Source organism: Diadema antillarum, unplaced genomic scaffold (assembly GCF_040938485.1).
Source record: "Diadema antillarum isolate AM-2024a unplaced genomic scaffold, OU_Dant_1.0 seq00000136_RagTag, whole genome shotgun sequence".
Lineage (NCBI taxonomy): Eukaryota > Metazoa > Echinodermata > Echinoidea > Diadematoida > Diadematidae > Diadema > Diadema antillarum.
This window is the reverse complement of record NW_027271213.1, coordinates 2,475,673-2,547,761: the sequence shown is the minus strand read 5'-3', so window position 1 is coordinate 2,547,761 and position 72,089 is coordinate 2,475,673. Positions and strand designations below refer to the sequence as shown.

The window sequence follows — 72,089 nt, the reverse complement described above, 5'->3', positions numbered from 1 at the left end:
TGAAGACATCCTGCGAGAAGGGCATTATACTACCAATGTTCATTTCAAGTTGAGATTTCTTGAATCTAAGTTTTCTCTTATTCTCTTCGTTGGCAGAATATTCATGCGTAGTTGGACAATGATAATCTTTGAGAATCACTGCATCGCACCCGACGAAATTAGGACTCTTTTTTTCAAATAATACAGTATGTCCCCCAAAAAATTACTACGGGGCCCTCCGTAATGATATCTTTAAAAATATTGCATCAATCTGAATACAAATTCTGGGTATGAAACTGTAACTCATTGCCCACATCTTACAAAAAAAAAACATTCGATTTGCTTCAGTGGTCAAAGAGAAATGAGGAATTTTGTAGAGGATGTCGGGAATCTCTTCCGTCCAGATTCTGTCTATTATTCACACACAAGAGCATTGAATTGCTAAAATTGGAAGAATCAGACTCATGACATGCTTTACAACAATCCACATTTCTCTGTGATCGCTTAACCAAATTGAATGGGGTTTTCTGCAAAATAGAGCTAAAATGTTATATTTTAAGACCCTGAAGTAGCATTTAAAAGAATTAATCATATTGGGTGTTATCAATGCGAAAATCTGATTGTAATTTTTGAGGGACATATTGCAGTAAGTCGCCCCAAAAATTACAATCAGATTTTCGAATTGATAACACCCAATATGATCGACCTGTTGTAGTGCTACTTCATCAGGGTCTTGAAATATAACATCTTAGCTCTACTTTGCAGAAAACCCCATTCAATTTCACAGAGAAATGTGGATTGTTGTAAAGCATGTCATGAGTCTGATTCTTCCAATTTTAGCAATTCAATGCTCTTGTGTGTGAATAATAGACAGAATTTGGACAGAAGAGATTCCCGACATCCTCTTCAAAATTCCCCATTTCTCTTTGACCACTGAAGCAAATCAAATGGGATTGTCTGTAAGATGTGGGCAATGAGTTATAGTTTCATACCCAGAATTTGTATTTAGATTGATTCACTATCTTTAAAGATATCATTGCGGAGGGCCCCGTTGTAATTTTTTTGGACATACTGTATAGGCCGAAGTGTCGACCAGAAATAGAATGCAAAGTGACAAACTTCCCGGTTTATTTGTGCAAAAACAAGACAACTTTACTTGAATATGAATCTGAATCGTTTTCATTTCTTATTCATCATACTTGATAAGTCCACCTTCATATACATAAGGATTGAGAGAATGCAGCAATATAAGTAGAACATATTAGTGAAAGTTTGAGGAAAATCACACAATCCATTCAAAGACTGAATATTTGAAGTTTGTGCAAAGTTACTGCTGGATGAAAAGACTACTAAGTGTATGATGTCACATATTACGTAGAACGATATAAGGAAAACATAACGAGAATTCCACAAAATTTCATTTATTGAAAAAAAAAAGTATATCAAATGCATTCCCTCGACTCGCTACTGACATTATACGTTACGGGTAATATTATTCCTCCTGCCTTCTGAAAGAGGCAAGTGAAGTGTTCTATTATTATGCGAGAAAAGTGAAAACAATACTATAGTCATGTTGAATTTTCTTTAGTACATTGTACTTCCTTTATCGTTTCATATCATATCATATCATATCATAGTCTTCTCATCCAGCGATGGCCGCACTGAAACTTCAAAAATTCGTAACTTTTGAATGGATTGTCTAATTTGTCCTCAATGCTGCATTCTCTCAGTCCAAATGTACATGAAGGTGGATTTGTCCTTTAAATAAATTGTATTCAATTATAAATAAAAGACAATTTATTATATCTCTGAATACACTGTATTTCTTTTGTCCACCTTGCGATCGTGTATTGACTGAAGTTTGATCTGAATTCACTTTATTTCATTTTTGCGTGTAAAGATCACCTTTATCAACTAGAACCTATGAACGTTTCCAAGTCACAATGCAAAAAAAAGGGAAAATCAGACTCAATCCATTTTATTGAAACTTGTATTTGCAATACATTTAATTTCGAGTTGAGGTCAGGGCCGGTGGAAGGGGGGGGGGGCGCTCGCCCCCCTTTTTTTTTCCACCATACATAGAAATACATACGGTGTCACCACTTTGGGCCCCCCCCCCCACTTTTTTTTTTTAACCCCGGAAGTGGCACTAGAAATAGAATGAAACCTTAAAGTGTGAGCGCGGTAAGGCCTCTGTTTCTGTGCTGAAGACCTTTTTTTTTTCTTTTTTTTTAGCTGAAGAAATCCAGAAGAAGTGGCATCACAAGTTGCGTGCGCTGAAGACCCTTTCTTTTTTCATTTCTATTTTTTTTTCTTTTCCTGCTTGTCAGCTGAAGAAATCCGGAAGTGCACCACTAGTCGGCACTGAAGACTTTTTTTTTTTTTTGCTTGTTAGCTGATGAGGCGACTTTCCCCTCGTCTAGTGAATGAGACCCGTGATCAGTGAATGAGACCCTCCGACTTGCAGTACACATATTGACATAACATGTATCTAAGGCTCTTATATCGAGCGCCATCTCTCGGTATCAATGTTGCTGCTTTTGTCGCTTTTACGTGAATGTGAATTTTGGGAACTTAATCTTATCAGGGATCTTATATGAAATGTGAACGAAAATGATTTAAAGAAAAAAAGATGCAACTCAGAATTCTTGATTTAACTGCTCAGCAACTGCTCTTAGTCGGGTATCAGAAATGTAGCTCATGTACCCATAACCATTTTACTTCTTGATGAGATTACTAACGAAAAAAGAAACGACAACAACAAACAAACAGCACTGGTGTAGGCCTTATTCTAGACAATAGCGATGTTACAAGAATGTAGAACAATGCTATTCATTTCGGGACAGCACTGATAATCATCTGTTGTACACGTCAGGGGCTGCGGAAAGAAGAATCGAAACAAAAATCAGGAAAAAGTCACAACGCCCATAAGTGGGGTTCTCCAATATTTTCTGCACTTTTAACGGTCTTAAATGACATGGCTGAAATATATTCTCAGAAATTAATGTATAAGATAGACAAATTTCAAAGTGTAACTAAAACAGTTACGAGTTTACATTTGTGTTCGTGTGTGTGTGTGTGTGTGTGTGTGTGTGTGTGTGTGTATGTGTGCAAGTGAGCGGGTTCACCGGAAATAGGGTTGGGTGGGATGAGTTGTTCCCTTCTGTTTGATGTGTTTGTTCTTTACTGAAGTTCTTTTTTATATATACCAAATTCTTTCTTTTTCACTCGTAATATTGATAATGTGGAATTTATGTGATTAGAATGAAATTTGTATTATCTTGTCATGAATTGATTTGTATATTGTTTACATTACATGAAAAAGAAAGAAAAATAAAAGATTGACAAAAACACAAAAAAAAAGATAGCGAGTGGGAAGCTATACAATTGTGAGTGGGGATTACGTGTGTCTAAATTTCTTTTTTTTTTTTGTTCATTTGTATAAGGTTCGTGGCGTTTTTGACGTCGATGACTACCAAAATCTCTCACTTATCTACCTCAAAACTTGAATTTAACCCCGTCCTTCCCAGAAATACATTTTCCGCTCCTAATTTATAACTTCTGTTTGTGCGCATGATCGGAAGTGATGTGCGCTTTCTTTCATCTTGTATATAACTATCCAATTTCATACAACAATACTGCAGACCAGTGCCGTATATTAAGAGAGTCTGGCCAACTCATAAATTGGACGCCATGTCGTTACCCAGCGTACAGTGCGCTTAAGGTTTTAGCGTGTGCGCTTGGGGGTTAGCGTTACGCGCAGGCGTCCCAAAGGCGCAAGGCACTGCACGTGTTGCTTGACTTTTTTTTTCATAGAGAGAGAGGGAGAGACACAGAGAGAGAAAGGGTGTAGGTTGGGGGAGGGACATTCTTTCATTCCATCCATGTTGAGCAAAGCCAACAATCGTCAATCATTTTTACACATTCAAATAGACCATTGTAGACACAAGCACCCAGGTATAGGGAAGCTGTCTAAAGGACATAATTCTTGAATATAAATATGATTTTTTTTTTTTTGCTGTAAAAATAAAAGAAGAATTCACAGTATGCCGTGTCATACACTGCCACTAGACTGTATGCTATATTGTATTTAGCAAGCTGTCCAGGGAACAAGAATATTGTACAACAAAATGATAAATAAATTTACAATTCTAGCAGTGCACAGGCAATAGACGAATTCCACAGTTATTACTGTTTTGCACGTAAATAACCATCAATTACCATCCTATTTAGTACCATATAGTTATGTATGAAACAGACATGAAGGCCTACTAGTACGTAATCCAAAAGGAATACGCCTATGTACAATGTACAACATGAAACGTCATCGGCAAGTGCGTATTAAAGGACAAGTTCACCTTCATAAACATAAGGATTGAGAGAATGTAGCAATATTAGTAGAACACATCATTGAAAGTTTGAGGAAAATCAGACAATCCGTTCAAAAGTTATGAATTTTTGAAGTTTTTGTGCAGTACCCGCTGGATGAGAAGACTACTGCAGTGTATGAATAACTTAGATGTCACATGCGTACAACAATATAAGGAAAATATAAAGAGAATTTCACAAAATTCCATCTTTTGAAAAAAGTACACATTCCCCTGACTCGTTACCGATAAATATTATGGGTAATATCATTCCCCCTGCCTTTAGAAAGAGGCAAGTCAATTGCTCTTTTATTATGCGAAAAAAGTGAAAATATGTTGAATTTTCTTTTATATTTTCTTTATACTGTTGTACGCATATGACTCACAAGCTGTAGTAGTCTCCTCATCCAGCGGTTCCAACACAAAAATTTAAAAAATTCATAACTTTTGCATCGATTGTCCAATTTTCCTCAAACTTTCACTGATGTGTTCTACTAATATTGTTGCATTTTCTCAATCCTTATGTTTATGAAGGTGAACTTGTCCTTTAAGGTATGTAAAATGATCTCAAATTGTTTAGAAATAGTTTTTTAAAAGACCTGTAATTGAACGAAAGCACAAATACCTGGATAATTATGATGATGAGGGATATCCTCAGTGACATCCGTACCAAATATAAACTATACGATCAGGACCATTTAATATATAGATATGAAATAAGTTAAAAAACAAAAAAAAAATTGTCCAAATGGCTACCGGCATATACCTCAGCCATATTACATTGTTCTCTTAGCAGCTGTACAGTATGTCCCCCCCCCCCCAAAAAAAAAAAAAAAATACAATCAGATTTTCGCATTGATAACACCCAATAGGATTAAACTGTTTAAATGCTACTTCAGAGTCTTAGAATACAATATCTTAGCTCTCAATTTGGTAAAGCGGTCACAGAGAAAAGTGGATTGTTGTAAAGCATGTCATGAGTCTGATTCTTCCAAGTTAAGCACTTCGACGATGCTCTTGTGTGAGATTACAATAGACAGAACTTGGAGGGAAGAGATTTCTGACATCCTCTACAAAACCCCTAATTTCTCTTTGACCACTGAAGCAAATCGAATTGGGTTTTCTGTAAATAATGTGGGCAATGAGTTTCATCCCCTGAATTTGTATTTAGATTGATTGACTATTTTTAAAGATATCAATGCGGAGAGTCCCGTTGTAATTTTTTTTGGGGGTACATAGGGTAGAGTGCGTCTTGACAATGTTACACGTCAGTTTCATATAATTGACAGAAAAAAATGGCATGTTTGTCATAAGATATAATACGTCGAGTGTTTACTTTCCTTGAACTAGGTGTGAATGGATGACTTTTATTGTTTAAGAGAGCAAGTATTAAGGAATTTGAGCATTTTTTTACTCGTCAGTTGACCTATCTATACTTCATGGCAATACCCTGAGTGGTTATTTCAAAAATATGTGGAAAATCTTGCCATTTTACTATTTTCACTTGACCTTTGACCATCATGGCCAAAATCTTTCCCTATATATACGCGTATCTGTGTAGTAATGATGGCATGCAAATACCGTGTTTGGTTTTAAGTTTTTGCATTGGGTAATCTCCAAGGTACGGAGGAACTGGGTAATAATATTTTAACAATAGATACTAGAATTTCAACATTTTACCTGACATTGATCCTTGACCTTTGGCCCCTCCCATGACCCCCCCCCCCCCAATAAATGAAAATAAATAAATCACAAGAGAATCATAGTCGCCGCAGTAAGTTTTGTCTGGAAATACATGTACTCACCTTCAAAAATTGCATGTAGATATGTGGCAAATAGTAATATTGTTTTAAGAATTTAACCATTATGTACATGATTTTGACCTTTCACTTTGAACGTGTTTACACAAAAGTTTATAAGCTAAAGACAAATCTTCGTCCACTCACACATGCATCTTATGTCAAACAGTTTCATTACAAACGGAGTCCAAAAAATGATTACGGAATGAAGGACAGACAGAAGGACGGACGGACGACCAAAACAAATGCCTCAGGCTACACTTCGAACGTTATGGCGGTGGCATACAAGTGTAAATCAAAGCTTGGATAGTCTGAAAGACACCGTGAGTAATCCAAACAAAACATATCATACAGTTTTCCCGTCGCACACTGATTTCCCACTTTTTTTTCCTTCGTTTTGGATCTGTCGGAAAGCGGTGCATCATTACACATGAGTCAGGTGGTTCAAGCAACGCCATGCTGGGCAGGAATTATGGCATGACAAATCTTCAGTTTTTCCGCAGAAACATATCAAAATAACTATATAATATATTATATACCTTCTACTTCAATAAAGTAGACAACGGCAATGACAATTCATTATCCCCACTGCACTGTGACTGATATTGGGGATTTCCCAAAGGCAAACAAAATTAGCGCGTAGCTGCGCGTAATGAACAATAGGCACTGCGTATGAGCTTTGCTCGCGCCCGCGTGATTGACTTTGGTAACGACATGGCGCCTGTAGATCACGGGACCAGCTTTTGACCAATCACAGGCTTCAAAACACATAAGCCAAAAACCGAGTTGGCCAGACTCTCTTAATATACGGCACTGCTGCAGACGAATTCTATACTGTCTTCTTTATTGATTGCATGGTTACATTCATTCGCGACCAGCACGTTCGGACCACGTTCGTAATACTCAACCCGTAGGCCTATGACATGTTGTTTTGCTTTGTCTTACTTTTTTTTCTGATTTTTTGCTTTTTATGTTTTTGTTCTCGGGTTTCGTGTTGTTTTGTTTTGTGTTGTTTCCCTTTCAAATTTGATATCGATGTTTTATACATCGGATCTGTAGACTGCAGGAGGTTAACCCTTATAGCGGATTAGAGTGGAATTGAATCTCTTGAGAGTGAAATCTGATCACTTTGCGAACTGAGGCGGATTGTCTAAAGATGCAACCCCAGAAGAAGAAGAGAAAAAAAAAAGGCGAACCGTTCACTCACGCCAGACCTGAGGATCTCTCGTGGAAACCATAACCAAAAAACAAACAAACAAACAAACAAACAAACAAACAAACAAACAAACAACATGAATGGGTGACATATAGATCGGCACACAAATCGTACACCAAAAGTAACAGCTATAACAACAACAACCACTCCCACCATCACCATCACCACCACAACAGCAACAACAACTTAACGAAATATTCAAATTATTTGAATTCCTTCACTCTTTCCTGCATGACATGGGTTTCTTCTTCATCATCCTTCTCCTTCTCTTCTTCTTCCCCCTTTATAGTCATCTTATAAATTGATTGTACTGCTGACTATAGTGTGGTCCATATAAGTCTATAAATCATACTGCCGCTGCTGCTACAAAAGGTCAGGCTGGACCAGTCCCGCACTAATACCATCACTAAAAGTCTGGAAAACGAAGAAACTTCTTCCCCGGTTGAGTTTTTTCCACTCATACTAAAACTGCGACAAGAATAAAAAAAGTGAATAGCGTTAATAATACCAGTATAAATCATGATGTTGTACAATAACTATGATCGATAATTCGTATATATTGCCACAGTTGCTGCGTGCGTTAACAGCTAATAGTGGCGGAACTTCGAAATAATTGTCATTAATTAATTTGTCTTTTCTTACATTCACGCTTACATGTTTTATAAGAAAGGAAAATTGAAATGACATCCATTATGTATTATATGGCCTACAGTATATGATTCAAAGTCAGATCATATAATACATCAATCGCAAGGATACGAAACATTTAGGCCTACATGGAATACTTTATAGTTTTATGTATATACGTGTAATAGATATTTCATATGCGATCATAAATGTATTTCATATACGATCATAAATAGATATATTTCATATCCGAGTATAATACTAGTATATGAGTAATAATCAAGAGAAAGATCGACTGCTGCATTTGGTATTGCTATATCAAGCAGTAATGTAGGTCTAGGCCTATACTTTTACTATGAAGTAGGTATTCAGTAAGCGTATATTCATCATTCTGACTTTGATAATTTGGGGTTTGTGATTCTTTTGTTTTGTTAATTTGTTGTTGTTGTTGTTGTTGTTGTTGTTGTTGTTGTTGTTGTTTTTGTGTCATTTCCATGAAAAATGCTTGGTCTAGGAAATTATGTGGAATCCGGGTGTGGAATATAGTCTCCTACGTCAACCCAAATGTGCTTGTCTGTATTCCAGCGCCCAAGAAAATAATTTCTGCCGGATTGCACTCGTGAGTCAGTCGCCAGCCGCCCCAACCCCAACGCGCCGCGCACAGCGCGACCCACTGCACCGACGTACAGACGTGCCTACTTGCTAATCCTGGCGCATATACAGTGTAGGACCCACGTTGCAACGCACCAGCTCCCAGCTGCTAGCTAGTTCGCTGGAAAGGAAATACATTACATACAAATTGTACTGTAATAAAGGAGCCGTTGTCTTGTATTGAATAAGCCAAGTCAACATTTAACCCATCAGCTGATAAAGAGTGTCTACTGTATATAATCTAGCTGTACCACACAGTCCCTACACAGCAGCAACAATTTATTTCTCAGCTCCGTACCCTCTGGCTGTGCTGCTCCAAACCCGGATATCTCACATTCAGAAGTTGGAAATGGGAATGTAATCTCGCCATCGCCAGGCTGTATACACATCACCCGATCTACTTTCGTCGGACAGCTATCTCAACAATCTTTAGCATTGCATTGGTCAGCAGCTGGTCAGTAGCACAAATTTTGTAAGATGTTAGTTGCAGTGTAACTACTGTTGTTGTTGTACTAGTTTTCCAATATGAAAGAGATCTAACTGTGAGTGTTAGGCAGGGAGACTGGGAAGTAATTGTTAGTGCTAATTTGCGTGGGTGTATAGTGATAGCTACACGTGTAGCCAGGCCTTTGACTTTTCAATAGCATGATACCGCACCTTTGTGTTTACCTAAAAAATGTAGGTCCTTTAATACAACTTCACAAGATTCTCGAGAAGAAAAGGGTAGGCGGTCTAGATCTGAATTGACGCGTTAGAAGGGTAACTTTACTTCGTTTCAATATTGACAGTGTAGCGATTTTTGTCTGTTTATTTACTTTTAATTTAGTGTTGGTGTTTAGTGTCCGTAGGCCTGCTGACAAGAAAAGCTTAGCAAGACTACAAATGTAAGTAGGATGGGGGGTTGGGTGTCCGGACACTTACAACTGTAAGACTCCAGGGATGCCAAGTTCAAAAAATTTTTATGAGTGAGATTTTCATGACTCGGCATCTCGGCGAGCGAATGTGCACGCGAGCGAGGGTGTGGGAGAGGTTTTTCCCCCTGTGGCCTCCAACGGTAGGGAGCTTTTTCAATTCTTAGCTCTTAATGGTGCAATCAGGTGCATACTTAAGTGACTATTTTTTACTTATTTTGAAAGACAAAAGGAAAATATACCTTCAATTGCAACTATCACTCTAATCCTTTGAGATATGCTCCTTATTATAGGCCCAAGTTGCAGACTTCGCCTGATGCGTGAGAAAAATGGGTGCCATGCGTGAGATCGTGAGACGGCCCCTAAATGCTTGAGTCTCACGCAGAATGCGTGAGAATTGGTAGCTCTGAGACTCTCGCGTACTGACTTGCTTATTTTACTTTGAATACGCATTTACGCACAGCTCCTCACTGACAAACAACTGTTTATGTAGGCGCGTCATTATCAAACCAGACGCACTTTCCAGTACGCGTCCGGTCCCACAACCTGTCCGGACACCCAATGACTGGGTATATTAGACCGTTTATATACAATTAAGAGCCTAGCTAGCCTGGCCTAAAAAAACATGTCTGACATTCATAATCATGTGTCTAACTTACACTACAGTTTTAATTATGGTATTAAATCTGTACATTGCAGATGGGCTCCTTGAACTAAATTAAGGGGACCCGGTAGGCCTTAGAAGACCACTCAGAAATACAGGAATGGGACTAATGGGGAAAAAAGACAACACACAGCAACAAGTACAGGCAGACTATTCCAACTTCCTGTTTTTTTGTTTTGCCATCTATAGACATCAGATGGATATAATGTACCACATATAGATCTAGGTCATCATGATTCTCTCCAAACATAAATTGCTCTACAGAATGTACTAACATCCATTTTCCAGATCTCCATGCCATGTTTTAACTTAGATGATATGAAGTGAAATGAAATGAATTTGATACTCAGTAAGACAAATCAGGCAGTATCAACAGTCATTGTATTTTTTTTTTCGATCATCACATGTATACATAGTAAGAATTTATATTTCTTTGCAAAGAAAACAAACAAGAAATAACATGAAATAATTACACACTTTAATTTAGAGCCCAAACTGTCTCTGCATTTTACAGCTTTAATTTGAATTATTTGTTTTCTCATGCAAACAGCTTGTGTTTTTATAGACCGATTCTGTGACGCACTATGTGTATTTTTGGCAAGGGCAGCGCCATTAACGAGGTGTCTCAGCCGACCCCCCCTCCTCTCTCCCCCACCCCCTTCCGCGCGCAGAATGAAAAACTGATGCATGGTCGTTTTAGCCAATGGGCATCTCGTACTGAGTGCGCGAATGCTCGCTTAGTGCGCGAACCTTTGTTACAAGTGCGCGATAAACATGTTGCCCGGGGGGTGGGGGAGAGCAGGGGGGGGTCGGCTGAGACACCTCATGGCTGCTTCCAGTGCCATAAAATGTCTGCTGCCCTCAACGAACCCGAATCGGTCTATAGTACTCTTGGAGGTTCCTGTTGTTCATTTGATTTGGAGTCAAGTTGTGTTTAGCAAGTGTACAGTACATGACTTGAAAAGTAATCATCTGAATTTATAGTTTAAAGATAATATGAAGTTTTGGTACCTCAAAAGTTTCCCTGAGTTTCCTTGTCTTTCACAGTGTTTCAGGTTAAAGTACCTTTCGTATAACTAACACTGTGAGAATTACTCGCCCCAAAGTGCTCTCATGTCTTAGTAATCATGCAATAATGGTTTCGTACAATACATGTATAATATTGATTGTCGCGGTACCACGTCGAGTCAAACTAATGACTCGTTCGAATTTTTCAGAGCCCGCTCTGCTCTGGTACGAAACCATTATTGCATGATTACTAAGACATGAGAGCACTTTGGGGTGAGTAATTATCACAGTGTTAGTTATATGAAAGGTACTTTAACCTGAAACACAAACTAAGACAAGGAAACTCAGGGAAACTTTTGAGGTACCAAAACTTTATATTATCTTTAACCTAATCTGTATCAGAATTCAATGCAACTTTGCCGTGCAAGAAGATATTGGTACCTCGTGTCATCTTGAATGTCATACAGACTGTAGTACTTTCAGTCATATCTCTTTTGGGAAATGTGAATCAGCTACAGTGAACTCCTGTTATAATGAAATCCTTGGGACCGACAGTTTTCTTTTGTTATAATGTTATATCGATTTTTTTTTATTTTATAAATGAACAAATAAACTATGAAAAACATAGAGCAGATAATGTTGTGGTCTGAATTTTTACTTCGTTGTAACTGAAATTTCATTATACATGTAGTTTGTTATAACAGGAGTGCACTGTACATTATAATTGATTAGGTTTAGGCAGAATTTGGATTTACAATTATTTCAAGTTGTGAACAACCTTTATGTGTATAATATGTCATTGTTATGCGTGTTTGTATGCAACTGTACTCACAATTTCTTAATTTTAAAAGGGAAACTTTTCTCTTCCCTTGGAGAGATATGAATTCATGTTCCAAAAACTTAAAGGCAAGGGATTAGAGAATTTGCTATCCTGATGACCTTGTTCTCAAAGACATCTAATATGTTCAATTGCAATGTTGTAAATTGTTGTAAGTTTCGTTTTACAAATTAAGGGATTAATCCATTGTATAACATTAGATTGCTCTTGTACAGGATGTGTTCACGAGTGATCACCACCTGTTTTCCAGCTATGGGGTTGTAGACAGAGCTGACTCCTTCAGAAACTTTATTTATCTTTGATTGAAAGTTTCACAACTTTTCAGCTGTCCTTGCAAATCCACTGATATGGAAATCATCAGCGCTATTCTGTGGGAATAGTCTCTAGAGATCGTTGGAATTTTTTGACTACAGATACAACTGTAAACACAATTTCTGAGAGAAAAACTTTTGTCTTGCGACTTTGAGTCTGTGATCTTTGGATCCTCAGTTGTATCATGTTCATGTTTGATCTCATAATTGTATTAAAGAGAACAGCTGCAAGGACATTGCTCTCCACATCAGCTGTCTATGATGGTGCATGAAAACACAGCCAGCCTCGACTATGTAAAGAGCAGTTTACAGTTATAATATTTACTGAATACTATGACATGGTATTTTTATTTTAAAAACTCATAAATTCTTTGGATTGTATGGATGGCAGATGCATGAATAACCCCGTATTCACATCATTTTGTCTCTGTGTCTTTGGGACAGTCACCAGAGATCTTATCATATCCCGAGCTGTGAGTGCAATCATCAGGGCTTGGGGTGGGCATTGCCATTTGAATTGAAACCAGACTTTGCATATCAATACCACGGTAAATGCCCATATTTGATGAATACAGCTGGGCACTAGTAATTAAGGCCCAAGGTCACTCTCTCCTCCAAATTTGGTCCCCGGACGTAATTTGCTTTGCGTGGACACAGGGACAAGTCCCAGTGAGCGTTTACTTTATGGTTATGCAGGGGACAAGTTCTGCGGCATGGGACGCGGGGACTGATGTGAACACAGGGTTATTCGAATGTTACAAGCTCTCTTACGTATATAATGAGCAGATTTTTGTCAATGCGTCAAAGTCAGGAAAAGGCTGAGGTCACATCCAAATCCAGGGGTCACACTTAACTTTTTTTTTAACTAGCCAGGCGGACTACTTAGAATTAATTTTGACACTGAAGCAATATTTTGGCTAGCCAGATGGACTAGTAACTTCATAATTTTACGATTTTTAGCTAGTCCGACGTGATTTTGGGTGGCCAGTGGCCAGCGGACCATCACCAATTTCGAATCCTGAAATCACACGTTTGAGGAGATAATGACTTCCATACAATTGTACATACAGTACCGTGTATCTGTGCTGGCATCTGATAGACCTGTGCACTAAAGCAGTTCTGAGATTAGTCAAATGGTAGTATGCAACATGTTCTGTCTGCCTTTTGGAATATAAATGACCTTCATGATTACCATCATGCATTGTAGTAAAATCAAACACAAACGTGCATACGTACATTGACTTGGTATTCTAGCAGTCTGCAAAAGGTTAATGTCTGAACTGTAAAAGCATTCTAAACCTTTCAACAGTTTTTGTAGTTCAAATTAAAGATAAGCCATTTCAAAGAACAGTGATTTCATATTAAAGAAAGGACCAGTCAAATGCCATATGTTCTCTGTTTGCGACATCTGAGATATGGTTGTTTGATATTGTGTTTGATGATTGATTTTCCCACCACTAAGTTTACGCAGATAGTATTTCTGCTTTGTTTGATTATTGAGTGCACTCACCCTCATGACTGGATGAGGAAAGCAAACACACAGGTCTTACATTTACCCAGTTATGAATGAAAAGTTCAGCAATCAGTGGTGACCTTCTCTTCCGTGTACTTTACAATGATGATAAAAGTGGTCGTTTGTTACAATGCCGTGAAATTGGACAGTTTGTTACAATGCAGTGAAATTGGATTTAAGATTTTGATCGATCAAGGTGCTACTTTAGCACTTGCCCAATGCCCGGGACAAGTGAAAATCGAAGTCAGGGAAATGTTTTGGAACAACAAGAACAAAATTGGGCAAGCAAAAAGTTTTGAAGCCACCCTTTTTTCACTTTCCCCCTTCAAAACTACGAAGTCAATCATACAGAATTTGAAAAAAAAATGACTGTGATGTAGTGATCATTGCAAAGCACTTTAATTTCATTTTCACAGCAACTTTCCAACACTACGTATTTGAAGAAGCCCCAATGCAATGCAGTACTATCTACAGTGTAACATTTGATTGAACCAAGTTTGTTATTCCTATATGTGTTTAAGTGTGTAAATCAATGTGTGCTGTTTATTCTAATGATTGTCTTTTGAATAAGCAGTTGACTTTCAAGTGATTTCTCTATTTCATGTTCTGATATTTTTGGACTTTCTGTATGGGCAAGTGTTCTGCAACAATTCAAGAATCTGCTTGTCTGAATACTGAAGAGGAAATTTACCCCAAATTTTATGCAATGTACTGTATACCATGGTTTAAATACACTGTACAGTGTATGTACAGATGTGATGCCGTAAATACGTACCACTGGAAGGGTAAATTTCCCCAAATAGGTATAGTACTGTGGGATCATAAATTGTTCCAAGTACTTTAGTCTTCTTATCCAGCAGTGATAGTACATGGATTTAACCATGAAGCTAAAAATGCCTAACTTTGGAATGGATTGACCGATTTTCCTCAAACTTCGCTGATGTAGTCTACATGTACCAGGTACTTATACATTGGATGTGCAATCTACTGACTCAAACATACATGTACCATCACTGAGGTACTGTAAATTACAATCTACCTTCTCTTTAAATCTGCCTTTAGATACAATTGTACGCTTTAGTTTGCTTAAATTGTTGTTTGTTTGTTGTGTATTGTTCCCTATTTGTAACATTTTCCATTTTCACTTCTAATCACTTTGATCACTTCTGTGGATAGCGCTATACAAATGGCCATTATTAGTATGATTATTATTGATTACTAGCAGTACATAAAAACCAAATATTTACAGATACTGCCAGGATGTATTACATGTAGCTTACATAAAAGGAATTTACACTCCTGGCACCATTCCCAGTGCTGGGCAGTGAAGTAGCAGTAAGCTGTTAAGAATGAAGTCTCTAATGGCAGGCAGGCCTAACAAGGCATTTCCCATTGAATTATGAAGTCTCCGTAGCCTATCTTTTGTTTATGTCGTTTCTAGGATACTGTACCTTTTCCTTTCTTCACTATACACAGGGTTTAAAGGACACTAGAGGAGAAAAAGCTTCACAGCTGACCAGGCTGGAGTACGTTCAAGGGCATACGCAACATGCTACAGATTCTTCTCCTTGGTTATTATCAAAAAACACACCCTGGATTAAGTCCTTGACTGCCAGCGAATGAAGGATGTGACAATAATGGCTCTGTCAGCTGATCCAGCTGTGTGAGGTCACTCCAGGGAGGGTGAGCTGATAAAGGACGCTTCAGGGATCACAAGGGCATTCCATGATCCAGCGCTGGGCATGATGAGTAAGCTGACATTGATGCTTGTTAAAGGGATGAGGAAGTGGTCACAAACTGTAGTGATTGATACTTTTCCTCTCTCACTCTCGCACTGTCTTTGAGTATTCATACAGTCATCCTTACCTACATGTAAGTCAAATCTATTTGGACTGAACAAATAGCTTCGACCTGTCGAGAAAATTCGACTTATGAGGGATTAAAATCAATAGAATATGAAGAGAAGAGGACTTTAAAAACACCTTCAACATTCTAGAGGCGATTATTCGACCTACTATAAATGTCCATATTTTCGCTTAATTAATAGCTTCACGCTGAGCAGATCAAAAACATGTTCTTGAATTCGTGCTGCACGATTGTCAACTGATTAAAATGTGCAGAGAAAATTGTAAAGATATTTTCGCGGGTTTTTAGAATTTGCACTTGCCAAAAGTAGCGCGAAATGCACGAAAATTAATGCACTGCAAAAATTGGTGCGGTTACAGTGTGTGAAGTCGACTAAAGCAAGGTTGACTGTATTGTGAATACTCTATCCATGTGTTTTCCTGGCTGGTAAGAGATGATCGACCCTGATTGCAAAATGGCAATTGACAGAAAGAAAGTGTAGGATATGACCACTTCTCCGTATGACCTTTCGAGAAGTATTCCATGCCTTCCGCAAGAATGCTGTGGAGTCAACCAGTTGCTGTTTTAGTTTTTTCTTTCGTACGAGACATTTTGATATTGCGGCTCCTTCAATCTACTGTCCTGTGCTGTATTTTTGTCAAACAAATCAGAAGAGCTCTGCATGCTTCTGCAATTCTAGATCTTTGATAGAAAAGGAGGTAGGAGAATGTACTTTTGAAGGCTGCCTGTTTTTGTACTGTAGGGCACATACTTGTAGGCAGTGTTTTCATCAGCACACTAAGTTTTTGGCACATGTTCTTTTTGTGTTTTCTCCAGTCTCCCAGTTGAGGCCGACGTCATCTCAACAGGACATCGCATGTTTACCTCCACATCACAGGCACCATGTCTGTCACTAGGCTGTCCCTTTAATTAGGTGGTGAGTCATTTTCTGGATGGGAAAGGGAGATACCAGTGACTGCTAACTGCATACTTGGGAGAGGCGCAAGGGAGAGGTGGAAGGGAAGATCGAAAGGGACAGAGGGAGTGGAGAACAGGAGAGGGGAAAGAGATTACAGGTGTTGACGGATATACATGCAGGAAAAAGGCAAGCCGCCTTGCATTTTGAAGGAGCAGCAGCGAGTTGCTCGACAATCTGCCAGACATACTTTTCAGCGGATTTTGGCAGGCAGATCCTCGTCTGAGACTGAAGTTTGAGTCTCATCACACTGCACACTTCAGGACAGTAATTCAGGATACCCCCTTCTCTCTTCTCCTTCAAAGTGTTAATTCTGGGACAGGGTCAGATAACAGATTTATATACAAATATGCAAATGCACTTGTAGCTGAGCAAGGGATACCCATGGCTAGAGTGCTTTTTTGTCATTTTCAGATTGGCTCATGTTTCAATGGACAGAGGATCATATAGCCAAGATCTGGCTTACTGAGGGGGACGTGGGATTTCTGTGTATTTGCACCTCATGTTGGCCTCGTGTGTGTATCATGTTTATTATAGCAGCATATGTTGGGAACATGTCACCCAGTACCTTTGATGGTTTTGATCGTGGCAGGCCATGCATTTATTGGAGTGAATTGTGGCTTAGTTAACACAGCCATAAAAGATCTCATTCTTGTGTGATGCAGAAACACTTTTATGACTGTAGGGCCTAGAGGTTAAAATATCTTCAGGAGTGTACAGTATGAAAGTAAAAGTATCTTGATAATGAATTAGTCCAAATTAGAGTGGATATTCTTTTTTGAATGAATTTTTGTATCCTTTTATTGGCTATGCATAAGACTGGAGGACTTGTGCAGCCTGATGCTCAAAGTAGAATGATCCTTGCAAGTTGTCTTGCATACAAAAGATTTTAGCATGTGTAGAATGATGTAGTAAACGTATGTATATTTAGGAATTCTAGGTGAGTTGCAGAACAATTGAGCAATGAATCGACTCACTGCATTCGGTGTGGTGTGCGTAGCAGCCATCATCTTTACTCTCGTTGCCTACGAGAAGCTGATTCGGGGGTCCATCTCCCCGATCCTTCCCTGGCCCCAGGATGGAGTCAAGCCGCAGAAATATCTGAAGGCTGCCAGCATGGACAGAGGGACGGGCATGATATCTCAGATTCTCAACAGCAGCGACATGCGAAAATCAAACACTGTAGTGGGACTGCCTACAGGCTTCAACTTCACAGGGCGTGATGATGCAGAAATAGTGGAGGATACCAGCTCTTCAGACTTGTCGAGCTCAGTAGATGAAGCCAGTGAGGCAATTCCTCCTGCGGCTGGATCGATGGCCAACAGGAGTGCAGAGATGTTTGTGAATGAGGATGTCAGAGACAAAACTGTGGTGTCGGGTTCGCGAGAGAGCGGGAAAAGTGTGAAAGAACCGCTCCCGCTCAGAGAGAATGACAACAGACCAGTTCAGATTGTGGTCCTTGCTCGCATGAGGACGGGGTCGTCTTTGGTGGGGGAAATCTTCAACCAGAACCCTACGCTTTTTTACGTATTCGAGCCCCTCCACGCTGCCCAGGTGTTTCTGCGTTCTCACAAAGCCGACCAGCAACAGCGCGACAACTTGTATTCCTCTCTCCTGCGAATGATCAATGCCTGTCAGTTTCCATCATATTTCATGACAAGTTTGGCGAAGTGGGGCCTTGGGAAGTCCAGAAGTAGTGGGATATCACCCATCTGTAAAGTCACCAATGGATGCTCAAAGGCATCACGTGAACAAGTGGAGGAGAGGTGCAAATCATTTGGCAGCCGAGTGGGAATGAAGACCATCCGTGCAGATCTGAGCTTGCTAGAGTCTCTTGTAAAGGACGACCACTCTAACATCAAAATCATTCATTTGATACGTGACCCGCGTGGAACTGCAAATTCTCGTAAGAGCTACTATAGTGACTCTTTAAAGAAAAGCAGAGCGAGGAATGAACCATTTGATCCGAGAGGGAGAACTCCAATTCTCTCGTTGAGAACGTTGGGTCTGCTTTCTACCAATCCGGAGCGTCGGGTAAATACAATTGTTAGCTACTGCCGGTGGATCGTGGACGCCGTCATGCTGGCCAGAACCAGACCTGCTTGGCTGGAGGGTCGCTACATGATGGTCCGTTACGAGGACCTGGCGCTGGATCCGATACAGGTGTCCGAGGAGATATACGACTTCGTCGGCATGACGATGCCGAAGAACGTTCAGGAATGGGTGGTGAATAATACCATGGGCGACAACAAGAAGAGCAAGTCGACATTCAGCACCCACAAGAACTCGACAGAGGCCATGCAGAGCTGGAGGCATTTGCTCTCATATCAAGAGGTCACAGATGTGCAGATGATCTGTGGAAAGGCCATGTCCCTCATGGGATACAGGCCAATACGAAGGCCCGACGACCTGGTAGACATGAACTTTAACGTCGTCGAGCCTCTGCCTGCGATATGATGCACCTAATTAATGACTCATGTGCTGGCCAGAGGTGTGAGAAAATCTTTATTTCTAACAACAAATGTGTCCCATCAGCAGTCGTCCTTTGAAGTGTAGTGCTGCTCTATCGTGAAGATGAGTTTTATCAATGTCCAGGAAGAGTAAAATCTACAGAGAGAATGATAAAGTTTATGTCTCATAACAGTAGCACCAGTTGCAACTGCCCTTGCAGTTTGATAGGCGATACTGCCATCACTATTATAGACCTCTGCCATATATTTCTGTAAGAAAATTTGTTAGAAGAAAAATGTTGAATTGATAACTCGGCAGCTACTTTGTAGAATCACCTTCTCCTGAAAACAATACCTGTAGTTGCTACATTGCTGCAGCTTTAGTTGTGTGAGTAATGCATTATGTTATTATCTTATTTAATTTCAAAATATGAAAATTTGGTTAAGAGTTTAGTGAAAGTCTATGTGAAATCTGATTGGCTGGTGTCATTTCTTCATTTAATTTGCATGATTTTATTGTCACCAATAGAATTTTAAGCATTAATTCGTGAAGCTGCAGATGAAATTCCAGAATTTGCAGATTTACATTCAATTTTGGAGACCTGCTGAAAATAGATTTTTCCAAATTTATTGTGGCATTTTTGTATTAATATGCCAATACCCTTCAAGACAAAATAAGGAGGGGTTTACAATTTGGAATTTGCTTGAAGTATATCAAAAGATTCTACCGAGAAACCTGCCCGACTGATCCGATTTGCTAGGATATTTTGGCCAGTTGTTTCGGAGTATTGTGAGACAGAATTGAGTATATGAATATAAGAACGACCCAAGTCCATGGAAGACCATTTCGAGTAAACTAAAAAAAACTTCATATCTTTTTTGTTTGTCCAATAATATTCTATTTAACTGTGATGGGATGGCAACATTGTATATACAAATTAGAACATATATTATTATGACAATTAACATTAACATTAATTGTGGAGAGGCCATTTTGTGTGATGGACTTGGGTCGTTCTTTGATTCGTATGGACTTGGGTCGTTCTTTGATTCATATACATGATATTCTGCTATAGAGATGAGAGAAGGACGAGAGAGGGCGCTATAATATGAATGTAAGAATGACCCAAGTCCTTCATTCTTACATTAATATAAGATTTAACTCATTTATTTCAGGCACTTCCGGGGGTAATTAGGATTTATCATTTATACACAAGATGAGTCCATGCATAAGCTACAATTTCCCATGTCAAACTGAATTTGGCCAAAAATTGGACTTGGGTGGTTCTTATATTCATATACTCAATTGTTATATGATTTAGATCAGAGAAACAGACTTGTTTTGCTGAAGAGCCATCCCCATTCAGTAATGAGTACAGCTAGGTAGAATGTTACGATGGTCAGTCATGCCGTAGCAATCATCAATCAATAATCATCGTATTTCCCAACAAGCTGCATGTCATTCACTCTCGTACAGAAGATAGATGGGAATTGCTTCGGCCCGATGTACATTGTATGATCAATAATCAATTATAAAACATTGTGTAGTAACCTTGATTCGATATGTTCTCTGATTGAAAAAAATGTTGTTGTGTAGCTTTTTGTTGAATATTTTGCATTTTCGTCCTTGCCCAACTGAAATTGTGTTTTCACAGCATTACTTCATGCATATTTCTTTTTTGTGTGTGTTCATTTTAGAGTAAAAATGGACAGTTTGTGCAGGCATATGAAAACTTAAATTTTACCTTTAACATTGTTCTTGTATACCTGATTTGTTGATACTAATTAATAGAACAAGGTACAATAGGTTAAATGTCAAAATGCCAAAGGCTTCATAGGTAATTGGATTTTGTGTTGAAGGGATACTTGTGTCTTAACTTTTTGCAACATATGTAGTGAGAACAGTGTGATTTCATTCAGAGTAGTGCTCGTCATCATGTGGTATGTCTTCAGATACACTCCAAAGAAAACCTTTTTTATTGTTCTTACTTTTCTTCCAAAATGATGACATATTCTGTACTTGCATTCTCTCTCCTCCCCCTCCCCCATGAGATGCAATGTGTTTGTTTTATGCCACAAAATATGGAAGCCGCAAATATATCTTATGTGTTGATGGACTCAATTCAGTCATGTGTAAACAGTATTTTAAATTTCATGCACTATATAAAGACACGTATATATAGCATACTGTATACTCCACATATTTTGCAACGTTTTTATTTTTGCAAATTTTGCAAGTCATATGCTACTCACAGATTTAACATCACACACAAGTACTGTATTAACGAAGATCACAACATGAATGTGACTTGCATATGTATGTGTATGACACAATGTACTGCCGAGCAGTAGGCCTACACAATACGCAAGCAATATACGCGTGGTGATGGTTTACCCCATGATTGCCAATTTAACCACTCACGAAATTGTCGGAAAGTCCCGATTCACAAAAAAATTACACTAGCTAAATATGTGGAGTTTACAGTATACAGTGCAATGATTTATAAACCTATGTGAAGAAATATTGTGCAATTTTTTTATCTTCAGAGCATTGTAAGACAGCAGTATTTACATGTACCATTGTATTTGCAGTACAGTGGCAGAATGCTTTGAAGATTTTTAACCTCAATAGTCTACAGTATAAAAGTTGTCAGTGATATGAATCTAGCATGTGGTTCAGATAGAACATTGTAGTTGCAATGTAAAATCAGTGCAGTGAAAGACAATCACACTTTGTATAACCCCAACTTCATATCAGTAAAGCAGACACCAGCGTGTACCTTGGTACTTTCTTTGAGGTGTAATAGTATACATGAATGCAGGAAGTACATCAGCAATGTGTCCATTACAAAAATGTGGCAACCACGAAAGAATTTGTACGGAAATGAGTGTTTAAGTTTCAGTACAGACGGGATCACATGATCAAATTGTGTAAAGAGAATCCTTCAATGGGGAAGGAAGACCACTTTCATACCTTGAAATAGCCCCCAGATAAGGGAAATAGAAGTTGGGTTCTTTTTCATTTTGTAATGGACTGTTGTGAGGAATCTTTGTGATAAAAAATATATGAATTTCCAATGAGGTGTATATTGATGTAACAACGTACAATGTAACTAATCTTTATGTTGAAATATGATGTTGCTTCTGATGCACTACATTGTATATATTTCAATAAATCCAATTACAGTGTAAATTCTAGAAATGTTCTTCAAATGGTTAGTTTCATATCAGAAAATACTGGTTAGTTGCAGTTTGAAGTATGCCATTCAAAAAAGCCTATGGGCATTTCAAAAAAAATAAGAGGGGAATGGTAGAAAATCCAGACTTTAAGCTTTGGGCTCTTTTTGCCACTTTGCCTTGATACATCTTATGGTGTTTTCTAACAGAAAAATGTTACATTGTAGCTTGAATTTCAGGCGAAATTTGAGTCCAATTCGAACATGATGTGTGCTATTTGATATTTTGAGATCCTTTTTGTAGTGATGTGAGGAGGATTACCCTTGTAATAATGTAGTCAGTGACTCAGAGAAGGCCATAACACAGGGTGTTGATTTGTGACATGAACTGTCATGTCAAAGCCGTGTGTTTTGACTTTTTTGATATTTGAACAGAGTGATTGTTTGTATTACTTATTAAAGTCCTGCTAAACTTCTGAAATACCATATGCGATGTACACATGTCTGCATATAAATGTAGGTTCAAAGCTGCATATGTAACCAGAAAAACAATCAAGATGTCATGTACACTGTATGTATCAAGGTACAAAGTATTGTCTTGTCTCTTACTTGTAACTGTTACAGGGTTTACAGTTAATGCCAGTCAATAGGATATATAATTATGTACATGTATAGAAGGGACATATTTAGGGGAAAACAATCAAGTATTGATTTGATTTGATTTGATTTGGTTTGTTTTATTGTGTTTAACTAGCGTGTTGAAATGTTTGATACTACGTGAATCTTCTCTAAGCAGTGATGGTCAAATGTTTTTCGAATTTATGTCTTCTTATTTCTGTTGGGCACACTGAGTCTGGAAACAGAATTTGTAAGTCTGAATGTGAGTATAGATTGTTTAATTTCAAATTGCTTATTATCATCAGTGTAGTTTTGTGCCAATTTGACTGGTGCTGCAGAACTGAGGAACAGCTGATCAAGAGGTGCACGGTATGAAATGGGTGCCCACCGATGTGTGCTATCAAACAGGGACAGGTGGCATGTGTAACAGTATTGCTAGAAAAGTACACTGAGTCACGACAAATGACATTGCTTTTTCACTATGAGGGAATAGTGTAGAGTAAGTTGCGAGGAAAATGTCTGTTGTGTTTGTTGTAGCTTTCATGATAATTTTGCTTTTCCTGCACGTTTCTTATGTGTGTATGTTTTGTTTTGTTTTTTTCCCGTCCCATTTTACTGAACCAGATTACTGAAAGTAAAACCAGTATTAAAGAAAAGGAATGAATTACAATCGCATCACGCTTTCTCTAGTGGAACTATGTAAGTGTTTCATATTGATGATTTGTGGAAATGTGTATATTTCCTGTCTTGTTACTTTTATCTTTAACTTTACTGTGAGCTTGTATAAAAAGTTATTCGACCATCATATTTTTGTCCATTCAATGCCAAACATGTCACCCTAATGCCAATGCAAATGTCTGAGCTAGCATGTAGGTAAAAGCTCACTACAGTGTTACAGCTCGGCACATGCCGACTACTTTAAAGGAATGAGCAAATGTTATAAAATGATGGCAATGTGCCATTTATTTGAAGAAATAATTGTTTTTAAAGCAGGGTATTTGCCTAAAGTGTGTATAAAATATATTCTTGTCAACATTCCAGGAAGCCATTGAAAACTTGCCATTGGTATTATTCACTGACCACAAACAGTGAAATTTGAACTACACAGCTTGAGAGAAAAATGACAGTTTGAACTCCATTAGATATTGTAGACCTTAAAGTCCTAGCAGCTGTGGGCCCTAATTACTTGGCTCACCCCCAAAGTAACCTTCCCTTTTGTAAAAAAAAGACAGTTGTGTGTCAGGAAATCTACCAGTTATTATATTGCATTGCAAAGAGAATTTGGTGGCAAAACTCTGAGCATATCAATCATATACTGTAAAAGTGGAAATTTTCGCGGTGTTGAAATTTTCGCGCATTTTGCGCAACCAGAGACAAGCGCGAAAATAAAAGCACGCGAATATTTTTGCTTGCTATATGTTCCCGTAGTTGATGTCTTGATCCCACGGAATTAAAAACACGCGAAACTCTTCTAAATACCCGGCCAAGCGCGAAAAATTAGTCACGCGAAAATATCCACTTTTACAGTAGCTGCAAAACCTGTAATACTTATTTTTGATGGAGTTTAACCAGCTGTACAACTTGTATAGATATGATTTCAGTTGTTTTTCCTGCACTACTGATTTGTTATTCTATTGCCTGCGTGGAAAATTTGGTGGCAAAAGTCATATACAAGTAGCATATTAATCAGATAGCTGAAAGACTTGTAATACTTATTTCTGATGATTTAACCAGCTGTATGGAGATGATTTCAGTTGGTTTTCATGCAGTCAAGAGTCAATCCCAGCCTGTTTGTACAATTGTGATGGGTCCAGGTGGGTTTTTAACAAATGCTTGATAGTCTTATTCTCATACAATGTATCTCAATCCCAAACCTGGTTGCGCAGTTAAGATGGGTCCAGATGGGTCTTTAACAAGAGCATGATGATCTAATTTTTCTCTATTTAAGAATTTGGATGATGGTGCAGTATGAGCAGGTTAAGTGAATGTTTCCTGCTACCCGGAAGTCTGGTCAATTTGTTTTAAAAAAAAAAGCACACATACAAAACAATTGAAATGAATAAAGGAGTATGTTGAGACTGTACAACTACATCTTTGTATGACAGTCAGAGTTAGATGTAATCGGTCGCTAAATGTGAGTATTATGAGGATGAGTGGCCATATTTGTATAATGCTCAGGAGCTCAAGGGACCATGAAAGCGATTTGTCATTCTAAGCCTAAATGATTTAAAGATATCCTTTAAAGGGAAATTCCAGTCCAGTTATACATACAACGTATGTAAGTATTAAGTCTTATAAGAAAGAGTAAAATCTTATGAGTACAACATTGAAAATTTGATCAAAATCTGATGAAATTTATGGAAGTTAAAAAAATTGTGAAGTTTCACTAATTTGTGCAGAACATTCTCATACAGTCAATATGAATATATGCAAATGAGTGGGCTAATGATGCCATCATCTCTCAATTACCATTGATTGTGTACAAAAACATGACAAAAATTCAATGTTTCTGTTTGTGAGGTGTAAAACATGATGTCATTCCTGATTTAATATTTCAGAATAATGATTAATTAGATATATGTCAAGTTTTTGAGACTGGGGCATAATTGTGTGTGAGTGAAAAACTGAAAATTTCACAATTTTTTGTACAAACTATATGGCCATTTGTGAGGGGATGACATCATTATTTCACTATTTGCACATATTCGTATTGACTGTTCAAGAACTGTTTACTGAAAATTAGCAAAACTTCAAAATGCCATAACTTGTCTATTTCTCATCCGATTTCGATCAAATTTTCAATGTTGTGCTAAGGAAATTTTACTCCTTCTTTTCAGACTAACTCTCAACTGAACTGCAATTCCCCCGCAACATATTACCGAACATGTGCTAAAATGCTACCTTTTGGACTTCTGCTACCAAAGCAATTAGGATGGTCTTCTGCAGAGACATGACACTGTCTATGTGTGTACAACTGTTGCTGTAGATCATGTATGGTTTTATACCCCCCCCCCCCCCCCCCCCCACACACGCACACACACATTTGGGGGTCTCCTGAGGCATGAAAGTGTGATTAATACACCGATAAATACAGCATTCTGTGTGAAAACATCCAAGCATGTATCATGAGCACCCGTAATTAGAGCCATCCTCACAAGGCCAGTATTTGAGATAAAAGTGTCACATGCCAGGGCCCTGGGAGCTGAATCAAAGCCAATTCCGCCCCCCCCCCCCTCTCTCTCTCTCTCTCTCTCTCTCAGCCTCTAGTTGGCTGCTAAAAGAGATGTATTTGTGTGCTATTGTGTGCTATGACTGGAAAAGGCTTATACAAAATACAATAAGCCTAATGTGCAGAATTACAATCAAATCATGTCATGCTGTAAAAGTGGAAATTTTCACAGTGTGGAGATTTTCAACATTTCGTGTGACCAGAAACTAGAGTGAAAATAAAAGCACATAAATATTTTTGCTTGTTCTTCAACATGTAGCACTATTTAATGTTTTGATTCCATAGAATGGAAAAAACTCACAAAATTCATCATACCCGCCAAACACAAAAATGTCCACTTTTACTGTGTACTGGATATGCTTTGTGTATACCACATATATGTATAAACATATATTCTGGAGAAATATAGCTTTGACCTACATTTGTACCTGTCTGTAAAGACAACTTGTGCATGAGTGCCATGTTTTGATTTGGTTTTTTTTTTTCTTGATTGTACACGTACTTGCTTAAACCAGTTTTGTCTACATGTATATCATTTCTGTATGTATGTGCTAATTTGGAATGGCGTGTACAGTTTGTGAGTCCTCCGTGATAATAATGTGATCATGACGCGGGATGGGGGATGCAAGTGCCCCATACCTTCTTCCCATATATGAGTTAGCTATAACTGTGCAAAATTCTGTCTATTGATTTATTATGATCCCCTTGCTCCAAAGAGGCATGGTGCTCCTGTTTATTTGTTTGTTTTGTTTACAATCTTTGTATCACATGAAACTACTGTTCTGGAGCATAAAAGCCTTTCTTTATAGCAGTTACAATCACCAAATCATATTGTGTATTAATGGGAAATGCGATGTTCTGTACTCATGGATTTTTTTTTTTCTCATTTAGCAGAATAGACAGTTTGTACTGTAATAATGTAACCAAGTATCATATAATTATCAAATGTCTTTTGGATATTCCAAAATAACCCCAAACACCATTTGAAGGTTTACAAATTATACTTATTTCTTTTGAGTGATACCGATTTACTCATTTTTTTTCTTATTTAGCAGAATAGACAGTCTGTACTGTAATGATGTAACTAAGTGTCATATAATTATCAAATGTCTTTTGGATATTCCCAAATAACCTTAAACACCATTTATAGGTTTACAAATTATACTTATTCCCTTTGAGTATACTGGTTTACTCATGATTTTTTTTAAATTTCTGTCTATAATCAGGACCAATGCTGTGTTCAGGGGTAACATATCTGTGAAATTGCTCATGTAGGATGACATCTTGTTTGAAGACTTGTAAAACAATATAAATGCAGCCAAAGTACAGTATTATCAGGACAAATCATTGATGAGTTGTAGCCCCTGAATGGTTTCCAGTATAAAGGGAAGAGTCATCTTGAGAAAATATATACATGAATAGATGACAGGAATTAGTATATTGGTATATTTGTATCATACTGGCATTATATCATGTGCAATTAATATATCACAGGCAAAGTGATACAAAACATTTGTATTGTTCTCTGCTGGCTTAATATTCAGCTTTGGCATTAATACAGATTTTCTTATTCAAACTTTACTATTACTTGAGTCAGTTATGATGCTATTAACACATGACCATGAACTAAGATTAATGGCATACACATATGTGTTAATTTCTCAGTCCTTCAGTAATTCTTTTGAACTGAGCTGTAATTGACCTCCTGACTTGCTTACTATACTATCGTGTAATTTTCAAAGGATGCATGGAAAAATTATACTTATGCTTAGATTGAAACTAAACTGCATAGTGTACTGAATTTTTCATAGATGTTAATGTACTTTTATTATTTTTTTTTACTAAAGCTTTTGAATATTGTCAAGCACACATGATTATGCACCTGCGTAGTACTATTTCACGTTCCCTCTTCCACAAATAGGAGAAAGTTGTTTTGATATGTATATTGTAGCAAGCTAATGTTACTTTGAAAAGTGATTTTCCAAGGTAGAGCCATACAGTATATCAGTGGTTTCGTTGTTATATTGTATTCTTGCATCATAATAATTGTTAGCATAATATGCTGAACTTAGGGGAGTTTATATGAATATATTGCTATTGTGTGCAATGAAATATATGCACAACAAGTTAAAATAAAATTGATTTCTCAAGAAACTGTCTTTGTGAGAATGAGCATGATTTCATATTACCGTGATTGGGTAGGTGTTAAATTTGAATTTTATGGTGTGTTTGTGATAGTGTTTATTTGTGTGCCTGTTTGTGTTCATTCTTCATGACCCCAGTACCACAGAAATATCTGCAAAACCTCAACCTGATATAGCTTACTCTTCAAAACTGTGAAAGTTATAAGAGTTTGATAACATAATTTATCGTTGGTTTATGATTATATCTGTAGACAGGAATATATACAAAATATGCATAATTGGCTGCTCAGAAGGAAGTTTCAGATTGGTCAAATTTGTATTTACAACTGCATGATAAACTACAATGTACAATGTACAATGTGTTTTCAGGAACCTTACACTTCAATGATCTTTCTTCTTTTTTTGTCTTCGTATTCAATAAGGGATCTTTCATACATTATTTTCATTATTACCATGACCTACAGGCACAGGTTCATTGGTATAAAATAGACAATTGAGAAATTATAAATGACGATTGTGGTGTGTATAATAGTTGGCTATTATTTACTCTGTCTATGCATATGTATATTATATAGATGATGACTGGCGGGGGAGGGAACATACCGAATGTTCCACCCGAAGGGTTTGAAATGCTATTGAGGGAGGTTGTAAGTCCCGAGACGAAGTTGAGGGACTTATAGCCTCCCGAAATAGCATTTCAAACCCTGAGGGTGGAACGTTTGGTACATGTTCCCGACAACAAAAGTCATCATCTGTTATATTATATGGGATAGTCAAATCTACTTTTTTTTCACATTGTATGGAATAGGCAAATTTATCCTATCGATTGCGTGAAAAATATGATCGTTCAATCGTTTGGTATCGTTTGTCATTTGTTATGTGAGATTGTTTTCCCATGGGAGAACATTACAAAAATGTTCTGCCCATGGGCGAACATATCAAACCAATGTGCCTCCATCACGTGACTGTGTTTAGCCAATCACTAACCCATATATATATATATATATATATATATATATATATATATATATATATATGTATATGTGTATATATATATATATGATTTATATATATATACATATTTATACACTTGGTGATTCTATCCTTATATATATATATATATATATACATATATATATATATATATATATATATATACGTGAATAGTGTGTGTGTGTGTGTGTGTGTGTGTGTGTGAAGTAATTCATAATCCATGTATTGGTACAATAATATAAAAAACAACAGAACTTGACTAATGTGTCATGCAGGATACGAACAGTTAATTTGGAGTTATTCAAAATCACTTGAAAAAGGGCAGGGAGCCTGAATATTTGCATGTTCTTCATTATAAACTATTGGTATTGACAGCATGATACATTGCTAGAGTTCTGTTCTGTAGTATATATGAAGAGTTTGTTCGCAAGAACCGATAAGTCCATTTTTGCCAAATGGAGATATTTGTGATTAAAGGTCAAGAAAAATAAAGAGAATAATAAAAAAAAATTGCTTCTTTCCACCATAACTTCAAAAATGTACCTTTATATGTAGTGACCAATATATAATTTAAAATGTATTATTTTGTAGAGAGACCGCACTTCAAAATCTTAAAGGACAAGTTCACCTTCATAAACATAAGGATTGAGAGAATGTAGCAATATTAGTAGAACACATCAGTGAAAGTTTGAGGAAAATTGGACAATCCGTTCAAAAGTTATGATTTTTTGAAGTTTTTGTGCAGTACCCGCTGGATGAGAAGACTACTGCAGTGTGTGAATAACTTAGATGTCACATGCGTACAACAATATAAGGAAAATATAAAGAGAATTTCACAAAATTCCATCTTTTGAAAAAAAGTACACATTCCCCTGACTCGTTACCGACAAATGTTATGGGTAATATTATTCCCCCTGCCTTTAGAAAGAGGCAAGTCAAGTGCTCTTTTATTATGCGAAAAAAGTGAAAATATGTTGAATTTTCTTTTACATTTTCTTTATAGGGCTCACACCTGTAAATAAAATGGACTGTCCCAGACCCCTTCACAAATTCGTACCAAAGATACCAAAATAAATGAAGAAAAAAATTAATTAAAAATCAATGATGTAGTTTGGCAAAAAACTGAACAGCTGTAGATATTGAGTATGAATTCCTCTACAAACGGCATTTTGGTTGGAAGATGAAAGCTTTTCTGATGGAATTCGAGGGGACTATATTTCATTGGGTACGTGTACGGAAAATAGGTGATTTTTTGAGTGACAAGAACTCGTAGTCTGGCTTTGCGGACCCCTGGACAGAATTAGAGCAGAACAACCCACCATGGAAATCTGATGGATGAAAGGTAATATCTCACTTATTCAGGTTAGTGAAGATCAAACACCTCATTTCTCCCAGCTATTTTACAGAATTTTTTGAAATTCGAATTTTAACACACGTCTCTATGGGGAATTATTTACCCGTGTGAGCCCTATACTGTTGTACGCATATGACTCAAAAGCTGTAGTAGTCTCCTCATCCAGCGGTTCCAACACAAAAATTTAAAAAATTCATAACTTTTGCATCGATTGTCCAATTTTCCTCAAACTTTCACTGATGTGTTCTACTAATATTGTTGCATTTTCTCAATCCTTATGTTTATGAAGGTGAACTTGTCCTTTAAAAAACAGACGTATCGGTTTTTGCGAACAAACACTTTATATAATATACATATATTATATACAGTACATACTAAAGCAACTTAGAATATAGATATACATGTAGTGTGCTTTGACTGTCTACTCAACACTAAAAGTAACGTAAACATCAGTATACACAAACAGAGCTTAAATACCATTACACACTTAATTTTGACAGACAAGCTAGGGTAGGACTACTTTTAACATCACAGCAAAAGCATGTCTGCCATACTTTTTATTGCCAAAATCTATTCTGAGAAATTGATACATAAATGCAATGCTTATGCTTCACATTTTACTCCATCTGACACATGAATGATTATGATTATATGCCGGATTGATGCTATTATGTTAAAAGAATTCCAAACATAGTGTACTACTTAGCTTTTCTTATTTGTTCACATAAACATAAACTTCATTCAAAGGTTTGTTCTCACCGTGTTGAAGAAGACAATCTTGTAATGCAATTTGCCTTCATTGACCGTCTTTTCGATTATTAAGACATATTTTGAGAATTCATAATTCATTTAGAAGTTTCCAGGGGGCTTGTCATGAGATTTAGACTTGAACCTGCACCCGTACCAATTTGACCTTGTGTATTTACCGCTACGATACATGCATTTTTCGATCGATTGTAATTATCGTTCGTAGATCGATTAAATGCAATCAACCGAAACATTCTTGCAACGCTAATCACAACGACGATGAAAAGTAACGTCGAACTAACAAAGAGGTCAAATTATTCACGGAAAAACACTTATTTGCATAGCAATTTTACAAGGTAAGCACTTCATTTTTCCATTTCTTAGAAAAGCAGGCAAGTCTATCGGTTCAACTACATTCAAAATTTTATTGTTAATATTTTTTACCGTTGAAGCAGAGTAAGTTTTTTTGAATTTGCGGGCCCAGCACTCGCAGGCGCTGGCGTCGCTCACACACTCGCCTACGCCTGGCCAAGCCCGCCGAAGCCCGAGAGAGATTCGTATTGGTGTTTTCGGTCATTGTTTACACCTCGCAACCATCTAAACGTTCTGAGTTACCTGAATTAGAGTGTACTTATGATGACGCCTAGTAAGTTCAAGACTTATAGACTCAAGGGAGTTTTTCCAATATCTGTATTTTACGATAGCAACATCAGCTAATACCCGAAATTTAAAGCGCTGCTAAACGTGCGTTCAGAGAAAGATTCCGCGGACCGACCGGATGCTTCTTCGTCCTATTTGTATACACAGCTAGTAGTGCAGGGTGGGGGGTGCAGCACTGCAGGATTATGCCTGCGCCTATAGGCTATGGCCCTATATCTGATATGGCCTACCCACCAGGCCCAAGGGGGGGGGGGGGGTTGTTTCTTGACTAAAAATCATGGTATGCCAGGGCTTATGTACCGATGAATGCCACACAGTGCACGGGGCTTAATTCATGAGTAGAAAATAAACAGACAAGCCGCCGAAGTACGGATACACAGTGGTGGGACCTAGACTCTATGCCTTTTTTACTTTTACGGCCCTCTGGAGGAGACATTTTGTAGCCCACGGCATGGGAGGGGATTTCATAAAGCCAGATGTAGTCTTCTTGCAGCCACAATAACATATATCCACGATGACAAGATATGGACTGACACTAATCTTTTGGTAGAGAGGTCAGGGGGAGTGTTGCTGTGCACAGTAAACACAATTCACAAGACCACGTGGCATGGATGACATACTGATTGCTGGATTAGCTAGACACTGCAGACCACGATGCATGCCATTTATTGACGTAATCATGCAAAAGTGAAGTCTTGCAATCCTTGCATTTGCAGGACTGGACTCATTTTTTTATTTTTTTATTAATCTGGTATTCTGTTGTTGGGGCCACTAAAATCCTCGAATTTGAAATTCGAAATTTAAATTCAAAATTTGAAATAAATATTTGCTTTATCCATACTACAGAGCTTGATGTTTACTAGCGACCTATTGCCCCTCACATGTCCTACATACACTCACCAAGAGGAGGCATCCCCCATGGCTACTCCAACGGCTACGCCATGGGGGGTGGGGCCCAGCCGCATTCAGCCAGGATGTCTGGCAATGGAGTTCATGGATTCACATTCAGAAGCAGGCATGAAAGAATTGACTGGAAGAAAATTGGTGAGTGAACTCTGTTCCCGCTCAAATTCTAATTTGGAATCCTATTTGAACTTGGAATAAATTGTCTTAGTCTAAAAATTGCAATATTAAACTTAGCCCATCAGTAGAAATATTTGTTCAAAGACTAGCTTTGAAATTTGTCCACATTTGTGAGAGGGAGGCAAGAGTCAACCTCTTTTTGTTTGTTATTGTTTTTTTTTTTTAATATATATACGTCTTCTGAAAATGTGATTATGAATGATATATGTTTGTTTTTACAAAACATTGATTAAACATTGGGCATATAATGTAGAAGTACCTATTAAGGCATATATGACTAAATTAAATTCATTTCTAGAACCCCAAGAAATTTTGTTATCAAATGCCTACCTAACAATTCAAAGGATCATAAACATTCTTTGCATTCATTCGATTTCAGTCTGATGAGTCACAGAGTAGCTTTATATTTGCTTCACTGTGTTCACATACTACAAATCTTGTCTGTCAGTACATTCACTGCGAAGTAACAACTTCTGTGAATGCTCTGTATGAGAGGTAAATTGGCAGAGAAGTTATTTTGTTGTTCTCTACTTACAGCTTCCATAGACCTGGATCGCATCATGCGAGAACTGGATGTCAGCAGCCTACAAGACTCCATTATGGGTATCACGTTCTGTGACATCGAGCGTGAGATAGACACCAGACTGGTGGACCAGAATTTTGTGACCGTCTTCAAATTGGCACAACTCATCATACAATATCTTCTGGTGGGTTTACTTGCAGGAAACACTTTAAAGTGATGATTGTTTTTAAAAAAGAAAAAAGAAAGAAAGAGAGGATGTGTTTATGAACTCATTTACCTTTTCCCCCCTGTAAACACAGACTGTATAGAGATATACAAGTTTGTCTTCCACAAATGAAGAAAAACCTTCTTGGATAATCCTCCCAGAGTGAGACAAAAATACTGCTAATATTTTTGACAAAATCATAGCACTAGAGGAGAGGAGTTGATACTGAAATCACTCATTTAGTACAAACATTCAAAATATTGTGGTAAAGAATTAAAGAGACTGATAGCAGTAGAATGAGAGAAAAAAAAATCAAAGTCTGAAATCTAATGAAAAAGGACAAGACCCAATGACATTCATATTATGCCAACCAGGTTTTTATAGACCAGTATGTGAAGTTTTGAAACCTTTCTGTTTGAAACAGTATGAACTCTTCCTAGATGGCATATAACTGTAGAAACTCAAACAGTGGCAGCACGTTCAATTTCCAGAACAATGTGCCAGCAATGCCCTACTGGTGAACTGTGCATGCTCTATTTATTCATGTGCAAAAAAAAAAAAAACCAAAACATATATAGAGTACTATCTCTTTCTTGAAACTGTGATAGTTTTGTAGATTTTCTCAGCAACTGTTATGTGTTGGGAAAAGAAATAATCAAAGTTATAAGTTCTGAAAATGTATTTCTGTTATGTAAAATAGGAAAATGTTTGATGCGATTACCACACATACACTCTGCCCATGCCTGCTGCACAGTAACTCTGCATCACTGGAAGTGCACAAGTAAACACAGAGAGTGTGACCCCCACTTGACCCCTATGTGTTGTGTGTGTGTGTGTGTGTGTACGTAAGATCACCTCATTCATTTGCACATACAGTGGACTCCTGTTATAATGAAGTCCTTGGTAACGGCAGTTTTCTTTCGTTATAAAGAAATTCCATTGTAGCCGAACAAATAAACAATAAAAATACATAGAGAGGATAATGATAATTGTGGCCTGAATTGTTACTTTGTTGTAACCGGAATTTCGTTACATAACCATGTTTATTATAACGGGAGTGCACACGGAGCTGACCGTTAGCAACAGATCGTTTGCATTATATCCATTAGGGAGAATTGTCTCACCCTCTGTCCTTTCCTATGTTACTTTCCACCAGCATTCTCAGGAGGTGATGGCCCACAACGCCAGCGTGGCGGAGGAGAGGGTACAGCAGCTTCGCCTGGACCAGGAGGGCACCAAGGCAGAGCTGACCCAGCTGAGAGGGGAGTTAGAGAAGGTCAAGCAGGAGTCGCACAAGCGCAAGAAGCTCCTGAAAAATCAGCAGACGCTGATCCAGGCCACGGCAAATAACTACCACAAGGTTGGTTTGGCCATCATGGCAGTAGTGAAAAAAAAAATTCCCTTTGAACGTTTGTGAGAAGTTTAGATCCCTGACTTTGCAAAATGTCCTAGAAGTTACGGATAAGTTTAGCAGCAAGAGCTCTGGAAAAAAAAGCAACATCTATCAACAATCAGCATGTCCTGATCCAGGCCAGACCTACCAACCACATCAAGGTTGGTGTGACTGCTGTTAAGAGCAATAAACTGAACTCATAATTGTGGTTGTAAATCAGCATCTGTCTGTTAATGAGCAAATTGTTTCCATTGAACACAATTGTGACTGAGCTGTTAATTTTGGCATTTTGTGCTGTTAACTAGAAAAGAAAACTGTTATTGAAATCCACCTGATGACTGTATGCCGTGAAAGCAAAATTCTATGATTTTGTAATATGGGTGCAAGTTGATTCAATATGAACAGTACACTGCTTTAGAGGAGTTTCTTCCTCATTTGTTTTGAAATTCATGAATCATTTCTCCTAACAAAATCAAGTGACAGGAGAAAAAGGACATGAATGCTCTTATTGTCCCCGCCGAACGAGTTCGAGCAGGGGACTAAGAAACGGGCTCCGTACGTGTGTGTGTCCGTGTGTCCGTCTGTCCGTCTGTGGGTCCGTCCGTCTGTGCGTCCGTGTGTGATCAAAATGTTCAAAATGCTACTCCTTCACCATTTCTAACCCGATTTTGATTCTGTTTGCTTTATATGATAGCACTACATGGGAGCTTTGAAACTTCTATACAGAATTTCAGTTGTGACCTTTGACCTTGACCTTTGACCTATATTGTACATTTTGCTTCAAAATGCTACTCCTTCGCCATTTCTAACCCGATTTTGATTCCGTTTGCTTTATATGATGGCACTAGGTGAGGGCTTCAAAACTTCTACACAGAATTTTGACCTTTGACTTTGACCATTGACCTTGATTTTTGACCTATATTGTACATTGCCTACAAAATGCTACTCCTTCACCATTTCTTACCCGATTTCGATTCCGTTTGCTTTATGTGATGGCACTAGGTGAGGGCTTCAAAACTTCTACACAGAATTTTGACCTTTGACTTCTTTGACCTCTGACCTTGATTTTTGACCTGTATTGTACATTTTGCTACCAAATGCTACTCCTTCGCCATTTCTAACCCGATTTCAATTCCATTTGCTTTATGTGATGGCACTAGGTGAGGGCTTCAAAACTTCTACACAGAATTTTGACCTTTGACTTCTTTGACCTTTGACCTTGATTTTTTACCTAAATTGTACATTGGCTACAAGATGCTACTCCTTCGCCATTTCTAACCCGATTTCGATTCCATTTGCTTTATGTGATGGCACTAGGTGAGGGCTTCGAAACTTCTAATTAGAATTTTGACCTTTGACTTCTGTGACCTTTGACCTTCATCTTTTTACCTACATTGTACATTTTGCTACTAAATGCTACTTCCGGCGGGGACATATATTACGCACCGCGTAATTTCTACTTTTCCTTGTGAAATTACATAAGATAACAAAGAGTCAAAATAGAAAATATATTCTCATAAAAAATGATAACATTCGTGTGTAAACTGTCATTCTGATATCCACTCCCCCCCCCCCCCCCAAAAAAAAAAAAAAAACCTGTTGAAGTCCAGAATATGATTTAAATTACTATGAGAAAGATATTGCACACTTCTCTATGTCTAAATGTCATTCTTATATTTCACTCTCCTACCTCAGTGTATGTATTGCCAGAAGGCATTCTTCAGCGTTGCCTACCTCCAAGCTCACATACACCGCAAGCACCCAGAGTTCACTCCAAGACCAGCGCAACAAGAGGACAGCTCGTCCGTCAAAAAAGTAAAAGCCTAATGTTTTTGATACACAATTTCATTACAGTAAACTGTAATTATGTATTATGTAAACTGTAATGTCATTAAATTTCAGTCAGTATAGTTTATTATATTCATTACATCAGCCAAAGACTGAAATTGCTAGTAATTAATAGTTTTAAAATGATCAGTGGACCATACAAACTCATAAAGCCCAAAACAGTCTCTATTGTAAACATAAGACTGGATTGAAATTAGCAGGATTGATTGCAAAGCCTCTGCTAAATTGCTGAAGAATGCCAGGCTTGAAGACTCTATAAAAAATTATTATACTATGCCCCTTTTGGAATAAACAATCTGTATACTTTAATTCATAAGTTAAAGTCATTACTTACCATTTGCAGATGAAATAAAAACCTAGCATTAGTGCTTCAAAATGCTACTAGAATGTGAGTTAGGGGGAGAAACAACCAATGTAAAAATTGGAATCAGTATAATCAATGTTTAGTATTCTTAAATATACAAAATGTGAACAATGGATATTATAAAAATGTTTCCAGACTTAACCGTCTACAGTTACGGTTTATTGAGAAAAATAGTGATATCTCCTTATATATTAGGTTCCATTGCAAAATTCTAATATGGTAGGATGTTTTGTGATACAACTGACCTACACATGTGCATCAAATGTGATATCTTGAACATTTTTTAAATCACTGCTCCCAAAGGTAAACAGGACCTTTAAGAGGAAACATGCAGGTTGTTACATGTAATATATTGTTGTTGTTTGTTCCCTTTTGATTGTATTTTCTGAAGGTCAATGAAGCCAATGAGAAACTTGAGAGGGAACTGGAGGAGCTGAGAGAAAGGTTAAAGTTCACCGAATCTCAGCTAGTGGAAGAGAAGGAGCGAGCTCAGGAACAAATGAAGATGCACCTACAGCAACAGGTGAGTTTGGTTTGTTATGGAGAGATGGTGCCACGTGATCATAGTCAGTCATGGAGATGTGTGGAGTGTGTCTCAGGGGCTCACTTCTTTGCTATAAAACAGGTTCATTGACCTTTTGTAGTGGGTTCATTCATTGTCACTGTACTCAAGATGTGTTTGTCTTTAGTTGCTGCCCAGTTCAAAACTCACAAAAAGTTGAAGATTAGTATTCTCTGTTCTGGACCAAAATATGCCATTTGGGTTGATGAACTCAAATTTTTGCTGTTTGTTTTACCTGAGAGAGTAATTTTTTTTTCTCCATGTGCTGTCAAAATTTGGCAGCTTAAAACAAAGCAGAAATCTAGATGTTAACGTGTTTTGTTTTGTTTTTGTTTTTGTTTTTGTTTTTGTTTTTTTCTGGACCATGTTATTTTTCACAGATACTTCTGCACAGCACGCATTAAGTGACCCTAATCTTTAAATCCGTTTTCTTCCCTTTCCTTGAAACTTCACCTAACTCGCTCTTATTTCAATCTTTTGTTTGAGTAGGTTAAGATGGACCAAGTTTAACAACTTACCTGTATATGTCATTTTAGACCTCAGTGCTTGCTCTTTTAAACTATGTGGAAAAGTGAAAATTAATTTTGGCCTACTGTTTTTTTCTGGGTTTTGAGCTGGGCAGTCACAAATGTAATGTTACATGTGTGTCTCACGGAGCAAATGTTGATAAATATAGAGTAGATGTAATGACAGCTTTATTCAGCAATGTATGAATGACAGGCTAGTAACTTTGTTTTTGTTTTTCTGGTCAGTCATCTTTCAAAGGAAACCCCTGGCAATGCCTTCATAGCATTCTCCATTAACTGTGTTTGACACCTGTAGAATGCTGCACATATTTGGTTGGCAAGAAATTATATTGGTGTCATATTCAGTTTAATTAGTGCTCTCTATGCAGTTGTAGATCTGAATGTTAGGATGTGCCATAGCCCCTCCTGTGTTGTAACGGGGTCTTGGGCATGGAAAAGCAGCAAAAGTTGAATGATAATTGATTTTGGCTATGGAGTTTGCTGTCAACTCTTACTTAATCTAATACAGATATCCTGTAATCATTGTGTTCACCAGGATTAAAATGTAGTGCATAGACCAAGACATCATAATTTCTACCAAAACATTTTCAAGATATTGCTCAATTTTGCACAGAATATATCGCAAACAATTTCTCAGTAGGTTTGGCCAAGTTTGTCCCATTTGCAACCTCACTACTCTCCATGCACCTTACATTTTGCTCACACACATTCAAGTGACAAAATGTCAGCATTCTTTCAACTCCACAAGTTACATAAAAAATTCAGTGCTTCAGTTTCTGTAAAGGTCTGTAGCCTTAGAAATGGCATTGCTGTCAATGAATGGACAATGTTTATTGGGAAAACATGAGGTGTCTCACAGAGAAAATGGACCAGTAGTGTAAGAAGTGCAATGAAATTCTGTTTTTACCTTGTTTTTACTGTTGTTGACATTTGTTTTATGTAGAGTCAAATGGATACGGAGAGGCAGGAGGATCAGCACAGAAAGGAGCTGGAGAAATGGAAACAGGAGCAGCTAAACTTTCAAAAAGTTAGTGGTGACATTGAAGATGAGGCAGTTGCTTGCAAATTATGTTTTATTAGAGTTTTACTCTTAACGATTATGTATTCAAATCAATGATATTTTTATTTTCCCTAAAATGTGATTCAGCATAATTGATATGTGCAGTTTCGTCATTTCAAAATATGTTTGTTTGTTTGTTTGTTTGTTTGTTTTTGCCGTCAAAATATGTAGATAACTACAGCAGTATGTCATGAACTATATCAGTAAATCTAGTCAAGTGGACTTACTTGTAATTTGGAGTAGCAACGTTTCACGTCCTCTCTGGGACGCTTCATCAGGCCGACTGATCTTTGGCGGCAATTGGTTGTTGACCCATAACAGGGTTGGGGAATTTCAGAAAGCGCTGAGGAATCTTCCGAACTGCCGGGTTGTAAGGCTCCAGCTAGGTTGTGTCGCAGGCCCCCTCCTCCATTTCCGAAATTCCCCGACCGTGTTACGGGTCAACAACCAATTGCTGCCAAAGATCAGTCGGCCTGATGAAGCGTCCCAGAGAGGATGCGAAACATCGCTACTCCCAAATTACAAGTTTTAAATTCCAGTTGACTAGATTTACTGATATAATACTTTACCTGAATGACTGAGAACATTCACAGACATACAGCAGTATGTGTTGTTGTCTACACAATATAAGAGGTGTTGGAAGAGAGTGATTTTTTTTTCTCTCTGACTTTCTGTTTCGTCTTTGCTTCTATAGGTTGAGATGGAGAAAATGCAGAACATGTTCATGAAGGAACTGAAAGAGATGCACGACAAATACTCGTCTTCCCAAAATGCTCTCAGCAACATAGAATCCAAACTAGGTGAGTCATGAGATGAGGCACTGAGTGGATATCAGCTTGCCGTTAAAGGTACTATAATTTTCAAAATATGTTTAGAATAACAGCAGAGGACTTTAATCCCATCATGTACCTAGGCACTTAGCGATACATTTCCCTAGCTTTTTTGTTTACATTCAGTTTATCCACCCACCAAAGATATACTTAACTTACTGTAAGTTAGACAGTGCACTTGGCCATGCCAATGCTTCATTTTACAACAGGAAGTTCTTCTTGATGTGATGAGAATTATGATTAGCTAACCCTTTTTTCATCAACAGTTAGTTTTAATGGACAGCAGTGCCATTTGGCAAATACAGTACAGTATGGATCAAAAGGCCCGTTCGCACGTACACCTGAAAATCACAGTTTTGAGGAGTCAATTTTTGTGTCGCGATATAAAAAACCAATAGCTATGTGTGGATCAGCTTTATGTGTAATATGATGGCCTAATTCTTTGACATCACCTCCAAATCTTTTTTAATTTTTTTAATTTTTTTTTTCATTTAGCATTGTGTGAGCATGGCCAAGGTAGGATCGAACTTTAATCACACATTATCCCCTTTTTAAGTTAGAAGATCACAGATAACTGGGGATGTTGTTTTGTTTTGTTGTTGTTGTTTTGGGGGATGTGGAAAATTTGATCCAATCTTGTTGAAATCTCTCTGCCATTGTCAGGCAAGCAGTCCATGCTGGGTAAGATGATGGATGAGGATGAGTTGGAGGAGCAGAGGAAGCTGAACAAGAAGCAGCAGCGAGAGATGAGCAAACTCAAGGAGCACCTCCAGGGAGAGGTAATACTGTAAAACGAGGAATGTTCGCGTGCATTTTGATTTCGCGAATTTCGCGAGCGCCAAAATTCGCGAAATTAAAATGCACGCGAAAGTTCTTGCCTACACAATATGCATTGGATGCTAGTGGCGATTCGAGAAAAATTTCATGCCGCAAATATATCTTGTTTTACAGTACTCTCGTACGGAGCTGGCGTGGTCGTCTCCTTGCACAGGCACTCTCTTCATTGCTGTGTCAAAAATTTGTCAGAAACATTTGCATGAAAAAGGACATGTGATGCTGCTGTGAGTAAGTGCAGGTAGTAATAGCAGTGAGTGGTAATGCACATTACTGTGTCTGTTGTTCAGCTCAAGTGTTACAGGAGGATGATGTCACAGTTGGAATATGAATAAAAATTATCAGGATTATTTTTTTTTTAATTTTGAGGTAGGACTTAGCAGGATGCTTGAAATTAAGTTAAAAAAAAAGTGTTTGAAAGTATATGATGCATATTTTCATGAAATGTTTAGTAATTTGATTATGTACAGACCCAAAAGCATCAATGAAGGTCAACATGTATTTGGATCACATGGTAGAAGGCTTAGTGATGCACCACATACTCTTTCTTGGGTATGTATGTTGCCTTGAAAAGGGCCTACCCTTTCCCGACATTACGACAAGCATGTTCTTGCCATTTTGAAGAGAATGAAACTCAAGTATTGAGTGAAACTCAAGAATTCTCTTGAGAATGACAAGAACATGCTTGCCAACACGTCGGGAGTGGGTAGGCCCTTTTCAGGGCCACATGCATACCCAAGAAAGAACATGTGGTGCACCATTAAGCCTTCTACCACCCAATGGCCTCCACTCAACGATTCCCCTCAACCTCCCCCCCCCCCCCCCACAACCTTCCCCCCCCCCCCACAACCTTGGATTCCAGATCTCGACGCTGCAGTCCCAGATGATGGAGGATCTAAAGAAGCAGGAAGACAAGTGGAGGGAGAAGCAGAAGGAGCTGAAGGGATCCCACCGGGAGGAGGTGAAGGAACTCAAGGCCCTCCTCAAGCAGACCAAGGAGCTGCTGGACATTGAGAGGGAGGGCGGGGACCAGAAGGGGGCCAAGTACCAGAAACAGATACAGGACCTCATGAAGGTGATTATACTGTATATGTTGTATATTTCGCAAGGTTGTTATTTTCGTGAATTTTGCTTGTTGGGTGTCGTTTGCGAATTTAAAAACATGCAAAAAAATTAACTCTGATTCTGACATGAATGTGATGTGTTAGCATACATTTCACTGTTCAAGAAAGTACTCCACAATCGCAAATTTAACCACTCACTAAATTGTCGAGAAGTCCCCATTCGCGAAAAATTAGACTTGCTAAGTATGGCGTTTACAGTAGATGGAGTAAGTAGAAGGAGAGACAGAGAAATGGCCCGCAGACAGACAGAGAAAGATAGAGATACACACATGCACATACAGACAAACAGAGAGAGAGATGCACACCCCAGGCCTCGAAATAGGATTTTGGAGGGGCAAGGCCATTTAGAAAAGGGCACTTTTTCCAAGAGGCCAGGGCACTTAGGTCAGTCAGAGGGGCACCAAGGCCACATTGGAAAGGGCATGTTGGGTGTTTATGAAAAAAGAAAGAAGAAAAAAAAAAACCGAGAAAAACAAACAAACACACACACACACACACAAAGTGCAACACACAACAAAAACCTCTTCCCTACAGCTGTAACACATTCCCGATTTCCGCGTTTCTATCAGGTGAAACAACATTTTTTAAAACAGGAATAAAACAACAGTAGGTATTGATTGAAACTCGACACCCTTTCAGGCCAGCCAGGCCAGGCTGCCATGTAACTTCAAAGCACATTCCGACAGCTGGCTGGCAAAACCACAAGGCAAAGGAATTTGCGCGCTCGTGTGAATTGCTCGACTGGAGGGAGGGCCTGGGAGCATGGATGATTACTATGTAGTCTGTGAGCTATCAAAAGCAGACCTTTTGAACAACTGCAAACGCCATGATACTATTTTGTCTTCCTTTTGGCCTCAAAGAAAAACATAGAAAAAAACGAGTGGAGTATCACGAGTTTGTACATCGCCATGCAAAAAGATTACTACACTCATGTCATGACACGAAATGAATAAATATTCCAAGACAAAAACAAAGGTGACATCGAGACACCATGCATTCACCATGCACGTTGGGGAGCAACGAGTTGGAGTTGGCAGGGAGGGGTGATCCAGGAGTTTGTGAGAACTTCCCGAGTTACACTCTCAAAGCAAAGCTGAAGCTTCTTGAGGTCTCACGCTCAGCAAATCTGCGTGCTAGTTCTCAATTCGAAGGAAGTTTATCTCTGATCTGTTGAGTTATTTTTGCTGAATCATAGGAGCTTATCATGCCTAAAGTTCAAATGGAACTTACGAAGGTTGCCAAAAATTTCATACTCACAAAGCTTCAGAATTTTCTGACACATTGCCTACTATATTCATTTGAAATAGCAAATTTAGAGGATACAAATCAATGTGGATGATGATCATCCACATCCGATGATTATCCACATATTTGCATTTATATTCAAAATTTGACAATTCAAATATATTAAAAATCTTCCAGTAATTTATTTAGGCTGTTGATGCAGCAGTAAAAATGTCAGAAATTTCATATGAACTTGAATATTAGTCAGGATAAAGACAAAAAAAAAAAAACAATCTGCACAAAAAAATACAATTCTTTCATTGTCACTGGTAGTCAAATTTGTGTTTTCACGAAAAATTTGACACTCTACTAACACCTCAAAATCGCAGGAGAGTGATAAGAAATACAGAATCATTACGTTTGTAATCCTGGGTCTTCGCCCTGGGGCTTCGACGACTTGAGCTATCTTGGATAATTAAACATTCTTTCCCTGTTCATCTCCAAGACCCCAGACAGTTCATGACCTCCAAGAATGCGCCAGTACGCGCGGTTTCTTCTGTTGATTGGTCTCTCTCTCTCCACCCCTCCCCATTCCCCAGTCTGGCACCTTGGCATCGTGGGATTTTTCTTTTTTCTTGGTGAACTTGGTGTTCACTCTTTACTACTGGTACTCTATCTGAATATGCGCTGCCTAGCTAGTAACTCTATGGCCGCTGCGCTGCGGAGGCAGTCGGGACGGCAAAAGCCGGTCGGGCGTACATGTACGTACACGTCGTCTCGTATCTCGGAAAGATACTGAGTTTGAATCAGATATAATGGGACGCGAGTGAACTGAAGGTATGATATTTGATATCAGGAAAGTTGTTCAAGCTTATTAAGGTGTAGACTTTGAGAAAGGGCATATTATACGACATAAATAATAACTTTCATTCTAAAAGGGCACCACGGCCCCAAGAAAAAGGGCACATTTTTTTTTTTGGCCGTAACTTTGATCAAAAAACAAAAGGCATTGCGGCCAACGAGAGGGGCACCGACGGCCATGGCCGTCGGTGGCCGTCGGTTAATTTGAGGCCTGCATACAAACTTATATCCAGACAGATAAAGGCAGAGAGAAAAGCATACACACAGGCAAACAGACATGTGGACAAGAAGGTGGGATGGGTTAGCCTATAGAGCTTGTGTGTCCCATTTGCAACCCTGAAAATTAGATTCCTTTTATAAGCTTGTATATTGTGGAGGTAGGTAATTCAGACCTTTCTTCAGGATGATGAAAGCGGAAACTTCTTTATGATGGAGGGGGAAACGATACCATATATTTCCAGTGAATTTATTCGGACCTCGAAAAAATTTCAACCGTTATTCTCAGTACAACAGAGGAGCGTATTCTGAAGTGACTGTTGGTTTGTTTTCAATACTTCCTTGAAAACTCTAAGGTAGTTGTATATTACTGTAAGATTCGTGCACAATGTTGGGAGACATTCTTAAACCACACAAAATTTTGTGACACTTGTGAAAGGCATATGCGACCTTTTAGAGGATGAGATGCAATTGATAACAGAAAAGACTTTCATGGACATGAGACGCTTTAATATTAGCTAAAAGACACATCCTCTTTCAAACACTACTGTGGTTTCTGTGTGAAGTACCATTATGTGATTTGGTAAAATTTTTCACTTTATCAATAGACACCTTTTGTTCTGCTTCCCCACATTTGAGCCAATTCATTTTTACAGTCTGTAGCATTCTTGTCGCTCGGTGAAAATGCCATATTACTCATTTTATATCCTTTTCTCCCTCTCCAGAAAAACAAGGACTTTGAAAAGCAAATCAGAAGTAAAGAAGATAAGATCAAGGATCTGAAAGTGAAGGCTGTAAGTAGAAAGTTATTCAGGGATTGCCTTTTTCAAAGCATCTAGCTGATAATGTTTTTATTTGATAAACTCAGTTCTGTCACCCCAGTGGTCACCAGAAAGTGACCTTGTAATTGCCACTGTCAAACCATGAATATTTATGTACGTCAAATTTTTGCACATTCCAGGAGGAGCCAAGAGTCACAAAATTAGAATGCATGCAAACATTTTTGTCTACACCATATGCATAGAATACCAGTGGTAACTGACAGAAATTTCGTGCCACGAAAAAGGCCTGCTGCTCCTATTCGCGAAAACGTCATGCTGTGAATATTTCTGGTTTTACAGTAATCTTTGCAATATGTGTTGGTGATGTTTGATATGTTGGTGATGTATGATAATATTCATCTCTGATATGCCTTTTGCAATGACTTGTGCCATATTGATTGTTCCTTGTGTGCATGTGTTAAGATAAACCTAATAGTTCCAAAGGTATAACATGCAAAGCTGAGTGGTCTTGACAGTGAGAAAAATGAGTTATGAAATAAGTCATTAGGACTGATTAGAGATTGATTATTCATTTAAAAAGTAATGTAAAGCTTTCTGTAGCATTCAAATCCTCTTGACTGATAACATGATGATAAAACCTGCTTGACATGTGATAATCTGCATACTTAAAAAATGACCAATTTCTTCAAACAATAATTCTGTCAAGGAAAAACAAAAAGAGAGCATAAAAATTGTATGACAGCATCCTTACATTTAATACTATTATTCAGTCCAAACACTATGAGGTGGTACAACCGCTGTCCTCGCCTCCACCACAGATGACCATCTCCGACCAGCAAGGGACGACAGAGGACAATGACGACACCAGCTTTGGTGAGTTGAGGTTTATCTTGTGGTCTTGGTCGGGAAGAAAGCTTGTCTCTCTTGTGTGTGTTTGTGTGTGTGTGTGTATGTCTGTTTGGTTTATGATACGCATGTCTGTAGACATTCTAGCACCCATTGCACTCTGTCGCTGCGTCATTACGCTGTAGCTTGTGTAGTTTCACGCTCTGTGATGTGGGTAGTTCTTAGGTCAGTGAAGTACTGCAAAATTTGTCAAATACAAATCTTCATAGTTGGAAGTAATTGTGTAGTTTTTAGGATGTGAAGTGGCAATGATCATCACTGGCAGGAGATTTGATTATAATCACCGTTCATTACTCTGATGTGAAGTTTCTATGATGGTTGTGTGCCTATACTGAGCTCTATATTTGGGTGTATTAGTTTGTTTGATAGCCTTAGCACTTCAGGTATGCATATCAGACATATTTCCCCCCACCCCTACACAGAAACCAATATCATGTAACCACTCCCCACGTTCAGTATTTCCTCAAAGCCAAGTGATTTCGGATGGCCCAACTTCTCCACTTCATCGCTGTGGTTCATTACCTCACATTTCTCATTTACATTGTGGGAGATTCTTGTTGAGTGTAGGTCACTTATGTGCAGTTCTGTGTGTCGTGCCTTCAAATTATTCACTGTGCTTCATAAGAAAGAGAATGTTGGTTGACCATCAATCATCACATATAAGTGCTGTGCCAGTAAATTTTTGCCATTGATTGAATTTAAGAATATGTACAGCTACCAATGGACCTCTTGATTAAAATATAATGTGTTCACGTTAAATAGGTACATATTGGCCAGTACTCAAATACCTATGAACAAACAAAGGGTATCAAAATCTTTTTACTCTTATAATGACTCTGAGGATGGAAAATATCTCTAGACACCCTGGAATTCCTCACAAAGTTTTGTGACTTGTATTTGTCAAACATATTTCACAGTCTTGCATGAGATACTCTCCTCGTTATATAACTATATAAAAGATTGTTGTGTGTACCCCATTGATTGCATGGTCATCACTTTGTTATCCAGTTCAAAATAATGAATGCAACTGTGCAGGTTGTTGCCACTTACAAATAGAAACACATGTGTTGATCATCTCATATAAAACTATGAATAGAAGGAGATGAGGAGCAGTCAATATTGTAAGAGCGCCATTCTCCAAAGAACCTTGATACCTCACAGATTGCCGACATCAACTTGAGTTATAGCCGAGAGTGAAGGCTGTGTTAGGCTTTTGAAATGAAAACACACTGAAAAATACAGTTCAGGTGCATTGAATTCTTGAAAACTGAGATGATTAATGTTCCAAAGAGAATATTGCAATTGATTCTGTTGGGACATTTTTGTGAACTCTCGGGTATGGAGATTGGATCTCATGCCAAATGAGAGGGCAGCCAAATACTCCACTGTAACTTGGTTCGATGCACAGTTGCATTTCTTTCAGATATTGACACCCCTCTATTAGGAGCTGTACAACTGATTTTATTGAGGACTATATGGATTTGCTTTGTCCTGTAATTAACATACCTTATGTTGCATTGTTTCCTCTTTTCTTGTGGAATGACTAGCATGTTTAACTTTAGAAAAAAATAAATCTTTATTATACCAATATATTGTATTCCATCATTTGACTTAGAAACTTTGCAACCTGAGAATTTATGCATGAAATGTCAGTGAATTTTCAGGTGTAATCATTGAGAAAAAATTATGGCATGTGTAAGTAAAGCATTAACAGGCCATGTTTGATCAGTCAAGTGGATGCATTTGCATAGCTCTTTGTTTCACACTGCCTGTCATTGACCGAGTAAGTGAGTGCTGACATGACTCCATGCTAGGCAAATTCATGTGTCCATGTCTATAGATATGATTAAAATAAAAATACAAGAAATCTCTATCTAAACTTAGCTACAAGTACATGAGTGTTATTTTTGCTGGTTTAGCCATTTTACATTAGACATCATAGTGTGGCTGAAACTTTGTTTCTAAGCTCTAGTACCAATCTCCGGTCCTCTGTGTAGAAATTTTTCCTTTGAACTCAGTATTCATTAGATTATTAACTATAATTTCATTCTGTCCCTTCCTATTTCAACCGAAATGCATCCGGATGTCTCATCTTTTATACTACACTACCAAATTTCATTTCTTATGTTCACATGGCAATGTATCACCTTTGTTGTTTGCTTTTATTTGTGTTTCTTTTTTTCTTCAATGGTATTTGCACCATTCACTTACTGTCTTTTTCCTTTATTCGTTTATTACACTGAAATCCCATCTCATACCATTGGTACTGATGATAATGATGATGATGGGTCCCTATGGTAACCATGATGGACTTTAAAAAAAAAAAAATCCAAAACAAATTGCACATACACAAGCAGAACAAGAAGGCATGGACACTCTGTCCCGCGTCCTGCAAGAGTCCGAGTCCTGGCTGACCGGCACCCATCCATCTTATAACCTTTCCGATTCAGGTCAGAAAAAGAGAATTCCTGCCTCTTTTTGAAGCATAATACTGTGTAATAATCTTTTCCAGAGGGTCTAGGGGTTAGCCTAACACAGTTAATTAGTCAGTCTGAAAATGAAACTAATGACACGTTTGTAGTGGTGACTAATGTTTAACTGTGTTTCAATATCATAATTTGTAGAACTACTCACCCCTTTCAAACAAACTCCTGTGCAGTAAGTGATCTTTCGTTAATCATATAATAATAAAAGACTATGGCTTAAGACAAGGAAGAAATAACACAGATCACAGCTTCTCACAATGCTTGTATCAAGGTATAGAATTTTAGATGTGAAAAATTATGTAGGTGATGGAGAGCTTCTATACATCATTTGTTTGTCTTGTAACTTTGTGGAGTTTGGAGAAATTCAAACTGCCTTCTTAAACTTTGCATCTATTTCAACACAAAACCTTCAACTCCAAATTCAATTTAATCATTTTGATCTTGCATAGTGCTAAAAAGTTTGTAATATTTGTTCAAATTGAGACGGCATAGTATATATTTTTTGATATATTGTCACTATTACAGTCTCATCTACCAGCTACACTTTCAGTGATTGCAGGGGATGTAATTTTCAACTTTTTATTTAAACTGACTGCATGCATCAGCTAAATCAACATTACCTTGAAATGTCAGACAAGGAATTGTGTCCTCTGCTGGATCCTCCTTTGAAAAGGAGTTGCAGATCTCCACAAGATGAAAGCAGGATTTTTGTAATGGCATAGATACATGTTTTGACAAAGCTCACAGATGTAAAATTTGAACTTATCATCTAAAATGATATAGAACAATATTTGATTTTAGGCTCCGAATGCATTTAAGATGGACATCTAACCATCCACCCTGCATGAAATGTCCATGATTCTAACCTTCAAAATTTTCCATCTTATTTGAGTGTTTAGCTAACAGATCTTTTCACTCTAGTACTAATTCATGGTTGTTACAACATTTAGCATGTTTCCAATTCTCATTTCATATTTTTTGACTGTCTGTTATCAATGTGAATTACAGCATCAATTTTTCCTCTTATCTTTGCCATTAATAAGTATTTGAACTGATCATATGCAAACACTAGCACAAACACCAGAGTCTCAATGTAGAATCTCCTTTTAAGTTCTAGTGTTCAGACTTTCACAAAGCACAGAATAGCATACTACACCATCAGTCATACGTTTGTTCCCTGTTGATTTGATCTACACATGTAACATGCACTCATCATTTAGCAGTAGATGCACATACACTACATTTTAAGTTGTAGCAGTGGTAAAAAGCTGTTTTAGAATTTTTCATGAGAAGTATAACTTATATAGAATGGTTGTCAAGATTGAGTTTTGTGTTAAAGTACTTTGACTTTGCCTGACTTCATGAAAGACAGATTGTTAGATGTGAAGCTATTCTGGGAATCATCTGCTATATATGCGAGTGAATAGAACTTTCCTCAATCATAGTTCTTGTGCAGTCATCTCTTAATCTATTGCATTATGTTTGAAACTTGATTACTAAATAATTTGACAGATTTTGACATTAAGAAACAGGCTACCAGTGAAACGAAGCTTTAGTATAGATGTCAATGTGCAATCATACTGGAGCATTCATTTTTGTCTTAAAAATGTTGTAGATCAGCTAGATTGTGAATCTCATTATGTTGTTCCTGTTTACTCAGTAGACAAAGTTGTTTATTGTACTTTCTGTGGCATGATGTTTCATGGCTGTGTCTCTATCGCATTTGTGTCATTGTGCTTTTGGTATGTGCTCCCTTCCCTCCCGACGTGTTGATCCTGCAGATGTGAGTGAGGATGAGTTGGACGCTGCTAGCGGAAACCAAAAACCCGACCAACATCATACATGTGGGTATCTTGCTCATCAACCAAACGATTGGTTACACCTAGAACTGCATTCAGCCCATAGCTCAGAGGGGTTATAAGCAGAGAGGGAGATTTAAGTGTATATTTGTCTATTTTTGTGGGTGGGTTTGGGGTAGGACGGGAGATAAGTTGTTGGCGTCTTTGTGAATTCTTAAAAATATTTTGTATATGCAAATGCTTTGCATTTGTGAATGTTTCTGTTCTTAGATTAATGATGTTTCACAATCATCATTATGATTATCAGTAAATTTACTGTTAGGAGGATTCAAAGTTCTATCCCCCTCTTTTTATTTAAAGAAATTTCGTTCAAAGTTAAACTTTATTGGTGGCTTTAACGCTACATAGCAATTGATTTGTAGATGAGATTTGAAAGTAAAATTTTGAAGGTCAAGGCAAAGTTTGATTATTTGATTACTTATGTAATGACTTCAGAAATATCAAATTTGACGCTACTTCATCATATTTTTTAACACCACACCTATCACAAGTGCCAATGGGTAGATGCAATCATATGTGTAGTTTTTGGCATCATGTAGAATGGGTAATATGGTAGGTTGGGGTCAATTTTTTTAAAAATCAATATTTCTAAAACGCAATAACAACAGGTCAGTTTTTGTAAAGATTTTAGGCAAATATGGCATGCACATGTCTATGCTGCTTGCAATACGAGTTTATTGACAATGCTTACAAGACATAAAAATGTTAAAAATCTGGCTTCACATTCCTATGTATAGCATGTTATAGCAAGATATACAGGAATGTCACTTGCCTATTTGAGCTTCTTTTGTTCTGGTTTAGTTCATTTTTAGATGTGATTTTATACTGTATATATATATATATATATATATATATATATATATATATATATATATATATATATATATATATATATATGTATATATACTATATATATATATATATGCCATGCATCATGTCAGTGAGGTTAATCATGCATATTCAATGTCTTTAAGAATTACTTGCTCGACAAAATATATGCTGTTTGGGATTATTGTGTAGTACACATTTAGGGCAGTGATGCATGTAAACATAATCTGTGACTTTGTGGTTATGCCCACATCCCACCTCCAAGGAACATATTTGGTCCCACATTGACAATGTTTAGTGGAGAGCCAAGTGAAAATCTTCTTAGTGGACTTCATGAAGACTTTAAATCATCACATTGTTTTGGCAGTTAAGTCTGAATGAATGCTGCCTTGTTCATTCATATGCTCAATTGTTATTTATTTTTTATTTTTTTACATTTAGATTCGAAGTCCTGTCAGATAAAGCCATTGCATTCTTTGATAACTTTGTTTTTTGTTCAGCAAAAAGTAAATTGCTGAAGAACTTGTTTGTTTGTATGTCCTTTCTACAATCTTGAAAATTAGATTCCTTTCAAAAGCATATTGTAGAGGTAGGTAATGTAGACTTTTCCTCAAAATGATAAAAATGAAACGTCTGTATGATGGAAGGGAAAATAATGCTAAAGATTTCCAGTGAACGTATTCAGGCTGCGAAAAAATTCCGGCTGTTATTCTCTGTAAAAAGAGAAGTGCATTCTCCAGTGACGTGGGGTTAGTTTTTCATTTCTTAAAAAGGAAAAACTCTGAGGTGTATTATCTTTAGATTTCATACACCGCTGTTGGGAGACATTATTCTTCAACTGTGCAAAATTTTGGGATATTTACAAAAGGGATATACATTGTATGACCCTTCAAGGCACTATTTACCATTTGCAAATCATGAAACAAAAATCCACCCTTAGTACTTCAAGATAGTTCTGTATTATGAGTTAGGGATAGAAACAAACAATGTGAAAATTTTAATCAGTATAACCACTGTTAAGTAACTATTGGTAAATATACAAAATGTGAACAAAAGATTGATTTCAGAATGAACCCTCTACAGATATGGTTTATTGAGGAAAATAGTGATATCTCCTTATATTTTAGGCTTTTTTGCAAAGTTTACATATGGTAGGATGTTTTGTGATACAACTGACCTAAACATATGCATCAAATATGGTGACTTGAACATTTTTTAAAATCACTCCTCCCAATAGTAAAATTGTACCTTTAAAGGTATGTGTTATTAAAGTTATTGTGAATTGATTATGAAAGACAGCATCTGCACAATATATGTTTGGCTGTCAATGAGAGAAATCCTTTGTTTGCTCCCTTGACCCACAGTCTCTCACAACAAGGAGCGCATCATCGCCGGTCTGAAGGACGAGCTATCAAGTGTGCTGCAGAGGAGCTTGGAGAAGCGTGGTGTGCCAGAGGTAACAAGATGGCTGTCTTTTTGCAGTGTTGTCATTTGGCTGTATTCCAGTCAGTTGTGGCAAGGCATTGTTTGTTTTAGTTTACCAGAGGTAGCGAAATAGCTCTCTTATGAAAGTCTTGCATTCTGGCTGATTGTAGTCAGTCGTGGTAAGGCATTTGTTTGTTTTTGTTTCGCCAGAGGTAACAAGATGGCTGTCTTCTGGAAGTCTTGTGTTCTGGCTGTATTCCATTTGTTTGTTTTTGTTTTATTAAGCACATGTAGATTGTTAAAAAGCCTTGGTGGTAATGGTAGTCATAGTCTTTCAATATAATGTCTTTTCACCACACTGATGCTCAAAGTGCTTTAAATGCATTATTTCTGTGGTCAGTTGACTTAAAGGGCTGTTTTAAGGCTTGAACCTTCCTCTTGAGTATACCCATTTATAAAATTGTCTCTATGTACGTATAGCAAAGTTGGAACTTTGAATCATTTGACAGGAATCAGCACATTTTGTCGAAAATTTGAGGACATTGGCGAAGGAAAGATAAATGGTTTCCAGTCAATATTGTCTTTGAAATATTATGTGAAAATGGTGCTGTTTCTTCACTGTTTATAATGTTCCATTACTGAAGGAAATTCCATCTCGTGTTCCAGTGTGTATCAGTGATGGGACACTGCTATTCAAAATTCATTCAATGTATTATTAGTAATCTGCAGTGTGTGTATGTCTGAATACAGCTCTCACACATTTAACATACAGTAAAACCTGAATTAGAGGCCACCTGTCACGCAGCCCTTTCATCTCCCTTGGTTGGTTGCTATAGACAGTTTACCGGTACAGGCGACTCAAGACTGGCAGTTTTCAATTGTTATTATATCGAAATTCCATCATAGCAGAACAATAAAGTGTATAAAGATATATAGACAAAAATGTTGATACCTCAGGGTGCTACATAAATGCGTGCCCAATTGCTCGGAGCAAGTAAAATCAGTCAGGCAAGTGTTTTGAATCAAACAGGAAAAAATGCCACCTTTTTTTTTTCACTTTTCCCCTTTCAAACCCATGATGTCATCCATACAGAAGCCCAAAGATAATAACTGTATAGTGATGCAAGGCGTGTTTTGATAATTTCATTTCAGCAACTTTCCTACACTAACATGAAGAAGTCCCAATGCAATGCAACACCAACATTCGATCAAACAAAGTTTGTAAAGCTTGTTACTCCAATGTATTTCAGCATGCGAACCAGCGTGTGCTCTATATTAAAATGATTGTGTTTTATCTAGCCCTTGACTTAAAGTGATTTTCTATATCATTTTCTTATATCTTTGGACTTTCTTTTCGGGCAAGTGAAATTCATGTTTGTGGACAAGTGTTCTGCAACAGTTTGGAAATCTGTTTGCCAGAATGGGCAAGTTGTGAAAAAAAAAAAAAATAAGTAGCACCCTGAACCTGAATTCTTATTTTGTTGTAATGAGAAATTAATTACAACCGTGCTCATTATAATGGGAGTGCATTGTACCTTCCATGCGGTCTCTCCAATAATGTGATTGAAGTATGGTGTGTCTGACGATTTCTGATCCAGGGAATGAGGGGCATCTCTGCACAGTCACTGGAGAACAAGGTCCGGGTGTTGAAGCAAGAGAGACAGCAACTGGCGAAGCAACACGCCAAGTTCTACGACATCCGGGAGCGCTTCAAGCGGGAGGTCGACCGTAAGGCCTCAGAAATGAAGAAGAGTGGCAAACCTGTCGCCATGGCAGTGCGCTCCGGTCAGTCAGTGCTACAGCTGTTTTTTGCGCTAACCTCTCTTTGTCAATCTCATATTTGTTGTTCCTGTTCACTGCTGTTTTATTCTGTATTGTTCAAGAAATGCTCAGATTTTTGTGTAGGGCGAATGAACCGTAAGGAGAAATCTTTGAAGGCCCTTTTCAGGGTCAAACACATACCCTAGAAAGAATATGTGATGCACCGTTAAGCCTTCTACCACCTGAACCATAAGGAGTAACACAAGTGGTAGAAAGCCCTTGCTCACAGAATGCTATTGGACTAAGCAGGGCCAATTTTTCATGCTTATATATCACATATCTATGCAAAAAGTATTTGGTTAAAAAGAAGACATCTGAAGAATAACAATAAAACAGAATAAAAAACAGATAGAAGGGGCAATAAAAGAACACAGACTGTGTGAATTGTATTTAAATCATATGCTTTCACTAATCTCCTCCTAACCCTTGTATTCTGTCAACATGCTGTGGTACAGTTTCTCCACAAGGCAAGAAGAAACCCACCACCCTGTCGCCTCCCCAGAAGGTGGTAACCCATGCCAGCAAGCCCAAGACTAAGGCCCCAGTGCAGAAGCCCCACCCCACCCCAGCCGTTAAGAAGATGTCTCCGGGGCAGGTCAGAACCCCACCCCCAGTGGTCCCCAGGGGCCCCATGCCCCAGGGAAAGGGGTCGGGCACACCCACCCAGGGCCGGGCAGCCCAGGGCCGCACAGCACAGGGCCGATCTGCCGGTCCACAGTCAGCGGCCAGAGTGTGAGTTTATTTTCAAATTAGAAAGTTTATTATGGATGTAAGTGCTTGTTGGGAGATGATACGTACAGGTCATTTGGGTATTAACACCATACATTTGTTTTAAGGGTGGAAGTCGAAGCTTTTTATGTAGAACAAACTTCAGGATTGCTCTTCTTTCTCCCAGTCAACATTGTTTCTAGGATGTTTGCACATTATAAACATTAACATATATAGTGATTGCACACTACATGGACATTTCAAAGCCTTCATGATTGATTAAATTGTTTGTGAATGTTTGTTTATAGAATAGCTTTTATTCCATAGGCCAAAGGAAAGTCTGGTAAGAGTGGATTTTTTAATGATCTCTGTGTTAATTGATTATTATTGTTACTCTTTTAGGCGATAATTCAAGATCCATCCTGATGTGTTAGAAATTTGTGTGAATTGGGTTTACTGTACATCCTCCCTAGACATGTTGATGATGCATGATACAATAATAGCACTGCACTACCACAGCATATTGAGAAATGGATGTCGCCTGGCTTGTTCCCTGTGTAGATCATTTGAAGATGAAAGCGAGGAGGATGAGGAAGACGAAAGTGAAGAGGAGGAGGAGGAAAGCGAGAGTTTCGATGACGAGGATGACATCGGGGAAGACCCCATCTACAAGACCCCCCATGTACCCCCGAGACCGGTGGCACAGCCGCAGCCGGCCACTAATGGCTTCCACAGCGGACAAACCGAGGTAAGTTTGATTTGATTTGATTTGATTGATTGATTGATTGATTTATTGATTGATTGATTGATTGATTGATTGATCGTTTGATTGATTGATTGACAGTCTGGTGATGGGGGTGACATGGCCATAGAGACGATGATTCACTTTGTCTTATACAGGGATTAGTCAGTGATGAGAGAGGTGATGGTGGTGTATTACACTGATTGTTGGCAAGTATAATAGAGTCTTGTGAATTAGAATGCATTGTCATGATTTGGATAGCTTAAAACATGAATATATGTATGTATGTGTGTATGTAGATATTCCTATGTGTACGCCCTTTTGCCAACAAAAAGAATTTCCTAAATGGACAATAAATGAATCTGAATCTGAAGAAGTGGAGATTTTCACACACTTGATTTTTCACATTTGGCCCAATTTCAGTTAACATTATTTTTGTGCGTTTGTTGGTGATGGTATTTCTGCACATATTTTTGATATCTCCTGAAAATGTTCATCTGCTTATGTGCAATGTCAATGGCATTTAAGTTCAGTGGTTCTGAGTGAGTTAATGCCATCTCATTTGCATATGGTTTCTAGGGCGACATGGAGGATGAGAGTGAGAGCGAGTGGGATTCGGAGGACATCAGTGAACTGGAGGAGGTCAAGCCAGTCGGAGGAAGACCGACGACTGCCTCAAGACAACCTCAGGTATATTTCTCTTGAGACCCTTTTTGCCACTTTATCTCTATGGACTCAACACCAAAAGCTCTGTTTGATTGTTTTTTGGGTTTTTTTTTTTAATGTGTTAATCTGTCTTTCCCTCTGTCCTCTTAAGCCCGCCGCACACTATATGATCCGACCTGTCGTACAACCTTAAGACTGGAAGTATGACATCAACAGTCTTGCCAGTTTCCAGTCGTACGACTGGGTCTTAGCACCAGTTGTAGAGATTTGACATGTTGAATTTCCATGACTGGTCGTGGGCTTTCAGCCAATCATGATACAGTGTTATGCAAAGAGTATAGAAGCACACGCAATGCGCACTGGGTGCGCTCCTATACTCATTGGTAACCTACTGAAGCCAGAACGGTCATAAGACTAGTTGTAAGGTCACGTCGTGTAGTGTGTGTTGCTAGGTCGTATAGTCGTGAGTCGTATAGTGTGCGGCGTGCTTGGTACGTGTATTTGTATTTCCTAAGTTATGCTAGATTCATGAAAAGAAATTGAGCAATGCAGTAAAGCTACGTAATATGTGCCTTGATAGAAAATTAACTCATAGGAGTTTGGATCTTTTTGTTGATGTGTTGAGCTAAAGGTCAGAGCTTACAGTAGGTACTTCCATTGGCAGGGGTATTTGCAAACAACAGAATAAAACAAAATATTAAAGCAAACCCACCACCACTGGCCACCGTAGAAGTGCTACTAGTTGAAAGCATGGTCAAAAGACAGATTCAGCTGAGTTCATTGAAGTTCAACAACAGATTCTGGAGTAGGAATATATCAATGTGTAAACATCCTAGACAGGTGTGTCATACATAATATGGATTCTATCACAGGTATACATTACAATAGTGTCAAATAGAGAGGACCAGTAATTCTCGGTATCGCTAATACCTAGGTGCCGTGCGCAGAGCAGCATTTTAGATGCATTGTGGGATAGCTCAGGAGACAAACTTGCCCCGGTTTTGGCTGCACATGCACTCAGATCGCACTCTGTCTTTATTCAGGGGTATTTTTTTTTTTGGAAGATTTCTTCGCCTTCTATCATGTGACCAGCACGTTGAAGCCTTGCAGTAGTGAACCATGACCCTAGAGACCTCAAATCAGTAAAATTTAGAAACTTTCAACTCTTTTAAGCTGAATCATAGCCAGGAAAAACAGGGGTAGCAAGGGAAAAGCAGACAAATAACTCCATTGAATCATATGGGAACTGCGACTCGCACGAGACAACCAGAAGCGAACAATGGCACCGAGGAATCCCACAGTGCATCTGTGACAGGGCTCTTCAGCGTGCGCAGAAGTTTTCTGCGCATTGGCGATACCGAGAATTGGTCCATGTGTTGTTCACCTATGGTGACTTCTATAATTAGTGAGCAGCATCAACCACGCACCTGACCAGAAGAAGAAAATGTGCTCTAGGGTCATTCTCGCACTTTCAATCTTTTTCCCCACCCCGCTTCTGTGACCCCCAGGGCCCGATGGTGGCCAGCCTCACAAAGAGCATTGAGATGCAGCTGAGTGGGCGGAGACAGGGACAGAAGCCAGTGGGAGGGGTGGACATAGGGGGAAAAGCCAGCTCCAAGCCACCCCAGCCTGCCCCTCGCACCCCGTCTCCATCGCCAACACCAAGAATACCTGTAAGTCTCATCTTTCATATTCTTTCAAAGACAGTGCTTGTATAATCAGAAGAGTGTTTGGTAAAACTGAGATAGTACCACAAAATTCTTGGACTCACATAGCCATCCTGTGGTGGTTGCTTGCGATCCTCATGAACTACAAAAATTCACGTTTTGTTTGTTTCCTGTGCTCTTTGATGCTAAGGTGCATCTGAAGTAATTTCCTTGGAGAGCCAATAATCCTATGTGTTGGTTTTGAGGAACAAACTTGGCAGCACCTTCATATACTTACTATAAAAATTTTTAAAAATCCCATTAGAATTGGTGAATGTATAACAAATGAACCTAAGGATGATCGTTCTTTGCAAGAATCAGACAGTGAAACACCCAAAGCTTTGTTTTTCAAATATTGGCTGTTATTGTGCTGAGTAGTGCATAGAGAGACAGAGGAGAAAATAGAACGAGAGTAGTTGTTGCCTGCATGTTGTATCGCATTCTTAGTCAACACTTTCAGTAAAGGTAATCAGTGTTTTTATTAATCTTCTCTTTATTCTGTTCTTATCTCACCTCTCATCTCCCAGACCATCCCCGATGCAGGGAGTGAGGATGATGAGGATTCTCAGAGTCTCTCCTTCATCTCGTCGCTAGGCGACAGCATCTCCGCCTCGGCCCCAAAAGCCACCAGTCCCACTCCTGCGTAAGTCACACCTCTCTTCTGGGGGGGGGGGACTTTCTGTCTACTCTTTTTTTCAGTGATGTTAGCTTTTGAATATTAATTAAAGTGTCTGTATTGTCATCTCTTTTGATCATGAAGCTGATTACCTACATTTCCCATTGACTTAAATTTGCTGTTAAATGCAACATCAAAGTTTACTCAAAATTTTCCCATGTATCCACATTTCATTTCAACAATACCATGATGAATACCTCATGAGTGGGTGTACAAAGTGGATATTGATAGCATTTCAAGAAAAACAGCTCATTCTTGATGTGTTATTGATTCATTGTGTAGACTCATCTCAGCTCGTGATTAAAAGAAAAAAAACAGCATATGTATTTGAAGAGTTTGTTTGCAAAAACCGATAAGTCCATATTTGCCAAATGGAGATATCTGCGATTAAAGATCAAGAAAAATATAGAGAATAGTAAGAAAATTTTTGCTTCTTTTGACCATAACTTCAAAAATATACCTTTATGTGTAGTGACCAATATATCATTTAAAAGGTATTATTTTGTACTTTATGACAGAGGTCGTACTTCAAAATCCTTAAAAGTGGACGTATCTGTTTTTGCAAACAAACCCTTCATTTATTTTTTTCCGAAGGGTTATTCTCAACATGACGGGAAGATGCTGTTAGCTGTAAGAGAAGAATCAGAGCCAATGAACATACATATATCTCATTGTTAGAGCTGCACCATGTATATCATTATATATTGGTAAAGGTTCGGAGAATATAAAAGAGCTTAAAAAGATTGCTATTCTTGAGAGCAAGTGCTTCATTTTGTTTCTGTTTATTTTCTGTTTTGTTTTGTTTTTTTTGTTTTTTTAAAACATGCCATGCACTCAAGTTTTTGACACATTCTGTGTATATTTATGTTCATGGGCATGTGCTGTTGTTTCATTGAATGACTATGCAAGAGTTAATGCTGTGAGAAATGTTTTATCATTTGTCTTGCTGTCTCCAGGCCAAGAAAGAAGCCCAGTAATGATACAGACATGTCCAGCAACACCTATGGCACCAGCATGTGGGGCTCGTCTAAGGGTAAGGGAAGATGAACTGTGCCATGTCGACATTGGAACTATTTTTTTTTTTTAATGAATCAAGTTTTTGATGTGGTAGAAACCGAGTTGACCAACATTAATACAATTGCGTATGAGCCTAGCAGCTAGGTTTCTAGCAATTTTTTCTGTAGTTTGCTTGCCTCAATGAGCAAGTATGAATAAATGGAAGACATATAATCATTTCATAGCAAAATGTATCAAGTACACGTGTATAGAGAGGAATTTTGTTTTGTTTTTGTTTTTTCTTCTTACTGTTACTCTCCTTAAAAATAAAGATCATGTGCTCAATCTGTATTATTGTAAACACCCAATGAAAAAGAAGGAACAAGCATAGGATTTAAATCTGCATCACCTACTACTTACTGGGCAGCAACACTGCCACTGAGCTAAAGCCAGAGCACACAATCTTATTTACGGAGAGCAACAGTAAAAAGAAAGATTAAAGGGATAGTACAGTATTGGTGGAGATGAGAATTGGGCTTTTAACTTTTTGCAAGATTCCAAGAAAACACTTATATAGTACAGAGCATACCATTTTAAGAGGAATTCAAAGTTAATTTGATGAAAATCGGGTTTGGAATGACTGAAACATCCTAAAACAAAGCGATCGTAATAAAGTGTGGGTCCCATACTTCATTAGAATTGCTCTTTTTTTGATATCTCAGCCATTTCAAAACCGATTTTCATCAAATAAACGTTGAATTCCTCATAGAATTACATGCACTTTCATATTTCATAAGAGGTTTCTAATTATCTCACAAAAAAAATGTTAGAAACCTGAAATTAGGTTTCAACCAAAACTATACAATCCATACTTGCCAACTAGTAAGATTTTATCAGATTCAGTAAGATTTTTTACGTTAAAAATAGCAAAATCAGATTTTCTGTCAGAGAAATCAGATTTTTAAAATATATCTAGATATACCTTTCATGTGTATTTCCTGAAGATTTGACCGAAAGGAAGATTTTGAACTTCAGTTTGCATATAAAATAAGATTTTTGCAATCCACGAGTGAGATATTTCATCTTGAAATGTTGGCAGGTATGTACAATCCCTTTAAGCCCTCTCTAAATTTATTCTCACAGCAAGAAAGCAATTCCCTGTAAAGTCATAAAAATGCATCTTTTTTTTTTTTTTTTTCAAGAGATACCATGGTTTCTCAAATTGTCATGGGCCTTTATGATAGTTATGATGATGTACATCTTATGCCATCCCAACAACTAAATCCTATAGCTTTGGCCCTTGTGGTAACAGAATGTGGAATACAAGAAAAGTTAAATGATATGCTTGGTAGGCTATGCTACGTCCTTCTCACACATTAAGGCAGTACAACAAGTTGGGCAGTGTGTGTCAGTATTTTTATCGCAGATGTACTCCCAGAGAGTTAAGTACGGTGCCAGAAGTGACAGTGTTCTCTTTCATTTGTCAGCAGGTGACAAATCGAGGGGCGGAGGTACCGGCAAGAGTTCGATAGTGTCCGTCACGGACTTTGACGACGATGACGACGATCTCAGCTTGGACGAGTTATGAGCAAGATGTTGACTTGCATGATGGAAGTACACTGTAAGATTAACAGCTTTTGATGGAAGCCATTGGGCAGAGTAAGATGTGACCGTCTTCTTAGTAGCATGACGTCAGACTCAAGTGGAAGCCAAGATCCATGTGAGGTGATATCAAGATGCATTTAGGGCGAGTGGCCGGCTTTGTTTATCACAGATGTGGATGAAACGGTGGCTGCAGTTTCTCTTGAATGGAGAATTCTGAAGTTGATTGCATTTACGCTCAGCCAGAGTGTGTCATATAATTCCTTTTTGCTTCAAAGGGAGTTAGCCACCAGAGTGCGAAGTGATGTAAGGCAGTATGTTTCATACAAGTGGTATTGACTGTATAGGAATGGATACATTGTACGCTGTCTTGTGAATTCTGTTTACCAACTGACGAAACGCGTATCAGATAGTGAAGACACATGGGTATGTATCTACATAATAGTAAACCTTGAGAGCTGTTCACCTTGAAATACCTCAAATTAGGTACAAATGAATGAAAGCTGGTACATGTAAGATATTGAATTGCAGCTTCTTTTAGTTTTGTTTCATTTCGTGAGTGTGATTAATTTCTATCTGTGCTGTAGATGCAGTTCACCTTGAGATTCAGTAAATGATTGCCTTCACATTAGTGTAAAGAAAAGAAAAAAAGAGAGAAAAAAGCTTTACTGTAAAATCTATGCCAGTAATTTTATGAAGATCCAGTCTTTGCATAATTTTTATCTATTTGTTTCAGTTTATATTTGCAGCCAGAGGTTACAAACATTCTTTTGTCCCTAGTTTATCGAATTTTTTCCCATTCTCACTGCCTACTTAAAAAACTAAATGAAGTACTTTAAAGATGCACATGTTACTGCCACTACAGTTGTTGGTTAAAGCAAAGCCCTTCTTCATATTCCAATTGACTCTGATGTCTGATTAAAAAAAAAAGGATGGTTTGGGCAACATATATTTTAAAGGAAGTGCTGTATGTCACATTATCACTTCACATGCAAACCTCATTTAGCTACCACAGACTTTTGCTCAAGTATTCACCAAGTTTCCTCATTTAAAATGAGCTCTTTGGTATCAAATAATGCAAGAGTTATGTTTTCTAACTGAAGCCGTTTTGAAAGAAGGTACTACATTTGCTAAATACAAATTAATGTATTCACAAACACACACAAACACACACACACACTAAGGGCAAGCAGAAATGAAAGCACAGAACAAAGGAACCTGCCTGCAAAATAATCAAACTCCATTAGCGACCATGTATTCAAGATAAAATTGGTAGTGGTATTCTCATTGTATTGAATTATCTTAGACAGTCCTACTGTTTCATAACATAGCAATTTTTGAAGATTGCCTAGCCATGCCCATTTTAGAACACTGTAAACTGCTCATGTCTCCTGTTGTTCACAGGAGCACCAAACTTGGGCATGTAGCACCCTGACAAATATTCCTTGTACCGTTTTGATATCCCTGAGATTCTATATCATAATACTTGAGCCGATTCATTTTTATGTGATTTACAGGTATTTAATACATGTTTCCCCATAAAATGTTCAAAATTCCATCAACATTTTGCAGTACCAACCATGTTCCTGTGGTCAGCGGGTTTTAGTCGAGAGAAATATTGCAGTTCTCATGTTTGTAGCATACAATTTCATTGCTAATCCATTTTACTGAATATTGCATAATTTGCCATTTTTATGTATTTTTCAGAGTACAAGTATGTATTGGTATTCTATGAACACAACTTGTATATATGCCTGAAAACTTGCCATGTGGAAACTTTTTGTCATCTGCTAATTCGTGTGAAATTTCTTAGGATTGACTTATACGCTTTCACATAGATACTGTGTACGCCTATTATTTCGCGAGGTTTTTATTTTCGCAAATTTCGTGAGTCAGGTGCTTTTTGTGAAATTAAAGACACGCGAAAATATTGACTCTGATCCCGATGTGGATGTGATGTACGCGTGTACACTTTCTCCGTTCAGTACAGGACTCCATGATCGCAAATTTAACCACTTGCGAAATCGTCGGGAATTCCCGATATGCGAAAAGTTAGACTCGCGAAATATATGGTATATACAGTAAAGTACTACGCATCCTTTAAAAAAAAGATCTGCCTCTTCAAAATCATTTTGTGGAGTTGAACAAGTCATGTCACCTCAGATCTGACATTACCTCAAGCCATTATCTCCAGGAGCTTGTAGACATCGGCGATATTCCTGACGATATGACACCACTTGAAGTGTTGTGTGAATGTCTTCCAGTCTGCTTTAGCCAACATATGTCATACTCCCCATCCCCCTCCCCCATCTCTTTTTAATAAAAAAAAGTGTGATAGTGTGCTTTTTATTCACAATGAAATGACATTCAAAATATTTTCTGCAATGATGTGTCTCGTACTTCCCAATGCCAAGGACGCTGCTGTGTCCGTGCCATTTTTTCTTGTTACATTTTTGTTTATGTTCTTGTTTTGTTTGTTTGTTTTTGCTACACTTTGTGTAAAACTAAACCAAAGAAAATCATATGAAAAGACATTGCGGTATTAGAAAACGTAAAAATGGGTAGAAAGATATGTGACATCATTGCAGATGTCAAATAGTCGATTCAAAGGAAATTTTTGTCTGACATGACCTTTGCGTATAATTTTTATTTCTATGAATTTTTCAACTTGAAACAGAGAAAGAAATAATATCATGACAGTCAATTCATTTTGCAGCCTTTTGCCTGGATTTTGAGTGTCTTGTTTGTTCCAGATTCACATATTTTCTTCATTACATGACATTAAATTCAATTATTTGCCAAATTGCAGTTCATTTTGCATCAAAGCAGTGTTTAAAGAAAGAAAAATCCTAAATTTTGGTGATATTCAAGTAAAATTCTATGTGACATCAAAGCATTATTTCAGAGCAGTCATAAATTTTGTGCTGACCCACTAGATTAAATCTGCTGAATGTGGACTCCTACAAAGTTGACCAGAACTAAAACCACTTTACATCTCATGAGACAGATCTTTACTAGCAAGGGGTATAGACTGTTAAGAAAAAGACAAGAAAAGGAAAGAGGGAAAAGAAAAGGGAAGAATATCTTTTAATGCAGTTTAATCACCAAAGCTGAGACTTTCATCAGGGAATAATGGCAGATTTTAATAGGTATTTTATTCTATTTTTCATTAAATATACAGGCAACTCAATACTGCAACACTTGTATTAGGAGTGTAGTGTGGAATGCAGGCTTGATAGTTCATGTACTGGTGATACAACATACTTTAGTTGTGCAGACTCAGTACTTTTATATTATGTGTACAGGATGAGAAAGCAACAGAAACAAATTAATAATTTGGTATTCATAGGGTCTTCTATGTGTACAGATATTTTTATTAATTTATTTGTAGATTTGAAATATTTACAGTGTACAGTTTCAATGTAGTATTTATGTGTGTGATTTTTTTGTAGTATGTGAATTTTTACTGCAACTGTTCATGGGAGTGAAAAAGTAAATTCAGGTACATGTATATGGCATTTCACCATGTTCTGCAGATGAAGTCCCAAACATTAAAGCTTTTTCTTGACTGCTAAATAACTGATTTGATTGATATGTAGGAAATTTGGTTTTAAATGCAAACAAAGAGAAACTGACCAGAAATGAATAGAATTTATGAGTGGAAAAACGAGCAAAGAAAAATGGGATTCGATGGAATCCCATTTTCTTTGCTGATTTTTCCACTAAATGTGGTATTTGTTAAAAATATGAAGCTTTTAGTGTTTTAATAGCTACATCTTGTCTGTACATCAAAGTCTGTGACTGCTTTAGAATTCAAAATTTTTCGTAACTGCCATGAAGTTGGGATTGACCCATCTGAAGTTGAATACCTGATTTCCTGCAGACTTCATTCCATCTAAACCTTATAAGCTTATTTTCTCTCCAAAGAATGTTTATCTGACTGCTGGCTTTTGTCCCGTTTTCTTTGAGAATCAAGAAATGAAAAAAATATAGATATTGGTGGGAAGAGAAGTTTGCGGGAACACCATGTGCATTTAGTCCTTTATTACATTTACTTGTACACATGGTGTAATACCATTATCTTTTCTTTTTCATTTACATCACCATGCAAATTTTTAAACAACACACAAGGATGTTGATGCCTTGTGTTGTATTCTGACTCACGTGGTGATAGGTCATATGTTTTGAATGTCAGCACATTGTTGGCATTTTATGTATGTCATACTTCTGCCATCTGAGTTGTTAGGGAGAGGAAGGTTGTTGAATTCAACTTGGTTTGTGATGTGCATTTCATCGATAAAACCACAGTTTTGATTGTACGATAGATATCGATATGACAGTATGTCCCTTTTATCACTTAAGGATGATAATGAAACGTGACTATGAGGGATGAATAAAGTGCCAGATGTCCATATGGGTCCAATGTTTACAATGGGAAGATAAATGTGTGGCCACAGCTGCGTCAATACATTGGTGCTGTTACCTGCAAGGCATCAGTCACTGTTCTTTGTTCTCACAAATTAGATGTGATTCATTTGGCATGCATTTCACCATTGTTGAAGCCATATACTTAGATACCACATGTATGTCAATGATAATGAAAAGTCCCCCTTATTTGTGAGTCATGATTCACCATGTAAGATGCATATACATTTGTACATAACACACAATATCTCTCTCGTGGCATTTTGAAACCTCCCCAACTTTGATGTGTGTATGTTGGCAGCTGTGATATGTAGTACTCTGAAAGGTATATTAGGTACTCCTGCAAGCTCAAGACATAAAAGTTTTCAGAGAAATTTGAGAAGATACAGGACAGAGGATGTGGAATGCCGAGAGTGTTACACAAAGACTTGCACAATACTCGGACTGCGATTGGCACTGTCTGTGGAATGTTGAAGCCTGCCATAAAGTGTTCAGTGTAAAAGCTCTGCCCTTCGTTCTTGAAATCGAGTATTTATAGCTTCCTCTTACTTATGTTTCACTTGAATCGACAGGCGTGAATTGTTCTTAGCGTAAAGTGATATAGGAATGAGCAGAGGCATTTCCACTGCCTTATACACACATCGGCTGACTTAATGCAAGAGATAAATGATGTTGTTAGTATCGTCATGACAGATGAAGGGGGGGGGTGGGGATTAGGTGACCCTGTAAACAAGTTCTTGTCCCTCAGTAGGGCAGGCAAGGGCCGGGGCCACCCCTGCAGCTGGCAGATCCATCTTTCTGCGAGTCGCCATGGATACAGGAAGTAGGAGGGATTGTGGGATCTGAGCTGACGAGTGATACATGTGGCAGACAAAAAGCTGTGAGTGCGAGACAATCATGAAGGGAAGTTTAAGAAATCTACAATCACTGGCCTGCCACTTTGCAACAAATGAACTTTTTTCTTTCTTCTGCATCTTCACCGACATATGTGCTAACAATCAATCTTTGATGGAAGTATGACAAATCACTTTCCGAATGTATTCAGATGTATGGTATACATATATTCTTCCTATTTGGACCTGGTAATAAGCTATTAGGTTCGACTGTTCCTATCACATACAGTTGAATGCTTTGAAACCTGTGTGCATGCAATGAAGTTGTTTTGCCTAGCAAGGCTCAAGCATGCTCTCTGGGTGACCCAAGTAATACTTGTGCTATAAATGTATACATGCATATCAATGTGGTGATCAACATATCTATAGAAGAGGAGTAGTATTGAGTGTGTGAATGACAAATCACATTTTAAGAATCGCACACAGGAAGTGAAGCAGTGAGCTGTACACACTGTGAACACTCTAATCGACTACAGTGCAATTTGTTGCAAGTTATTTCACATTTCTGTTCGGTATAATCATTTTAGATAATAGCACAGTTGTAAATTCTTTTCAAGGAATTGATGGACTGTTGGATGTAATGTAGCATTCATAGTAAAATTGGTTCCGAAGAGTGTGCATGTCATTTCACTTCTGTGGTGGTCTATTACCATTGTTTTTTGACCCAGTGTTAAATGCTCATCTGCATTTGAGAAGATATTTATGTACATGTACTGAAATATGACTTCACATGTGGCGGCTTCCAGCAGAAATTTCATGTGCTAAACCCCGAACAGTATTCAATGTTTGATGTAATCAAAGCCCAATTCAAATGTACATGTGTAGCCCAGTCCGTGCATCGTGCATTATAGTACCATTTGCAATCCATCAAATGGTGATTACATGTGTTTTATGTTATATCTACGTTAAATCATTTTTAAGCGAGTGCACTGAAGTGTATGCCTGCAGTCAAAGTACAAGTCTGGTGTGTGGCTAGACTTAATAGAAATCCTCTGAAATCTCTAGATTAATCCAGTGCATGGCCATCTTACTCTCTGATCTAGTGTGATATGCAACAGCTGTTGTCCTTTTATTTATTCTTTTTTTTCAGGGACTGAAGGAGAGTGTGTAGTGCTCTGTTTTAGAATGTGAATATCTGTGAAGTCAATAATCAATTGTATTCATGTGTGTACAGTGTTGTGTAAATAGTGTAAATTGAAATATCCTCTCTTTTTTTTTTTGTATATTTGCAAATAAATATTGATATGTTCTCTAGAATACACAACTATGTGGCATGTCTTCAAATTTGTCCTTGTTACAATATGATGGGTCCCTATGTTGATAATGACAAGATAACAAGCAAACTATCTTATCTTTATCTCTCTGTGTTTGGTTTCTTTCATCTATTTACTATGATCATATATAAGCTACGTTCTAGTACAAATATTCTCACGAAACCATGACAATGAATTTACACTCTTATTCTGTTGAGGTATGCCCCCTACAGTGCACTTTTATGAATTCAGTGAAAACAGATGAGATACAGCATATGTACAAATGGGGCCAAGATCACATGATCAGGTAAGATCAAGCAATATTCCCACAGATGATTGACAGTAATCAGTTAGGATGACATCTGCAGCATCCTTTATTGCCAGAAAACGTATGTTTACATCCCCTTACACCTTGTTAAGATTTAGAGTACAGCATGTTATACAGATATTGCCTTTATAGAGTTGAAATATAACACTTGACATCCCTGCAGGAGTTATATTTTCCCCAAGAGGTCATATTTTCCCAAAGTGTGCAGTGCTGAGGTTAAATATTGTCTCCAGAGGAAAGTAGAACTTGCAAGGGACTGTCAGTGGTGTATTATGATAGTCGGGGCAATATTTATTCTATTTACCGTAAAAGTTGACATTTTTTCGGTTTGAAAATTGGTCCACACTTTGCACAACATGAAACTAGTGCAAAGATGAAAACATGCGATTTATTTTTGCTTTTTGCAGCCCGATATTATGATCCTGCAGAATGAGAAACATGCAAAATTCATCTTGCCTGACCAAGCGTGAAAAATTACTCGCACAAAAATTTCCACTTTCACAGTAATAGTAAGCATATGGTCTAGATTAACTACATATTCATTCCAGCCCTGTCGGCAGCCAGTCTAATTCTAGAATTATTTGTTACCTGACCTGTCATTACTGCTTGCAATATAACAATTTTCATTCTCATTGCATCCTTGATTGCATTATGACCAATCACCAACCAACATTTATGTACATTAAACGATTTTAGTGCCATATGAGAGTGAATGTACATGTGTGAAACAATGTACGTATTTACAGGATCCAGGTATGAATTAAAAGATTAAATCTCATCCCCAATTTTAATTAATACCACTCACTTGTGAATTTGAGAACGTTTTAATTCCGAATTTGAGAGCGTTTTAATTCAATTAAACCACATTTATCGAAGTAAAGCATACACGTAGCAATTGCTTGAGAATTTAATCAAAAAGCCATAGCACTTGGGGATTGCAACAGAACCTTATATCTCCACTTTTAGCACATGTTCATGTTGAGGACCACAAGATTGAATTGATACTGTCTTAGTCAATATTCCCTGTAGATGTTTTGCAAGGCAGGGTAGTACTAGACACACAGACACAGACACACACACACCTACCCACACACAGACACACACACACACACACACACACACACACACACACACAAACACACACACACAACTGGGTAATATCTGTATACAATTCACTCACAAGTCAAAACACATATATATTACATTGTAGTAGTAGTAAAATTTGTAATTAATTTGACAATCACACATACAGAGTATATACAGTTGTATTTCCAAATTCAGAAGACAAAGAGGCAGAGATAGTGGGCATACATGCAAACACTGTTCTGAGATGCATGAAGTATACAACTGTACATAGAATAATATGGAAATATAGAAAATCTCAAAAGTCCATTGTCTTGATGGCAATGAAAGTATTGAATCCTACCTGAAGGATTTGCAGTTTCAAGCACTGTTAATTCCAATATTGCACAAAATATAACAAGGGTATGCTTTTATGAGAAATAAAACTAAGTATTTAAAGCGACTCTTTTCGCATAAAACACAACGAAGCAATAACAGTGACGAGTCATTGTTCTTACTGAAGATTCTTACTGCAGTGTAGACTGTGTAGTTTTAACAAAATTTCATTATACCTGTAGACTACAGTTGGCACTGGAGTGGAATTCATTTCACTGTTCAGAATTAATGCTTCCTTGTTCACCCTGTAATATCACATTTAGTTTATGTGATACAATGACTTCATAATTGGAGCTTACACGGAAAGGTGTGTTCACAATCCCCTCATGTGAGTTGTTCATGTTGGTGTGTTCCTATCTCTACCTGTATATTATGTTTCATCATGTCACGCAATGCTCTGCTATACACTGTTTCTACCCAGAGGTAATACGTCAGGTACTGTGCATTTTATCCCAGATGTTTTGTCATATTCTGCTTTAATGGGCAGTGTTTGATAAGAGCTCTTCAAATGACATCTTTAAAAAGAGAAGATGATATTTTAGTATCACTCATTTCTACACGAGAAGGAAGCACATCAATAAAAAGCTGCTACAGCGAAAGTAAATGCTCAGATATTGTGATGAGGACTATGCCAGGCAGAATCAATACCTTACACATCATTTGAAACACATGAATTGAACTAATGGCAGCAAAGTGAAATTTAATAGTGAATTGATACAGAGAAGATATAGTGATACAAGAACGACCTGATACAAAGTTCTCGACAGTCCTTCCTATGTGGTAAAATAGGAAGCACTCAGGAGGAAAAAATTGAATAATATTCATGGCAGAAGGTATCCCTAGGACGTCCCTCAATACTGACGGAATGATACATGTTTCTTTTATACAACTAGAGTATGTACATATAGAAAAATATGTGACCATTTATATTACAGTTTTTCATGCCTCAAGCCCAATATCTGGTCTTGACTTGTAATATACATACAATACTATGGCACTGACGATGACAGCAAATGTCGGGAGAACCACATACAAGATATTTTTCTTATTTTCCACATTTTCTTTCTTCCTCATGCGTTTCTCCTTCCGCGTTTCCTTCACCTTTCCCTTCAGCTGCCTCATCTTGGATCCTTGGGAGTGCACGTCAAAGATATCTAAACATGCAAAGGAAAATCAATTTGTAAAAGACTTCAGTATACGTGAGATCACTAATAAAAAGAGAGAAGAAAGATGTTGTAGATGTAGGTCATGATATCAATCAAAACACAAATAAATGCATAATACATTAAGTGATTGTCACAATAAAGATTTCCATAACGAAAGTTGAGACATGAAAGGCAGGACATCAATGAAAACTTGCCCTCCCATTATAACAAACACGGTTATAACAAAATTCCGGATACAATGAAATAAAAATTCTGGCCGCAACATTAGCCTCTCTATGTTTTTTATTACCTCCGCCACGGGAGGAGGTAATGTTTTCATTACTGTTGGTTGGTTGGTTTGTTCGTTCCTTCGTTCGTTTGTTTGCCCGTGTGCAAAATAACTCAAAAGGCATTTAACGGATTGGGATGAAACTTGCAGGAAAGGTTGAGAATGACACAAATAACAAACGATTAACTATTGGTAATGATCCGATGATTTTGGGGAATTTATGAAGGATTTTTTATATTTTGGCAGGTAGGGTCAATGAACTTGGGAGTTCAGCCTGCGCGTATTTGAGGTTTGCCTGCGCACACTAAAGTGCGTGCTCTAGTTTCTGCTGGGGCGAGGCACGCCGTGCAGCTGAGGGTTTATGA

The 72,089-nt window shown here is 37.8% G+C and overlaps 2 protein-coding genes across 2 annotated transcripts; both read left to right on the top strand.

Moving 5' to 3' along the window:
- The first annotated feature begins 17,529 nt into the window (after positions 1 to 17,529).
- LOC139727562 (carbohydrate sulfotransferase 1-like) lies at positions 17,530 to 19,378 on the top strand. The gene has a single exon (XM_071638543.1). It carries the CDS (start codon positions 17,669 to 17,671, stop codon positions 19,160 to 19,162), a length of 1,494 nt encoding a protein of 497 aa, XP_071494644.1. The 5' UTR covers positions 17,530 to 17,668; the 3' UTR covers positions 19,163 to 19,378.
- Positions 19,379 to 28,352: 8,974 nt separating this feature from the next.
- On the top strand, positions 28,353 to 61,946 carry LOC139727598 (uncharacterized). The gene is made up of 24 exons (XM_071638580.1): positions 28,353 to 28,376; positions 32,940 to 33,120; positions 33,697 to 33,866; positions 35,044 to 35,247; positions 36,976 to 37,095; positions 37,884 to 38,015; positions 39,023 to 39,027; positions 39,527 to 39,608; positions 40,336 to 40,441; positions 41,135 to 41,250; positions 42,168 to 42,380; positions 45,456 to 45,524; positions 46,283 to 46,385; positions 48,782 to 48,868; positions 50,686 to 50,748; positions 52,956 to 53,047; positions 54,615 to 54,801; positions 55,293 to 55,569; positions 56,107 to 56,293; positions 56,867 to 56,977; positions 58,462 to 58,626; positions 59,187 to 59,302; positions 60,292 to 60,368; positions 61,819 to 61,946. The coding sequence occupies exons 1-24, from the start codon at positions 28,353 to 28,355 to the stop codon at positions 61,917 to 61,919; spliced, it is 2,988 nt and encodes a 995-aa protein (XP_071494681.1). The 3' UTR covers positions 61,920 to 61,946.
- The last annotated feature ends 10,143 nt before the right edge of the window (positions 61,947 to 72,089 follow it).

Bases quoted from the DNA above. Each gene is read 5' to 3' on its own strand.
- LOC139727562 (XM_071638543.1), top strand. From the start codon at position 17,669: ATGAATCGACTCACTGCATTCGGTGTGGTGTGCGTAGCAGCCATCATC.
- LOC139727598 (XM_071638580.1), top strand. From the start codon at position 28,353: ATGATTTCATATTACCGTGATTGG. The intron at 33,867-35,043 runs GTGGGTTTACTT...ACTTTCCACCAG, and splicing joins TCATCATACAATATCTTCTG to CATTCTCAGGAGGTGATGGC. The intron at 50,749-52,955 runs GTGGGTATCTTG...CTTGACCCACAG, and splicing joins ACCCGACCAACATCATACAT to TCTCTCACAACAAGGAGCGC.